Source organism: Cavia porcellus, unplaced genomic scaffold, assembly GCF_034190915.1.
Source record: "Cavia porcellus strain 051 isolate PalLab524CR breed Dunkin Hartley unplaced genomic scaffold, mCavPor4.1 scaffold_1, whole genome shotgun sequence".
Lineage (NCBI taxonomy): Eukaryota > Metazoa > Chordata > Mammalia > Rodentia > Caviidae > Cavia > Cavia porcellus.
Window position 1 is genome coordinate 112,765,933 of NW_026947484.1, and position 67,049 is coordinate 112,832,981.

At 38.4% G+C, this 67,049-nt stretch overlaps 1 protein-coding gene and 1 non-coding gene across 2 annotated transcripts in view; one reads left to right on the forward strand and one right to left on the reverse strand.

Annotated features, from left to right (window-relative positions):
• Positions 1–54,669: 54,669 nt before the first annotated feature.
• LOC111754389 (U6 spliceosomal RNA) lies at positions 54,670–54,777 on the forward strand. Its single transcript, XR_002789081.1, has one exon. It is a non-coding gene; the product is annotated as a U6 spliceosomal RNA (small nuclear RNA).
• Positions 54,778–64,788: 10,011 nt separating this feature from the next.
• LOC134476312 (uncharacterized) overlaps positions 64,789–67,049 on the reverse strand; it is a 27,192-nt gene continuing 24,931 nt past the window's right edge. Inside the window, exon 4 of the mRNA XM_063249746.1 lies at positions 64,789–66,943. Within this exon, the coding sequence (XP_063105816.1) occupies positions 66,914–66,943 (30 nt within the window). The 3' untranslated portion in view covers positions 64,789–66,913. The remainder of the gene's footprint in view (positions 66,944–67,049) is intronic.

Consider the following 67,049-nt stretch of genomic DNA (forward strand, 5'->3'; position numbering starts at 1 on the left):
ATGGATGAGAGGAGGGCTGAGGGTTGCAGAAGAAGGAGTTCATCCAGTACCACAGGGCACTCTGATCTCTGGGTCACACTTTTGGATTATCCCACCTTAAAGCAAAGAGAATCAGACCACCGTTTTTTTTTGTTTTTTGTTTTTTGGTTGTTTTTTTTTTTTTTTTTTTTTTTTTTTTTTTTTTTTTTTTTCTTTTTCTGGTGCTAGGTATCAAACCCAGGGCCTCAGACATGCTAGGAAAGGCCTCTGCCACTAAGTTACACCCCAGCACAGTGTCCAGACTTTTGAACCCTCCTATTAGCCAGTCATTTTTCTGCAGAATGTCTGAGGTTAGGGTTAAGGGAATAGTCTTGATGGTCCAAGACAGTGACTCAGTTGAGAACCATCAACCATCAGGAATTAGGAGGAGGAGCTGTGTCCATTTGAGAGGAAACTGAGTGGTAGACCACAGCATTCACCACAATAGTCTTTTGCTTCTTGCCCCAGCTCCTGGTTTATTCACTCCCTTGCAAAGAGGTTAATGCCAGTTGCTTGGAATCAGAGAGTAATCGTGTCTCCTGAGATGTGATACACTCAGTTCTTTTGCTGTCTCATACATTATGTGCTGGAGATACAGAAGGATGGGAAATAGTACCCAGACTCATGCTAAGCTTGGTTCAGCAGCACAGAAGCACATCTTAATTCCAAAGCATCACACTTTGGCCATTTTATTTGCATCTTTGGGATTTTCAGTTTTTAAAAAATGTTTTCTTCTTTGTGAGGGGGAAAAAAAGAGCCAGAAAATAGTCTAAAAGCACATTACCAGGAAATTGTTTCTACTGTGTTTATGACTGTTCTTAATGTTTTATGAATATGCTAAAAAAAATGCTGGGGCATATTTCCTTGGGCACTCTAGTTAATTACTTATTCTGAGTGCTTCTACTCCATTCCTTGCAAAATGTGTTGTGCATTAATTCTGATTATGTACAAAAACCCACCTGCAAGGAAAAACTCTGAATCAGTAATGCTGATAAAATGAGCAGCCCTCCTGGGGCTCCACTGAGAAAGAGGATACTGGACAGAATTAGAATCTCGTAGCTAAGGCTATTCATAATGTCATTAACATAAAGGCAATTAAATGAGTTTTTAACCTACAACCCTTTATTGTTATTAATGAACATTAGAAAAACACAGGAGATAAAATTGGTAATTATCTCTGCACCAAGCTATGCAATAATGTGTTTAAATATAAAAACAAAACAAATGATTATTGTTAGTATTTTCAGTAGCAGAAACCCCAGGAGCAGCTCCGTCATATTTAATCACATGGGCCCACACCAAGAGGGTTAATTAAAAGAGGGCTTTACCTTCTATGTGCCTGGTTGTTCAGCTTAATATGGAATCAACAAACGTAAATGTAAATTTACAAAATGTCCTAAGCAGTTGTTTCTGCCTGCAGGTTAACCACCTTTACAGAAATGCAATCCCCTTTAGGACAATGGTCCATGGCTCCAGAAACAAGTTTTTCCTCTCTAAAAAAAAATTTACTACATGACTTTTTCAAAGCCCATTCCAAGAACAGCTGTATAAATCCATGCTCACCACCTAAGCTTGGTGTTCAGTAAAAATAATTTAGCATTTGGAAAAGACATGTAGATTTAAAAAGTAATGGCAGATGCAATCTCAGCACTATGTTGTATTCAAAGAGCTGCCAGTTTAATTTTTTCCTTTCTTTATGCAAACTGTAACAGCCTTTAAATAAGCCATCCTAGGCAGAGCTTGTTTATGAGGACACAGCAGTTAATGGATGGTGAAATGCCCTGCATCTAATAATAGTTTCCCACTAATTAATTCAGTTTGTATATCTTACAATTGAAAATGTGAATATCACATCTCTTATAATTTATTCCAAACTGGCTTTGTTTCCAAAGCCCGGTTTTAAATGATGCATACCTCTAATTTGTCTTTGCAGTGGAGTTCAGGGCAAACAATACCGCACAAATGTGATCCTTGGAAACAGATTTTTGAACAACCGCCATGTGGCAAAGCTAAGGCTTTTTGTGTACACAATTGATTTTTCTCATACAACCAATTCTAAGGAAATTACTTGACTTTTTAAAAAAGGCACTTCATAAAACAAAAGTAGTGGAACCACCCACCTTTGTATAATATTTTAGAAAACATTTTTGAGAACTTTAGGAAATAATGAGGTCAAAATTATGACAATCATTTATTTTCATTAATCAAATCTACCTTACATATTTTGTTACACACAGAGAGCTTCCTCACCTACCGTAAGCTCCTTAAGGGGACAGGAAATATAGATAAGTGTCAGGATGACAATTTAGTTATGGGAAACATGGCAGAGTGCTTTTCTTTTCTCAAGTACTGCTTATGCCTCCCAAAGCTGTTAGGACTCAGAATTTAAGGTCAGAAGTGAATCCCACATGATCAACTACCTGACAGGTAGTTAGAGACAGAGACTGGATCAGCTTATCCAGGAATGACAGTGAAAAGGTGCAGAGCTAGCCCTCAATGCTCTCCAGAGTGTATAGAGGGGAATCCGTAGGGTGTGAAGTGGGGGATCAAGGCAGAACAGCAGCTGTTTCTGTGATGTGCAGTCTCCCTTCTATACAGTTTTCGTGGGTGGACCAGAAAGGAACAAAACACGCAGACCAGCCCCAGGAAGACATATGGCTCACCAGAGCCTTCTATAAGACTCCTGCCCAGGCCTTTACCTTTTAAGTATCATATAACAATCCTCATGAAAGGCCAAGTACCCTCTCTGTCTAGTCTTCCTTCTTACACTGCCCTTGACTGGAATCCAGAAACAACACATCCTGATGTCCTATGATCCAGAAAAATCAAGCCAAGACTTAGAGAGTGGGCCGAGGCCTCAGCAGGTTGGTTCTGTGTTTATGGAATATCTGTGTGCTGGAACCATACCTGTAGACTAGAGCAAGAAAAGGCTTTTCGCTGTAAACCAAGAAAGAATTTCTTCCAGCACATGGAGCTTTGGGCTGGGGGGTTGTGAAGGGAAGTATTCATCAAAACATTTGCATTTTCAAGTTCCATTATTCCTGATCCTTCTGAACATGCTGCCCGGCTGGTGCCTCTGCCATGTGGCAGACGCAAGCTCAAGGTCAATCTCCGGCTGTTAGCCAAACAATTGGGAACCACAGCACACTAAACTTCCCCCTTTCTTGTCACTCTCCCTGGCTATTAACCACCCCTCAGGCGCCCTCAGGGGCCGCAAATTTTCTCCTGGCGTCTCCCCTGACTTGTGAAAATTCTAGAGGCCTGTGAGGTGAATGATGAGCAAGCACAGGGCCATATGCAGGGCCTTTGATGATCTGACACCAGACAGCCGAGAGGGGAAGGACGGTGGCCGCATGGCTGTTGTATTGTCGACCCTTTGATTGGGCTCATTCTGGCTGCCCTGCGTGGCTGCTGCCAGTGGGCCAGCCAGAGAGAAGGTGGCCAAACAGCAGAACAATGGCGCAGTCTTTCACAGCTGGAAAATCATTTTTTAAAGACCTCCAGGAGGCACCAGTTGGTCCTGTCAGCTGATATTTGATCTGGAGAGTGCGGAGCAGCTGATGCCAAGGCAGGGCTTCTTCAGACCCCTTTGACTGCAGGCTGGCTGGGGACTGCCCATTCACTGTCCTGCACCTGGGAAAAAAGCTGATCAGGACCCCTCCATGCTGATTCCTCTGCATGCAAAGAGAATCAGGAGCCCTTCCAGGCCCTACAGTATTTCACAAAGTTCCCTTAATAACTGTAAGACAAATTTCTACAAGAAAGGCTATGTCCGTTTTATATTTGAAAACTCAGGGAAACAGGAAAATTCTTTGCAAATGGTCCTGTTTGGATAGTTTTGAGAAGCTATTTGTTTATGCCCAGGAGAATGGTATGTGATCATTAAAATTTTTTTAAAAATGCTAGTTGAATATAGTTTGTATGTGTTCTTTGCAATCTAGTCTAAATTAACTGGCTATAATTGAGTAGGTTATATTTAGAGTAACCATAAAATATTTCACCTAAATTACAACCATTTTTGGAATGCAAGGGAGATAACAATAATTAACTCTGAAAACAGATACAAACTGGAGTTGTCCTAGGTTACCTGGGATTGCTGAGTTTTTCAGTTCTTTTCTCATCATCTTTACAATGTTCTTTTTAGAATAAAGAGTGTCAAATCTCTTTCCTAAAAATGCCTATATTGGTCTGATTTTCTCACTTTTAAGAGGAAGGGACATTATAAGTCTCAGACCAAAAGAACAAAATAGAGACATTTATAAGACTCACATCACCAGATTTTGGGAAGAAGACTGAAGCAAGAGTTAAGAAATGTAGTTAAATCCCAGCTCAGCAGTCACTGTGGCTGCTGCCTCTTTTGCTGTTACTCTTACTACTAGTAGTACTATTACTACTAATACTCCTATTACCTTTGTTATTACTATTGCTCATTTTGGCTCTTTGAGTCTTAATTTACACACCTATTACTGGAACACCATGCAAATATCTGGGAGAGTTCATTTTCAGTTATTGTGATGAAATCCCTCTCCAGCTAGTCTTATACTTTGGCAAATGTGTGTGTGTGTGTGTGTGTGTGTGTGTGTGTGTGTGCCCATGCACATGCACACGCATTCACATATGCTTGCATGTACATGCAAGTGCATGCATATGACAGATAATTTCTGAGTACTTATTATGCACCGGGCCTAGTGTTAATTGCTGTCAGTACAAATTAGTGCAAAAGATCCTAAAACGAATCATGCAGTAGAAGAGATAAACAAATACTATACAAGAGATAGGGGTAGTTTATTTTAGGGACAAGTATGCATGGAGAGGATAGGGAGTCAGGGAAGGTATAATTGTTCTGGGTCTTTCAGGATAAGCACACATTATTAGCTAGTGAGTTAAGAGAGAGAGAGAGTGATCTAGTCAGAGAAGAATTCATACCAAGACATGAAGGAGTGGGGCGGGCAGAGAGATAATGGACCATAGTATACTGTAAGATACAGAGTAGAATGTGAAACAACATCTAAGAGCAGGAACAAATTTCCAAAGTCTTGAATGTCACATGTGTTTGTAAGGTATATGAGAGGCTAATTCAAACCAGATGGTGATCTTGGATTGGAAAATTAGGAAAATCATATGAAGAAACCATGATACATATTACTCAAGCTATGCTGTGTGCCTTGGGATTAATCTTGGCACTGTTGACATTTTGGAACAAAAAACACTTTGTTGGTGGGGGTCTATCCTGTACATCATAAGATGTTTGGCATCTAGTGGCACTTGTCAAGATGTGACACCCCCAAAATGTCTCTAGACTTTGCTAAATGTCCCCTAGAGGGCAAAATTGTCTTTGAAAATTCCCCTGGTTGAGAACCACTGGCAATTCTTTCAGAGGCAAAGTGAAAGTATCTAGGCAGTTGAAGGAAAGAAAATAGAGCAGATTGCTCTTCCCAATCACTTTGAAGGACTCCAAAATTGTTTTCTGTCAAAATTGCTTTCTGTCAAACTTGTTTTCTGACATAGCCTGTATGTCCCAAATAGACTTGATCTTTTGACTAAATAATTAGGTGACCTTGTCCAGGCTGTGGACCTGGGGCCATAGGAGACCACAGCATCTACTTCAGTAATAGTTTAAATGTGGTACTCTGCGATTGAAGGCCCAGTGTGCAAAGCGGCGATGGAACTTTTGGGAGTGTGGCCTCGTGGGAGCCCCTGGGTCACTGAGGGTGTGCTGTGCCCCTAGCAGGTAGTGCTCCTAGGTGAAAAGCCCGAGTTAGGTCCCACCCTCTTCCTTCTGCTACTGGCTGGAGATGTAATCATTTGCTGGCTCCTTTACCTGTCCCCACCATAAGATGGTGCACCAAACCTGTGCTGCATCAGTGGACTTTCAGCATCCAAAACTGTGAGCTAACTAAACCTTTTCTCCTATAAGTTATTTGCCTCAGTTAGTTGTAGTGACAGAAAGTTGAGTAATACACCATCTTTTAGCCAACTATATTAGGCAAAATGTAGTATATCATGGCATTTGACAATGAATTTTCGGGGGGAGGTATTTTTACACCAGAAGAATACTAAGATCAAATCTATTTTCAGGAAAATAACACCAATGATAGTGAGATATATGCGGGGGGATGAGAAGAGATGAAGGGTCAGGTCCAGACAGACTAATAAGGATGCTGTATCTGTACTCAAAGCAAGAGGTGATAGAAACGTGACTGAGGCAGTGACAGTAAGAGTGGGAAGCCTGAAGCCACCTCAGGAGTCAGTTCCAGCATATGATCATCAGGATATACTGGGAAATTAGAAATCAGGGACTGAACATGGCTTCGTATCTTAGGAGTCTGTCTACACTCTAGCATTCTGACCATCAGAAATAAAACAAGAACTGGATTCAACTTGAGCCTTTTAATCTTGCTCATCTATGATAAAATAACTTTTTTCTAAATGATTTTAAGAGTAGCCATTTTAGTTATAATTGATTAATAAATTAACAGCCATTACAATCTTCATTAATTCTTATTGAGTTTACACTATTACAAATTAATGCCTTTAAAAGAAAAGTGCTAGAATATTTGTCTCTTGCCCTGCATAAATTCTGATCAAATTAAACAGAGAACACACACACACACACACATACACACACACACACACACCTACTTAAAGGTCAAATTATAAAACAAACAAGGCTATCAAAGATGGTCCAAACAAGTTCAGAAAAGGGCAAGAGCAAAACACATCTGGAGTTGAGTTAGATGGAAGAGGGTCTTACGGCAGAGTGGATCTCAGTATGAGATCTGGGGACACTCCGGGTTCTTCCAGACTACTCCAGGGTTATTTATGCTGTCAAAACTATTTCAAACACTATTAAGACATTATTTACCTTTTCTTCTCTTGCTCTTCACTTATTAATGGGAAACTTTTCAAATCTCTGTGATGTATGATGATATCATTACTCTGATGGGAATTTGGGATGTGTCCTTGTGCATTAAGCTAGTTCTCCCTTTTGTATTTTCACCTTCAGTCACCTGTGGTGGGCTGAAATATTAAGTGGAAAATTCCAGAAATAAAAAATTCCTAAGTTTTAAATTGCATGCCATTCTGGGAAGTACAATGAGATCTCATGACATCTCACTATGAGTCACCCAGAATGCGAAGCAGCTTTTCCCAAGTATATCCATGCTATATTCATTACCCACCTGCTGGTCACTTAGAAGCCATCTGGGTTGTCAGATGGGTGGTCATAGTATCAGAGCACTTGTGTTCGGTAACCCTGACATTATTTAATAATGTTCCGGAAGCATAAAAGTAGTGATGTTGACAATTCAGACATGCCACAGAGAGGCTGTAAAGTGCTTCCTTTCAGTGATAAGATGAAAGTTCTTGACTTCATAAGGAAAGAAATAGGCCTATAGCTATGGTTGTTGAGATGTATGGTAAGAACAAATCTTCTACCTGTGCAATTGTAAAGAAGGAAAGGGAAATTCATGCTAGGTGTACTATTGCACCTCAAACTGAAAAACTTACAGCCATAATGTAGGGTAAGTGCTTAGGTTAAGTTGGAAAAGGTAGTAAATTATAGAGTCTGGTACTATTTAAGCTTTCAAACACCTACTGAGGGCTTGGAAGGTGTCCCTCAAGGATAAGGGGAGGAGGTGAGCTACTCTTAATTTCAAATATGGTTAATATCTCTTCTCTCTCCCTGCCTCCTCCCTCCCTCCTTCCTTCTGTCCACATAAACCCATAAAGAGCTCTTTGGAGTCCTCAATAATTTTTAAGAGTGTAAAGGGAGACTGAGAACAAAAAACTCAAGAACTTCTGCCTTGGACAGACGTCTAAAAGGAATGTTTGCCTCTGACTAGATCTTTTCACTCCTTTGGCTCAAAGTCTGTTGTTAGTGATTTAGCTTCTCTACTAAACTAAAGTCACTTCTGTCTCCTGCTTTTATATTTTGTTGTTAATAAATTATTTTGCTCAATATTTTCTCAGTCATGTCTTCTTAATATAAGGTGATATTCTAGGCTTCAAGACATCAGAAACAACTCGTACCTTTTACAATTCTCCATATGTACTTACACTAACTTTTTGAAAGTATCTAAACTAAACAAGATCCTAGTGGCCTTTAAGCAAGATAAAACCTTAGAACAGTGTAATTCTCTGCAAAATTACCTGTCTTTCCATCTCTAACTAATGCTCATGTAATTATTTAGAATTTTAGTTCCAGCTTCTTGGACACACTAACATTATTAGTATTAGTGTTACAGTTAAAATTCTTACACTACTTTAGTAGATTTGTAAGAATCTGAGTGCTGATTATAAATTATCAAATTCCTTGCCTATCTACAAATATGGTTATTTCATCCTCAATCTTGAATAATGATTTACCTGGGCAGAGCAAATAATACAATTTTTACTGCAACTTCGGGTAATAGAGAAAGTGATTTTTGTTTCTGTTCATAAGCAGATAAAGAGGTTTTGGCTTCTTGTTTCATGTGGAAGCCCAACACCAGTTTCCTGACATAGGTAAGGGGTGATAGGATCCTGGTCCCAAGTTTGTATTAAGATTTCAATCCTGGTGGTCTTATTTTATTTCCAGATCCTATAGATTATGTAGCCACAGTTCTTGATAACCAGTTGATTTTCTATTTCTCATTCAATATTTCCGTTTTTTCTTAAGATTCCAGATAGGTACCTCTATCATTTTGCATTTAATATTTTATTCACTTTTCTTGTGTGTCTGGAGAATCGTGATATTTCTACATGTGCTTTACCCACCATCTTGACCTACAGATCTAAGCCCGTATCTTCATAATGGAGCCATGGGACATATTTGCCAAAGCCAGAACTACTAAATCATTTCGACTTACCAAAGCAGGCCAAAAAACTGCAAAACGCTAATTAGATTTTGTTAAAGATCCTAAATTAGAGCTGAGCGTTACTGCCCTTGGATTGGTTATTGCAAATTAAACAGAACTCTTTCATTTAAGTTTATGGTCATGCAGGTTAATTAAAATTTTCTCTTTAGAAATATAGCCCCCAAGACTATATGTAATTTAGTAGGTTTTATATTCATGCAGAGCAACAATGGCAGTTTCAATATTTAATTCTTGCTTCATAAACTTTGAACGCTAAAAACACATCCTCCCCAAGTTGTGAGCACTTTTTCTGTTGGAAACAACTCACTAAAGGAAACTTGAAGTTGCTAGGTAACTTGGTGCCTGTGGAAAGCTTCTGATAAAATGTATTTAAATCAGATTTCCTGGAGCAGATGGGCAAACTGAAGTGGAAAATAAATTCAAATGATCTGGTATTGGCTTTTCATGTCAAAACTAAAATCTTGCAAGCTCACACGCATCACTTTCCTGGGGAAGGGTGAAGAGAGCCTTACTGCACCGCATTTGTTCTCTGCAACACAAAGCCTCTGACTACGGGCAGCGGAATTACTTTCTAGCAACTGTGGACGATTCATGAGGAATGAATACGGCACAGAGAAGGAAGAGAGTTTGAATGAATCTGCTTTCTTCGCCTGCTCCCTGGATTCACCCTTTCCCATAACTTAATGCACGTGGTCAGAGTGGTCCTGTCTTTAGTTCTTCCAGATCTTACTTTTTAAAAAAAATCATGGACTAGGGATGGAACTCAGTGTAGTGTAAGTGCTTAACATTTAAGAGATCCTGGGTTGAATCTCCAGCACTAAAAAGTAAGTAAATAAAATCAGAAGCTGGGGTTGAGCTTCTGGGAAATAAATCAGGTAAGCGGAAAGCCCATTCATTCTTAAGAGAGAAGTGCCTCTGGAACCTCAGCATCTGTGCCTCTTACTTCTCTGTGAGAATTTTCACCATGAATATAAGAAGAGGTCATTCTAAGAAGAGCAGTTGGCGATAGGAAGCAGGTGTAAACAAGAATGGCGTGTTCGGGAACTGCAATAAAAGGCCAGGGCTCACCCTGAGCAGGTATTGTCTGGCAGGCATGGTATTAGGTTCTTCATCTGCTTTATTTCACTTAATTACTGCAGCAAATCTACCCAGAAGGTATTCTTTTTTTCATCATACAGGTGAGAAAACTGAGACTCAATGGCCTCAGTAACTTAAAAGAGGTCACATGGTTAATGAATGGCTGAACCATGATTTAGACATAGGTCTGCCTGATTTTAAAGCCTTGACCACTTCTCCCAAAGAGACCTGGACCCTTGGGAGAGAGTGCAATAATAGCCATTCATACATACTGCTAGTGGAATTCTAAATTGGTTCAAATTTTAGCACTGTCTATCAAAATGTTAAGTGTATTCACCATGAGGTACAACAAAATTATTTTTGTAATGGAATAAATTGGAAATAGGGATTAGTTGGATAATCCCTAGTAAGACCACATAACCAAGAATTACTAGACTACTATGCACTCATTAAAAAGAGTGAGATAAATCTAAATGGACACACAGAAAGGTATTTTCAATATTATTCAGTCAAAAATAAATTGCAAAACAATTTGTACAAAAGCACAGATTTGTGACTTGGGATGAAGGAGTACAATCCCCTTTGACAAATGCAGAGCTCCTAGAAATATATACAGTTTTGGTTATCAGTGATGAAGCTCCAGGGAACAGGTTGGTGTGGTTGTTGGCAGATGGGGTGGGAAATTTTACTTTTCACTTTGTACCATCCTCAACTGTCTGATTTTTCCTTACAAGCAAGTATTAGTAATAAGCAAGTATTACTTTCATAATGAAAGAAAAATTTGAAGAAGCCCCTTTGAACTTAGAAAATAATAGAAGGGCTTTACAACACAAAAATGAAGTGGGTCAGGATCTGTTGGAGAATAAAGGGAAGGTTGATGATGATTAAGGAGCTAATGATTGCCAAAGGTCATTTATGTCTTCATGCTAATTGCCAAGGCAGATTCACAAAGAACTTTAGCACTGGAAAGAGTGCACCTTGAAGGCAGAAGGCCAGAAAGGAAACTCCTCATGATATTTTGGGTAACTTGTCAAACCAACGCCCAAATGCTTTAGTTTCTCAACCTTATTCAGTGCCTGGAAACTTGAACACAATTATTCTGTTCACACAAAGAATGAGCCAAAGGAAGCCTGCTAGGTAGCTTTTCTGGAGAAGTATTTTATTTTATTTTATTTTTCATGGTACCAGGGAAGGAACTCACAACCTCATGCTTGCCAGGCAGGTGCTTACACCACTGAGCTAAATCTCCAGCTCTGGAGAAGTATTTTCTGAAAAAAGAAAAGAAAAGAAAAAAGGCTTTGCTGCAAGCCAATGTGGTTGCACAAACCTGCATTCAGTTACTCAGGAGGATGAAGCAGGAGGATCATAAGTTCAAGGCCAGTTTGCGCAACTTAGTGAGGCCCTGTCACAAAATAAAAATTTAAGAAAGGACTGGGTTGTAGCTCAGCACTCCAAGTCCAATCCTTAATACTACAAACTAAAAGGATCATTCTATTGTCTATTGTCAGGATGCGAAGGGGTCGTCTTGACAGCTGTAGTCCTTTCTGCATGGAAATATTCTCTCTCTAACATGGACACAGATTGCATTTGCCTGGCTAATCCAGTCATACACTAGAGAAATGAGAAAACTCCCAACTACCCAGATGCATTATACTTTTCAAAAGGAGATGAGCCTTACCAACAGTTTTGTGTTGTTTTTTGTTGTGTTGTTGACTAACTTAAGTGTTTTCTATAAATCAATAACTTAATCTTTATTATAAATCTATGAAGTAGATACTGCCAGAAGCCTCAGTTGGTATAGAAGGAAGCCAAAGTGTAAAGCGGTAAGGAACATTGAATCCTGCTCGCTGAATCATGTACCACTGCATCACAACAGAGAGGGCAGTCTTCCTTTCTTTAAATTTTATTTTTATTAGTATATATTTGTCATACATGTCGATCACATTCATCATAGGAAATTCGAACCCATATATAACATAGTTTCATTCTTTTCTCCCCTATTCCCCTACCTACCCTGGAATTCCTCCTTGCCTTCCCATTTACAAAAGCTTTGTTTCTATTTTTTCCCTTTCATTCTCTTCTTTTCCTTGTTCCTTTCTTCCCTTCCTGTTATCGCATCCTTTGTTCCCTTCAGGTTCCATTTGACTCAGCCAGTCCCCTTCTTGGTATTTGCCCAAGAGAGTTAAAAGCATCCTACTACAGTGATATATGTACACACGTGTTTGTAGCAGCACAATTTGTAATAGCTAAATCTTGAAAACAGCTAAGATGCCCATTAACAGATGAATGAATAAAGAAAATGTGGTTTTGATCTACAACAGAATACTACTCTGCCATAGAAAAGCATAAATGAGACATTTGTAGGTAAATGGATGCACCTTGAGACTATACTGTTAAGTGAAATAAATCAGACACATATGTTTAAATATTGTAATGTTTCTGTTGTATGAGAAACCAAAAGTGTAAACAAGCAGTCTGTCTTGAAGAAGGCAGCTGGACAGAAAATCTATGCCAAGAGAATCCCTAAACTCTGAATGATCCCTTTCCTGTCCTTGACTCCAGGTCTTCACCTGAGCCTTGCAATTCAGGCTTCCTAAGCTGGAGGAACTCAGATGCTCAGCTTTGCCAGCCATGCCACAAGGCACCTGCTCCTGTTTTCCAACTCCAGCCTGACTGGCCTCTTCCTTTCCTAACAACTTTGCTGCTTGTCATAGTAGTTGTTGGCAGCCCTCTACATATGCATATTTGGAAATATCCTATTATCTAATTGTCATATATATATAATTTAACACCTTATGATAATCATATCTGCTTCCTCCAGTGAGCTGGGGGGTAGCTCAATGGTAAAGTACCTGCCTATTATGTTGAAGCCCTGAGTTTCATCCCCAGCACTGAAAAATAAAAGAATTATCTAAATGGCTTATAATGATGCCAGCTTGATAATGTCTATTTTTATAGGCTTTCTCCAAAAGGAAGTCAGGGGATGAGGCATATGAAAATAAGCAAATATAAGAATCAATAGAGCATCAACAGCCAAATTAACAAGATGACTAGTCTTCCGTGTATCAATGACCCTCCCTCCATAGATATTCAAATACTTGTGTAACTAGCTCACAGTGGCCTGGCAATGGTGACAGGGGTAAAGACTAGGCATGGACTAAGCACTATCAATCCCCCTCACCAAGGACTATGCTACTGTTATCATTTTGATAGACTTCTGGTCAGCAGCAGAGACTGGCCTGGATAAGGCACTGCCCTCAAGGACACTAGCCAGAACTCAGTAGCAAGTTGGTCAAATCAAACCCAGTTCCACTCCTAGTACTGACACCTATTTTGGCCTTCCCTGAGCCCAGTGCTGTTGCCAGTGCTGATATCTGAATCCTTATGGAATAAGGGCTGATACAAGATCCCACACAACTTTGCCTTCAATTAAACAACACATTTGATTGCAAAAGGGTGTGACAGTGTGTGTATCTCTACGGAGTTGATGGATCTTAAAATGTATTTTGTCACCCAGAGGCAGTCCACATAATACAATAGTGAAATGGCCCACCTGAGATGATTGCTTGGGCTCAATCATGGGGTTGAACTGCCTTCTCTACTAGTTGTAGAACCTTCAGTGCTGATTCTCTAACAGCAATGGAGAAACAGACTGGTCCCTTTCACATTACTATCAATGACCTTGTGAAATGTTTTTTAAAGCAATCGGCCTGATTAGTATGAGGAACTGAGATTGTTATACAAAATAGAAGTGATAGAGACAAGCACAATATGTCTTGGACCCAGAGAATCAATAGGGCATCTCTTGGTGATAATTTCAATGCCTAGTGATAACTATAAATGGCAGCTGCATCAGCCTCAGCCCAGAGTGGTCAAAGCAACCCAGAATCCTTGGGGATAAAGGTCTGAGTCCCTTTTAGATGATGTTTGAAAAGCAACCTAGAGGGGCTGGGGATTTAGCTCAGTGGCATAAGCGCCTGCCTTGCAAGTGTGTGGTTGTGAGTTCAATCCCCGGTACTGATAAAAATTTTAAAAAAAGAAAAAGAAAGAAAGAAAAGCAACCTAGACCCTCTGAACTGTTGGCAAAGGAAGAGAAATCTGGAGTAACGGTAATGGTGGAAGATGAAGATGACAAATATCAATATGGCATTGGGACTAGTTGCAGCCATGGGGGCTGGACATCATTCCTTAAGCTTTCTACATTAAGACTTGTAGGTTTTATAGAGAAAAATAAAGCAAGTAAGGAGACACATGATGGCAACACTGGGTAACTATTTAAAAGGAACTTTCATAGAAGCTTTCTCTGATTTTGTGATATTGTAGCTTCTAGAAGCCTAAAGTAAAGTAGCCAGCCATGTGGATATGTGAAACAAGAGAAAAAAGGAAGCCGAGAGACTGAAAAGGAGCATGCTTGGTGTGCTTGAGGAAGCCCAAAATGTAACTGTCAGTACCACAAAGAAAGGAAGGAAGGAAGAGGAGTGGGAGGACAAGGGGAAAAAGAAAGGGAAGGAGGGAAAGAGAGAGGAGGGGAGGGAGGAGAGCAGAGGGAGGCCAGTGAAGTACAGCATTTGGGTACATAAAACAAAGGTGCTACACTGCTGGGCGTTAGGTCTTGGACTAAAAGTGATGTGGCTGCACTTGAGAGCTGACTTAAAGTTACTTCTGAGCAAAAGCCCAGCTCTTCTACATCTTAAACAACTTCCATAAAGCATAATCTAGCCCATTGGGTCTACTGATGAAAATGCTCACAAAAATCCCATCACTTTCTGATTTAAGCATCTATTTAGTCTTTACTAAGGATTCATTGAAATGTTGTCTGCCCATTGAAAAGCCAAAGTGACATGCAGGTTCCAAACGGGTTCATTATCCTCACACAGGTATCATTACCAACACCAGGAAGCGTGCTTTTCACTACACATGTATCTTCTCTTTTAATTTTTTCAGCCGTGGCAGATGGGGCTGTTTTGTACAAGTTTATAGGAGAAGCAACAGAGATGGAGGAAAGGAAAATTGATTAAATTGCCAGTGGTCTTTGGAGGGTAGGGGACAGAGCCCTGGACTGAACCAAGAGTCAGTTCCAGAGCCTGTGTTACTGTAAGCTATTCAGCAAATTTTGAGAGCAAATTTTGAGAAACACATTCTTTGGTGGTCTAATATAACTTTTATGGTCACTCAGATTCTTCTGACTGAAAAATAACTAACAAGAAGAGCTGATTTTTTTAAAAGTTCCATTAGAAAAAAATAAGACAACGATCCTATTTGTTTATTAAGATTCTCTAAGTTAAAATGTTCCTGTACTCCTGGGAGATTGTTTGGTCCAATGACAAGAGTGAGTGGGTGTGCTATTCTGAGTTCCTTTGGTGATGCTGCTGCAGTCTTCCTGCTGTGTCTTTCCCTCCCCTCCTCCCCAGAAAATCATAGTTCAGCCTTACTCTTACTCTAAAAACATCATTAATTAGCTGCATTCACAGAAGAAGGGGGCAAAACAGATGTGTGGTCCACCCACGAAATAGAGTTGTTTGCCCCACACAAACTCAGTCCTTTTCTTGTGCTGGGTGTGAGCCTGTCATGCTGGGATGGAGAAGCTCATTAATGCTTGTAGCAACCAAGAAACGGGGGTGAGCAAAGGGGAGGAGGAGACCGAAGGCCTAGAGTGCTCCCACCAAACTGGATCCTGAGAAGTCTGACATGGGAGCATCTATTAGTCCCTTGGTAGGCGCTTTCTTGGGCTTTTTACAATGAAACTGCAGGGATAAAGGCCATTCTGGTGGACTGGAGCATCGCCCAGTATTTGCCAATGGATAGGAGGGTCATGGGACTGGTGGCCATCTAGAATAATGGCTCAAAAGTAGCACATTCTCATTTGTCCAGTCTGCTAATACCTGTTTTTGCTGTCTTGCTGAATCTGTGAGTCTCCTTGAACCAAAATGAAGCATCTCAGAAAAATCTCTCTAACTTCGTGCACTGCTCCTCCCTTTCACTCTTCCTTCCTACTTCATTCTTTTTGGCTGCCCTCACTGCTTGCTTCAGTGAACTTCTGCTGCTGAAGTTGGTGTCCCCTACCTAAATGGTATTTCAGCACGGATTTCCCCAAGTGCCTAGCATCCTCGCCTAGATTAATGTGTCAGCGGCATATGGTGCAAATGGCCTGTCGTTTGGTCTCAGAATCAGCTTGAAATATCTGCCAGGCTGCTGGCTGCTTGGCATAATGCCTACGTCTCCAGTGTTTGAGGAAAGAGAACAACACTGTCTGAAAATTATTAGAATGAATTTTCTTGTGTAAGGGCCAGAATCTGGCTTCCTGCCTCTTTCCACTTCTTTCTGTCCCTCTTTCCCCTGGTGTCTGAGCTAAAAGAGCATGCGTTCTGAGACTGAGTGACCAGGACCAAGAAAAATTTTGAGGAGACCTTTTGTTGCATTAGTTCCTTCCCTGGTCCCACATCTTGTTCATTTTCCTTAAAGAAAATCATCTAGCTTGTGTTTCTTGAACACTGTTTCACTGCTCCTCTTCAAAGCCTCTTTGTAGCTCTTAGCTCCATTTCTCAGACAAGAAAGAGGAGACTCAGTGATTTGTAAGGTGTAGTCAAAGCCTGTTATAAAGAAGCAGTAGAATATAAACTCTGTCTGCAGCTACCCACCTCCCCCAGTACAGGGGTTTGAATTTGGGTCTCAGCACTGAGTTACATCCGTAGCCCTTATTTATTTATTTATTTACTATTTTGAGACAGGGTCTCACTAAGTCACTAAGCTGCACAGACTCAGCTCAAACTTGTGAGCCTCTGCCTCAGCCCCAGGTGTGCACCTCAGTGCTCTCTGAGACCCGGGTCTATCTAGACTGCACAGGCTGGTTTCTTTTCAGTCTGTTAAGTCCATGCATTGGCTGCTGTCTGCACAGTTACTGTACCACATCCATGGGTCTCTGGGGAGGGGGAAAGAGTTTTCACTGCAGTTCAAGTGTCAGAGCTCACAGCCCTCTGTGACTCTGTAGGCATTGTCAGCAGGTGCGTCTGGATTGTTCTTGCAGCAACTCCTTGTCCTACTCTTCTCTCAGTGTGCTTAATGGTGGGTCATTTTTGCTGTTTAGTTGCCTGAGGGGTTCCTTACTCCTAAATCCAAGTGATGAAGCTGATCCCGCTGTCCCTGGGTTTATTCTTTCTTGGTGAGTGATGACCTCAGGATTGAAGGCAGCAGACCTGCAGGAGAGAGAAGGGGATGTCAGAGGTTCCTCCAGCTCAATTTGGATTGATGAACCAGAATAATTCTGGCAGCAGGGCTCATAGAATTGGCCTTGATAGGCACTCTTTCCCCAGGACTGTTCTTTCTCAATGTTTGTATTTTAGATGGAGCATTTTTCCCAGTCTCTCACTTGACTCTCTTTTCTGCTATAGGTCTCTATCCAGCACCACGGCTTAGGCTGTTGCCTAGTCATCTCCAGGGCACTAAACAGTTGTCGCTTGATGGATTGCAACAACTGGCTGTTCATGCCAGCCTTTGTATTCTGCCTTTAAAAGTCTTTAATTTGAAATCCTTCCCAGTCCTGATTCTTTCAGCAAAATGCTAAACTTACTTTGGGATCCTGTTTGGCTTATCTCCTGCAAGAAACCCTCCTGCAAATCAGTCTACTCCAGGAATGGCTTCTTTATTCTAAATTCCTTTAAATGAAACAGTTTTCTGTAAAACTACATTTGAATAAGTAATATATGGCTCAATATTTTAATGTACACTGGAGACATGAATAAAGTGAGCTATGTTTAGGACATTTTTATTTTACTTTATATTTTTGAGACAGGATCTTTCTAAGATGACTGGGCTGGCTTTTGATCCTACTACTTCAGCCTCCCCAGTAGCCTGCATAACCACACCAATTATATCTTTTATTTCATTTGCTCATCCCAGCAACTTTATGAGATGGGTATTCGTTTTACTCATATTTTACAAGTGAGGAAGCAGAGGCTCAGAACGTTAAGGAACTTGCCCAACATCACACAGCCATGGTGAGGCAGAGTTAGAATTTAACCCCAAGCTATCTGACTGCAGAGCCCAAGCCCTTAACTATGATGCTCCCTGCCTTTAAGTAACTTTTTCATTGCCTCATTATACTTTTGGTTTTCCAGCTAGATTAAAGGGTACTTAGGAACAGAAATAGTATAGGGTATGGGTAAGAACCATCCACTTGGGAATCAAATAATGGCTCTGACACTTACTAGTTATGTGACTACAACTCTCTGAACTTCCATTTCCATATCTATAAAGTTAGAAAAAACCCAAACTCTGAAAGAGACGAGAGTATGATGAGAATTGGGGGAAATGAAGATGTAAAGCAGCTGACACACGCGAGATATTCAGAAGTGGTAGTTACCTAAGCAAGAGCCATGTCTCTTTAGAAATACATTTGCCTGCTCCCCGCCCTGTGCAGAGTAGGGCAGGGCACAGGAAACACTAGTGTGATGTTTGACACAGAACAGATCTGACCTTTCCCATGGCAGGAAAATATCACACAGGACCTGGCAAGGTAACAGGCTTCTGTGTCCATAGGACCAGCTCAGGGTCTCTGGCCGCCTCCAATCTCTCCCCTTCACCATGTTATTTTTAACTTTTTCTGAACACTTTATACCTTCAATCAGGATATAATGACCCTGCCTATTGCATTTGATATCCTTTGACTTCATCCCCTAGAATGTAAGCTCCTGGGGGAAAGGGAGCAGCAACTCCTTGTCCTTTTGTTTTTTCATGGATGTAACCTAAGCACTTAGAACAGAATCTGGCACATGGCAAACTGTCAATGAATATTATCGGAGAAATTGAAAAAAAAATTTTTTTGAGATAGGGTTTCACTAAGTTTCCCAGGCTGGCCTAGCCCAAAGAAATAAATTTTTCAGGTAAAGAAGCTGAGGTTAAATTACTTAGCCTAGATAACTTTGCTAGTAAACAGCAAAATCAAGACTGGAACTCAGTTTCCTTTGTCTTCCAAACCAGATGTCTATCAGATGATAATTTTAAGGAGTATATGTCTAGAATTGAAGAATGAGTTGGCTTTTGAAGAACCCAAGCAAAACTGGAAATGAGTGCATATAGACAAAAAATTGAACCATAAAAATGACAGCAGGAAAAAAAAATACATGTGGGTGGTTGTGTTGATTTTTTTTCAAAATTTTATTTAAGTACCTGAGACTACGCTGTCAGTTTATCTAGTGAAATAAGATTCATGATCAATGTGTGGGGACAGAAATTTCAGACCTCATTATACACAAACTGAAGATTATTCCTTTGCTGTCACTGCAGCATTTGACACACCAGTGAAAACAAAAGGAAATCTGTCTCCGGTGCCCCTTTTAGCTTTGACAGATGTGGAGATGCGTGAGTGTGGGGTGTTAATTTTTGGTTGGGTGTTAAATGTGAGCATGTTCAGAGATGCAGCTCGAGAAATTACCACATAGCTCAGTTTAGGGCTGAGGGCCCAGTGAGCCCTCTGAATTTCAGCCCAGTCACACCCAGGCTTTCTTCTCTTCTCAGACACTAAGGAGGTTCTCAGCCTTTCCCAAGTTAGCCTTCCACAAGAAACTCGGATGAATTTCTTTCTCCCATCACTTATTCCCTTTTGCTTAACTGTCCCACAAGTACAGGTGTCCTTATATCTTCTCCATACCAATGCAAAAAAAATGTAAACATTACAGTAATTTCTTGAATCGCTTAATTATTGATATATACCAAAGCATCCCCAAAAGCATTTTGATTGTTCACAAATTGAGGAGTCCTCTGGGCTGTTCTGGCAATCTGGGCTAGGCTCAGGTGACTTCATTTGAACCTGGAATACTGGCTGCCTACTCCTGTGCAGATACAGGCGGCTGGTGGGGTAGCTAGGAAGGCAGGTTGAGAATGGTCTCATTCATGTGCCTGGAAATTATAGGTCATTAATAACATGAGCCACTGATCGTTGATTATCCAAAAAGTGAGTTCTGTCTTGTTTTATGGTAGCCAGGCAGGATTTAGAGGCAGAAAGGGAGAAGAAAACAGGATAGATTCTGTTTCTACATGGAAGAGGCTGCAAAGATTCACATGGCAGAGTGTGGATTCAGAGCTGAGTTCACAACCGGCCTATATCTCTCTTCAGCCTTAAGCATCTGCACAGTTGTCTCCTTTCCTTCATCTCCAAACTTCTTCCTTACCAACTTGCCATTCTAACTCGAGACCTCACTTTACCAAAACTATCTCCACTTTAATGAAAATCTATTCTTTAAAAGTAAATCAGCCTCAGGGGCTGGGGATCTAGCTCAGCGGCATAAGCACCTGCCTTGCAAGCAGGCGGTCGTGAGTTCGATCCCCGGTACCAATAAAAAGTTAAAAAAAAAAAAAAAAAAAGTAAATCAGCCTCAAACTCAAATATTACTTTCTACCCAGTTTGATGTGAGTAGTTATTTCCTCCAGCTTAAAGCTCTCTTCCCTTAATGTCTCTGATTTACTCCGTCCCTCTGCCCTGAAAGCATGGCTCTCAGACGCCTTGGCTGAGTGCTGTTCCTCTTCTGCCTCTCCAAGACTGATGTTCCTTAAGTTTCAATTATCTCACCTCCTTTTTGTTTTTTTTTTTCCCCTCAGCCTAAATTTTTCTGGAATTTAATTCAGTCAGGTGAGGATACTGCTTCAGTACATTCCAACTCATCTTTAACCTCCAGATATGAATTCCTCCCCTATGCAGCCATAGGAACCTCAGCTACATGTCTAGACCTAAGCTTAATATTTTCTTTCCAAAATGTCATCTGTCTTTACTTTTTTCACTAGCAGTTTTGCAATTCTTTCAATCTTCAAACTAGAAATAGAGGACTGCTTTTCATTTTATCTGCCTCAGGCTCCCTATAACCCAAAACAGTAAGTCCTACCAACGCTACATCCCAGGTACACGTCAGGAGGCTTACGCCTTCCTCCTGTTCTCGGTGCTACCACCTGAGTGAAGACCCTTGTCCTCTTGTTCACCAGGGCCAGAGCCTTGTCATTGGCTCCCCTGACCCATTTGTGCAACCAAAGATCTTTTTGAAGCACAACTGTTACTTCTCTGCCTCATGTACTTTCCCTGGCTCATTTTGGCCAAGATAAAATCTAAATGCTTTGTATTAGTGATCATCAGTTGTGCAAAAAATAAATATACCCCCATCTTGTTTAAGGAAAGGAAGATTTAGCATATGGAAGCAGGGAGTTCTCATGATGTACAAAGTACAGCCAGGCAGCAGGGGAGGTATTGGGAACAAAATTTCATATTGGCTTGCTTCTCTCCCTTTGCCTTCAGTATCTCATCTCCAACTTTTTTTCCGTGATTTTGCTCTATTCTCCTGCAGACTCACTTACTCTGTCTCTCTCTCCATGTTCATCAAAGGGGTATCCTTTGGTACCCATAAGGATACCTTATGAGTATCCTTATTCCGAACTATCTAATCTTCATCTCTTGGAATAAACTATAAGGAAGGAAAATTTGACTGGCTTGGTTCATGGATTAAATGTGACCAGAGATGAGGTTGTATGAACAAAACCTGGAAGTGTGTGTTTTGCAACTTCTTTGGCAGCTGTAGGAAAGGTTGTTCTCACAGAAGACAGCATGTGCTAGATAGGCAACTCAAACAAGTTCACTGTATCCCTTAATAACATATGGTGTTGTGTAGCCTCCACTTCTCTCCCATTGTGCGTCATCATCCACGCTGAGTAAGCAGAACTATCCTCATTCCCTAAACACATCATGCTCCCTTTCATATGCTATTCCCACATTTGCAATATTCTTATCCTCCTAAAACTTTCCTGAGTTCTGTTCTTGATTCTTTAATACCCTGTTCAAATGTCACCTCCTTTGCAAAGGCTGCCTGTGCCTTTGTTAATTGTTCTGTCCTTTGGAAATGCTTAGCACTTAATATATAACTCTACTGAGTGCATATTATATCATACCAAAACACTTTCTCCCTCTGCGAGGCATTTTTTTATTCATTGACAGACACCTTCCACTCTGGTATCTGGTATAGTTTTAGGTGTGTAGAGATCCAAAACATTTGCTGAATGAAGACATGAAAGATCAGATTGTCCGAACTTGTGGTTTTTAAAACGTACTTCTGGATAAGTGACATCAGACTCTCCTAAGGAACTATTAGAAATGCAAGTCCTAGGCCCCGTCACAGACATACTAAAACAAAGACTCTGTAATAGATGTGGTGATAGATACCTCTCAAGGTATCCGAATTCAAATCTCGGCAACCTGGGGTATGTGAGGACTTGCTATATAACATAGCAAGAGGGAATTCAGTTTGAGATGAAATCAAGACAGCTAATTAGCTGGTTTTAAATAACAGATTTATTTTGGATGATCCAAAACTGACACAGTTATCACAAAAGTCATAAATGGAGAGATACAGTACAGTCACATCTAGGGAGACATCACCATGATAAAGACTTGATCATCTGTTGTAGGATTTGAATATGGAAGGGGGTAACTAATCAGGGAATGTAAGAAGCTATTAGAAGCTAGCAAAGAGGGAAAATATAGGTTCCCCTAGAACCTCCAGAAAGAAACTCAGTGCTATTGAAACCCTGATTTTTATCCAGTTAGACCCATTTTGAACTACTGACTTCCACAGGTGTAAGACAAATAAATTTGTGGTTTTTTTTAAGACTTGGGTTGTGATAATTTGATGCAGAATCAATAGGAAACTAATAGAGTAGGACCTTGTGATCTGTTTCAACGAATCTTCCAAGTGATTCTGAAATGTATTTGCACTGCGTAGTTTTTACATGGTAGTAAAGTCTGCTACAATCCTCATCCTTTCTTCCCGTTCTTGCATAACTACCCTTGTATGTTCACCATTGTGTCCTAGCCCAGTACTGGCACTTATAATTGTAGAAGTTGCAGCTGGTACTTATTGACACTGTCCGTGAGTGAGAGTTGTTCTAAGCACTTTACATGACTAACTCAGCCCTTCTTATAAGCCTGTAAAACAGGTAATATTACTATCCATGTTTTATTGATGAGGAAATTAATGCAGAAAAGAAAATAAAACTTATTCAAGATTTCTCAGCTAGTAAGTGCAAGACCAGGACTTAAACTCAGTTTCCCTAAGTGTGTGTTGTAACTATGGTCTATAAGGAGGGGGAAATACATATTTTATGTTGAAAGAATGAGTAATGAACAATAAGTCTCATGTGAGGACTTTAAATGGGATTCAGTGTTCAGGAAACAACAATAGAGCTCTAAAAAGATGTCATCCCACCACTGATCCAGTGGAGTGGGAGAAGGTGTGTTCTTCACTAGTGTAGATGTCAGCCAGATGACTTGTAAAGGCAATTAGGTTTACAGAGAAGACACAGGCAGGTTGAAGAGGGCAGAGAGTAGACTGGAGAAGGTGCATCCTCAGTTGGGAGCCTGGCTCCCAGCAATGAGTCAGGAAAGTTAAAAGGTAACAGGAGAAGCAAGTCTGGAGCTATGTTCATGACTTTATCATAATCTTTATCACATACCTGAAATCTTGAAGTCCAGGACCTCAATTATCAATATGTATTTATTGAATGAAAAAGTTTAATGTGAAATTGTTCTGGGCTCTTCACGCATTTGTTTCAAGATGTCTGAGAAAGATATCTGTTAGATTCACCAGAACTCTCAGCTGTGATGCAGATCATGTGAGAGAAAAGGGTAAGCCAAAAATCAGTGGTCTGGTGGAGCTAGAGGCCTGGGGAATGCAGTTAGAGCAGGTACCGATGAGAGATCAAGACCTAGTATCCAAGGAGATGCCATTTCCAATCAAGCAATAGAAAAAAGGGACACTTAGGGACATTGCTGAATCAGGCAACTTCAGCGTCTGTGCACATCAAGCATGGGCCAATGGTGTTTTTCTGTGCTTGAGCTCATTGCAGCAATGCATCCCAATATGTGGGCAGTGCATAGTAAGAAGAAACAGGGAAACAGATGCCCTGAGTCCAGGCTGGCAAACAGGGTCAGAGCCATCTCTCCACAGAAGGCAGGCTAAATATGTTGAATTGAGGCTACAACAGGACCCAAGTTCCAGGAAAAACCAGCTCAAGCAAAGGAGGGCCCCGGGGGATCTGGACAGATGCCAGCAACAAAAGCTTTGATTGAGTTCTTTTGGTGATTCCTAGCTAAAGGCACAGAGGATAGCAAAAGGCAAGGAGCAAGGCTAGACAGCAGGAAGATGTCAGGAAAGGAACAGCTCAGAGGCACAATGTTCGTTTCTCACTGGGGATGCAACTCCTACCACGCAATCTACTTTCTATCAAATGCAAAAAAGATTATTTTAAGCATAAAAAATAAAATAGAGAAAAAGCAACATTCAAATTTAACAGTTTCACTTCTTTCTTCCTGAGCTCTTTGTCTTCTCATTTTACTTCTCTCCATGTGTAGCTGCTGTTTTGTATACCTACTATGCCTTAGGTGCCATCCTTCATGCTCTGCTTGGAAAGCTTGAGGAGAATTCTGATAACTAATCCAGACTCATCACAAAACCATGCCAAGATCAATTGGTGAGGTTTGCTTGAGCAAGGCAGCATCATTGCTGTCCCTTTTTATCAACTCCATTGTATCTTTCTCCTAATTGCATTCAAGGTATTCTTATTCTTCAGAATAGTTTGCATTCTGGGAATGCAGAGTACAGTCTAAGGCTCATTTATCCCTAATTACTTTTTAGTTGGTAACTTTTTTTTTAGCTCTTTCTATATTAAACACAATGCTAGACAGTTAAATTTTAAAGAGGTTATCTGGCCACAGCTAGTAAGTATGAGAGTAAAGACTGACATCAGATCTCAAAGTGGGTCTAGATCTAAGAGTAATCCAGGTTAGTCCAGGGACAGGACCAGAGCACTTTTTCCTAAAAAAAAAAAAAAACAAGGTATGTGTAGGAACTGCCAACGACAGGACACTAAAAGCTCATATTGGGATGGACTCAAGTATGGAGCATCATCAGTCAGCAGGTATAGAGAAGAGCACCAAAGAACAGTCCTTGTGGGTATGTGTATCAGGTTAGGTTCCACCAGGTGATCTTCAGCAAATTACTCATTCCTCCTCTTGCTCCATTCCCCCCATGTGGGGAATAAAATAAACATTCCCAACCTCACAATGCTGTGTGGGGATCAGATGCAGAAGGGGTGTTTGTTTGTTTGTTTGTTTGTTTTTGTACTGGGAATCAAACTCAGGACCTTCTACTTGCTAGGAAGGCACTGTACCACTGAACTAAATCCCCAGCCTGATGCAGAGGGTATATAAAGAGCTAAGTGCAGGGCATAGCACATAACAAGTCCTTAATACACACCCAACCTAATTCATCCTAAAGGGAATGTAAGATGCTCTGCTCCTCACCTGCCTGTGGGCACAAATACTGGAATGTATAACTCAAATAGACCACATCTAGAAGAAGTACAGGCCAGCACAATAGAGTAGTCAAATGACAAATTTGCAGACACTTATTCTTTTCACTTTTCACAAAAATTTAGGCAGTTGACTTCCGGGAGAACATGGCGAATAGATAACAGCAGCTATGGAGGCTCTCTGAAACACCCCGCTTAGAATCCAGGAATGGTGCAGTGCGAGAAGTCCTAAGCAAGGGGAGATATACCCTGCCGACCCAGGAACAAACTAAGTGGAAAGAAACCAACTGGAAATGCAATCTCAGTGCTATAACAGGAACAGATAAAATCTCAGCGTGGAAGCTCAGACCCGCGCCACTGGAAGCTGCGATTTGAATTTCCTGCTGCCACCGCTGCATCCAAATCCACACGGCAGGAAGACAGATGCGCAAAAGCTCTGAGAGTGGGAATCAGTGAACGCAGTTGAGAGCGGGACTGGCGGGGAGCCCGGCATCGACCTGCGGTGAGTGAGTGGAACGGGACCCTTCCATAGAGTAGAAGGCTCCAGCAAAGGACATTCTGGGACCACGCAGACTTAGCCAGAATAGGACACTGGAGTGACTTTACTCACATATTCCCCTCTCAAGCAGAAGTGGTGCGGAGCGCTTACCCTGGGTGACACCGCAGACTAAGACCCAGTAGGCTAGCCCAAACCAGGTCCCAGCACCTGGCAGTGCACCTTAGAAGTGAAGCCTTTGGTAGGTTGACCTGGAGGGACGGGCTCAGCAAAGGCTGCCCAGGTCTGTGTCTCCCTAGTATACTGCAGTGGGCGGGAACACCTAGCCAGCAGATTCAAACAAACTGTAACTGATAAAGAAAGAAACTGGGCCTCCTATATGCGCTTATATGGAAGGAACAAAAAGTAAGGGAAGAGGGAGCAACAAGAAAGGGTCCTCAGTCCCCAAACCTGAGAACACTGATCCAGGAAAGGTAAATGCAAAGGAGGACAGAAAACATGCAATATCAGACATGGCACCAATAGACATAAAGCAATATCTCTGGAGCCTCATAGACAAGTTCAAAAGTGAAGTATTTAATGAAATAAAGCAAGATATAAGTAGAATAGTTAGAGAAATGCTAAGCACCGCCCAAGAAAAAACAGATGGTGGAATGGGAGAACAGAAAAAAAGGGGAGAATTGTTTGATGGAGAAAATAGAGAAAACATAGAATACGTGAAGCAGGTCAAAGAGATTACCAGGAAACTAAAAACTCTATTGAAAGCTGGCATAACAGTTTGAAAGAAACTAAGGATAGATTATCTGAACTGGAGGGCAGATTTGTAATATGGGAGCATGAAATGAAAAACTTCTTTAAAAAATAACAAAAAAACAAACAGCAATAATACAAAGGCTAGAAGATGATAAGAGGATCTATAACTTAAGAATTAAGAACGTAAAAGAAGAAGTAGGGACACAAACAAATGGACTACAAAAACTATTGACAGAAATAATCCAAGAGAATTTCCCAAATTTAACAAAAGGTAAAGATTCTCAGATGTATGAGGCATACAGGACCCCAGCCACCTACAACCCAAACAGAGCTATACCCAGGCATATAATAATCAAAATTCCAGAAATCCAATATAAGAACAGAATATTAAAAGCAGTCAGAGACAAGAAACAGATCACTTACAAGGGAACACCCATCAGAATTACAGCAGACTTCTCGGCACAAGCCATCAAATCATGAAGAGCATGGGGGGAAATAATTCAAGCTTTGAAAGACAATAACCTCCAGCCAAGATTGATATATCCTACACAACTGTCCCTAGAAATTGATGGAAAAACAAGGTGCTTCCAGGATAAAGAGGAACTAGGGGAATTTGCAACCAATTCAACTCTACAGAGAATACTGCGGGATATTCTAAAAAAGAAAAATACCAAGATTCCAGAAACAGTGGCAGAGAGGCCACAATGAATGGAGCAGAAAGTGAAATGAAGAAGGTAAACAGACAACTAATGACAGAAAAAGGGCTCAACAGAAATGAGGCAGAGAAGGTTGGATAGGAACAGCTATTTTGGAGAAAACAAGACATCATAATAGCTAGTGCTGATTCAGTATCATCTTGTTCTGAAGTCCCATCAAGCTTTTATTCTTCTGTCTCTGTCGGTCTTAACAGGTTGTATCTTATTGGATTTTATTATATGTGAAAATATAAACAAAAATTTTTATAGACAAGGAGATTATACAGAAACCATTGTTCATTTTCTGATAGTTGGTTCTAAATACCCTGTAACACTGTCATTCTCTTGAATGGTTTTACATTGTCTTGATATGTTTGGTGTTACAGTATACAAAGTTATACTCAAAGATTTCAAGGAAAGAAACACTATGGTAACTACTTTTATGTCGGGATATCTTGTAGTAAAACACTATTTTGCTTAAATGGTTATGTTTTGACCTGCGCTGTTTTGTTGTTATGCCCTCTTTTATCTCAATCTCCTTTTTTTAAATTTTTTATTTTTTTTTACTTTTATCTTTTTAATCAAGGGAAAAATAAATAAAAAATAACAGGGTATATTATAGTAACTCACTTTGATTTCCTATTAACTTGATTTGAAACCCTATATTGCCCTCACCATCTTGTTTTGACTGATTTTCCCCTATTCTGCTTTGCTTGATAGTACAAGTTTGAAAGTACAGGCAACAATTGTGAAGACAATAAGATTCATTATGATGCCCATTCTGGTTGACTATTATCTTCTTTTAAAGTCCTGTAATGTCTCCAATGTTTTGGTTTTATTCTTTACAGTTTTGTTCAATTTTATTATAATTGATGATATAGGCAATTCTTTTTAAGATGGCAACAGGCATTATGGTAACCATTGTTGATCACCTTGTATTTTGTTTTTACATTATGTATTATGTCCATCCTTTTGATTTGACTGACTCTGTTCTGTTATGTCACATTTGGTTTTACTCTCTTCAAAAAAAGTAATAACTGTGGGAATAATAAAACCCAAAATGTGTAATTGTCATTGTACAAAAGAAAGGAAAAGAAAGTGCTCTAAAGGATATAACTGCATGTATATTTAAGTGTATAAGGTAGATAACCATTTTACTAAGTTTTGTTGGATCATTGAACAGAACTGTTTGCAGTCTCACTGTTTAAAAGTCCACTCTATATGCTTTAATTTTGTAACTTGAACAACTATTTCTAAGATAAAAAATGTAATCTATTAACTAGTGATTTCCTACTGTTTATTTTTTCTGAAATTCTGTATAACTTGTACCTTTTTTCTGTTTTTATTTCTTTTTCTCCTTAAATAAAATCTTAAAAAAAATTTAGGCAGTTAAAGTGTGACAGGAATCTAAAGGAAATGAGAATGGCAACAAGTGTTCCCTCTTATTAACGTCATGTGACCTCAAAACCATCAAAGACATTTTGGTTGTTAAGGAAACTAAACCTGAAGTGAACTTCATTAACAATAGCTCAACAACCTATGAAAAGCTATTCCCCCCCCTTCCTGTGAAGTTACCCAAGTTGCCTCTGAATGGACACCTTCAAATAAACAACACTAGAAGATAATTAATAATGTTCCTTCCTCATTTCCTATGCCATGGTACACCTCGATGATTCTCCATGTAGAGATTTGCTGCAGAAGAATACCCTCCCAACACTGTGGTTTTATTTGTTTATTCATTTTTCTCCTTCCTCAGAGGCAGCCAGCAGAAACTTTCTAAAAAGCACAGTTTGTTTGAAAGCCATCACATACATTTCTCACCAACATTTTGACCTCCATTAAATGTCCCTTTAATGGGAATTGTTATGTGCAAATACCTCTATCTGTGAAACCAAGAAGAAATATTTCTATCCAAAGAAAATTGGAATGAATTGGCAAGAAGTCCAGTCTTAGAAGAACTAGGAAAAAATAATATGAAGCCTACACAGCCAGGTAGTAACTTAGTGATTCTAGAGATTTTTTTCTCTTTTAACTGGTGTGTCAGTTGTCAAAGTTTTTGTGTTTTTGATATTTTTTTTCCTTAATAAGTCTTTTCATTTGTAATTCTCATCTTCCCATTAATTAGTGACAGTGCTATCAGAAGCCACTTTACAATCATATAATCTGAGTCAGATCTTTACTTTTGTATCAAATCTTGTACATTATCTTGACTCCAAGCTACCTAAGAAAGGCAGAATCTGCATTAAGTCTGTCTCTTGGGTACTTATGAAAGCACACTTAGCCTATCCTAGTTCCTGTTAGCTGTCTACCTTTGACATGGGATCTCTTCTAGCAGGCTTTGTGTAAGGCAAAGATTCTTTCTGGATGCATTCTTCATGTTTAGAAAAAAAAGATGTATTACCAGTGAGTATCAATTATAATGAGGTATTTTTAGTGGGACTTGATAATGTCGGAACCAGGGAACTGTGGCCTCTGAGCCGAGATCCTGGCAGCTGCATTTTATTAACCCAAGTCAGGGTGTTAAGCAGATTTTCAGACTTGATTGACAGAACCCTTTCAGCACAAGCCCTGGAAAACTATTAGGAGGAAAGAATCCCATCGAGGCATTCTGCCTGTAATAGTTTTAATACAGAAATGCATTTGATCAGCAGCATGCTGAGCTCATATCATTTCCAGAGTGAGTAGCAATGTGGTTCCAGTGTCATTTACCACAACCAATTATGGTACATCCTGACAATATTTAAAGCAGAATTACATCAAGGAAAATGCTGTCTGAAGACTATGATCTGAGAGGCAAAATTCCAGAAATTTCAGCTGTCGTGCCCCATCACTTTGAGAAGAAAAATGAGGATGGAGAAGGAGTAAAAAAGAAGAGGGGGAAAGGGAGGTGGAGGAAGGTAAAAGCAGGTGAAACAGGAGAGGAGGAAGAAAAGGGGAAGAGAAAGAGATATGACTTTTGGCGCAAGAGATTGAATAAAAACATAAAAAGCAATATGCAATGCAATTTCTTATCTTTTATTTTCTTCACAACTTTTTCCACTGCTGCAAATCTCCTAAACATAAGGGTTAGACATTCTGTTTGAGACCCCAGAGTCAGCTCCAAAAATCTGAGATGAACGCATTTCCCAGCCCTTTGCACTATTCTTATACCCTGAAAAGAGCATTAGTTCTTTTTTAAAAATTAGTTTTAATAAGTGAAAATCCATGTAATAAAAAACATCAGCTATGAAGTCATTGTTGTGTTCCTCCACCAGTGGCAACACTGGTTGATTTCCGGGCCAACAAAGAGATGTCTTCTAGTTATGTCTCATCTTAGCAGAATCAGACAGCCATTGCTATCTTTGAAATTACCAAAAATAATTACCACGAATTTTACTGGGATGTTATACTGCAAGTACCTGTCTAGGAAATCAAATTTCAATTTTTTGTTTTTAATAGTTTTATTAAGTTATTGGAATATAAAAGTAACATGTGTTTATTTCAAAAAAAAAAAAAACCAAGGAAATATAAAAGGCAATGAAAACTGAGGATATAATCCAGAGGTAAGAACTGCATTCATATTCAGAAATAAAAACATTTTCAGATAGTAACACCATAGCATGATCTGCTTTTTGTCATTCAGCAGTATACTATGAACTTTTTTCCATGTTAATAAATGTGGATCTATGTCACATATATAAAGATGCAGAATATTACACCATTATTTTATATTATCCTCTTCTGATGAACATGTAGGCTCTTCTCCTATCATTTCTTTGTCTTTTATATATTGCCATATACGTTTTATATATATATATATATATATATATTGCCATAATAGGAAAATAGGAAAGAGGATTATCATGAGTTCAAGGTCATCCAGAGTGGCACAGTGAGTTCAAGGCCAGTCCGGACTGCAGAGCAAGACTCTCTCTCAATCTATCCCTACCCACATACAAAAACTAAAACATTGCCATAATATCCCTGTATATCAACGGTCCTCAGACTTTAATGTGAAAAAGAATCATTTGGGCTATTTTAAAAATACGGGTGCATAAGCCTTACATGTAGAGATTCTGCTTCTATAAGGAAGGCATCAGCCCCAAGAGCCTTCATTTTACCAAGCACTACAGCTAAATAATGACACCAGTAGTATGCAAACTACACTTTGAGAAATATTCAACTTTGCTAAGTTGTGTAACAATTTTTAAAATAAAGTTCCACACACAGGTTTTCATTTTGACAAAGGATGTGCAGTGAATTTCAACAATCTACCTCATTTGTAGTTATCTTGTTAATTGCTTTAAAAAGACTGAGTCATGCACATAGGTATATGCTTTACAGTTTGAAATGTGTTTGAGGCACAATAAACAAAGTAAGTCTGTTCAAGGGTCTCAGAATCAGCCCTCAGGTGTGCATGGTGGTTATAAATCCTCTAGGGGGAAATGAGGTGAAGGCTCAAGATGAGAATGACAGTGAGCCCATGTCTTGGTTGGAGAGCTGGTTCCTGGCAGGAGAAGGCTGCCATTTGCATAGGAGATTGCTGCCAAGAGGAGGTCACCAAATGAGATGACTCCATTCCCAGGTTCCACTTGAATAAAATTGGCATTTGTCTAGCGTTTCCTCCTTTTTAATTTCTCCCCAGCATATGCATGTATGTACACACACACACACACACACACACACACACACACACACAAAGTATAAGTTTACAAACTTGAAAAATGATCATAAACTGGACACACATATAACCTGCATCTGGATCAAGAAAGAGACCAACATCATGATCCCCAAAATCACCCAGTGCTTGTCTGCAGTCACTATTCTCCCCAAGGGTAACTGCATCCTCATTACTAAGTTTTATTGGTTTGACTTGTTTGTGAGATTTATATAAATGAAGTTACGCTACATGAGCTCTTTCTCTTTCTGAAACTAGATTTTGTAGATCATTACTTTAACTTATCACATCATGGGGAGATATGTAGAAGTGGAAAGATTTCAAAAGAAAGAAAGAAGAAAGAAAGAAAGAAAGAAAGAAAGAAAGAAAGAAAGAAAGAAAGGAAGGAAGAGGAAAAAGAATAAAGAAATTTAAAGTCAGTGTCCATTTGTGCCATTAACATTGGTTCACTTCATTTAAGTTGATCCCAGCTGAGTCTCTGGGGCCCTTATCACTGCTTATAGTAAAGTAAGAAGGATCTTAAAGGCTGCTTCCTCGTATGTGTGACTTGAGAGGCAGCATAATGAAAAGAAGATTAGTTTTGGAACCATTAAGAACTGAATTCCAACAGAATCACCTCCGCTTACCAGGCAAACTATCTTCATAAAGTCATGTAATCTCTATGGGGCTCAGCTACTTATACATCTGTGACAGGGGAATATCTCATTGGGTGGTTATAAAAATAAGATAAATAGAATCTACTTGGTGTACAATAAGTGCACTGTGTTTATTCTTTTTTTCCCTTCAGAGACTAAGCCTTGATTATCCCTCGAATTCTGTCTGAAAAACACAATCTACATAAGTATATTTTCAATCACAACTATTTGAACCATTAACAGCAAGTTTTAAATTATTTGGAAACCAGGTTGGTTATGGAAGAGAATTTAAATCTGCTGACACAAAGAGTCTTTTTCAGGACTGAGAGTCATCATCATCCATTGTATGGAAAGTTGTTGGTTTCATATCCCTCAATTTTCTACCACTTTGGCCTGCCTGTTTATTTATTAATGATTTGCACATGAAAACATTGTTATTGCAGCTTTTCGCAATAACCTTAAATTCACAAAAGCATCATTTTCCAACAAGAACACAGAGCATCCAAGGCCTGTGCTTCCTGAGACATTATCATTTTATCAATGACCGTTATGCCCATCTGCTGCAATGGCCTTTTCAGTTAGACATATACACGGTTGTGTAACAATCATGTCATTGCTGCATTTTCACCAGGATACATATTAAAATCTCTGACAGATTGCTAATGAACTGATGTTGGAATTACAGAATAGTCTGTTATCATTTGTCCATTCACAGTTTCCTCACCAGCCCATCTGTGCTCAGAACGCAGCCATCGCAGAGAGAACAGGCTGGGACAGTTTCTCCATTTACACCTTTTGCCTTGAGAGGCCTCTAGGAAAGCCTGTCCCTAATTAAAGATTTTAACAAACATATTGCCAGCTTTCCAACACTGTTATTAAACTGCTCTCTTTTGTTAAAAAAGGTGCTATTTGCCAGCAGTTTGTAAATTTAGATATTTAATATGTGTTTCTGTAGCCTTGCAAAATATTTGTGCTTTTAGAACAATTCAATTAGTGTGTTATGCATGTATCTATTTGTATGCACAATAAATACACATGGCACACATGCTAACAAAATCCTGTATTCATTCTCACAAAAACAAAGAAACATGGTATATTATGAACACACAGACTTTTCCACAAAACAAGGTATAGGGTCAGGACAATAAGGACAAAATGGTCCACCCGATATTGTAGCTCAGATGATTTGAGACAGGGCAAAACACCTTCCACGTGAGATATCTGTACAATTAAGGTACATTGACTTCCCCACTAAAATACAGTTAGTTGTGAGGACAGATGTCCCCTTATCCAAAGATTTAACTGTGCTTGTCAGTTCAGGGAGGATAGTGTTGAGGGTTGGGGGGCTGGGGCCATGCAGTCAGCAAGGGAGGTTTACACCCCTCTTTCTTTCCACCATCACATTTGGACGTTTTCATTTCCCCATTTCATCCAGCTGAGAATCACTGCACTAGAGATCTGAGGGAGTGAGAGGCCGGAGCCGACACCTTGAGCATAGAGAGGCATGTCCCCTCTAGCAAAAAGCCATGTAAGGTTTCCCAGACTAAAGTGACCCCCGCTAGCAAATACTGAAGACCTAAAGCCACTACCATTGAGTCAGGAATGATATCTCCAAAGGGTTCTTCACCTTGGGAATCAGAAACTGGTCTAGATGACTGTGACCCTGAGGAATTGTGAAATGCACCTTCCAGTGTGGAAGCTTTGTGGCCACTCATTGCTCGGATATTTTAATATAGACTCTGATACTTTGTTTTAATCCTTGAATTAAAGTCTGGCCAGAAAGTCTGAGGGAGATTCCACAAATCATATGGCAAAATGCTTGTCCTGAAAAATTTGCACATTAGATAGCTGATAAAACCTCCATCAAAACCATGTACTCTACCTAACATCTTGAAGTGCCATTGCCAGTGCCAGTAGCCACACTATTGGCACAGTTGCAGTGGAGTTTGGAGGCCAGAGACATTGCTTCAGAAGAGAAGGAGTTAGGAAGGTCTGCCAGAGGAGGCGGAGCCAATACTAAATTGTTAAAATATATGATGATATTGTTATCTTAGAGTAATTGTTCAGGTTACAAGATTTAAGCATGAAAAAACTGATCAAACAAACAATGAAGGCACAAACTGTTCTTTTGGATGAACTAACAGATTAGTAGTATAGCTATCTAATCTTGTATGTACACACACACACACACACACACACACACACACACACATATATATATATATATATGTATCTACATTTATAATCTTTTCCCTTCTTTCTTCTCTCCTTTCCTCATCCCAGTTTTCTTCCGTTTGAGCATTTTCTTTCATTTCTGTGGATTTTTAAAAAATTCTTTTTCATTTCTGTCCTTTTTTCTGTTTTGCATTTTAAAGTAAAAAAGAACAGTGAGCTGAAAAACATACATACGTGCATGATGAGAGGTAAGAAGTGGATAATGAGATCTGAGAAAACACAGGAAGAAATAAAAACTGTTTGGGGGACCTTAAATAGGCTGCCTCAGCCAGAGCAAAGTTTGTGATAGACATTGGGAAAACAAGGCTTCAAGGGTTAAAACTAAAGATCTGTACTGGTGTTGTTGTTGTTCAAGTAGTTACTTTAATTTGCTCCTTTTTGAATAGACATTATGTTTTAGAGAAGTTTTATGCTCACGGCAAAATTAAGTAGAGAGTAGGGTTCTCGTATGTCCCTGTCCTCACACACAGGGACATCAGTATCTCTCACCAGTGTGGCACATATGTTATAACTGGTGAAACTACACTGACACATCTTTGATCCATAGTTTACACTAATGCTTATGCTTGCTGTTGTACATTCCGTGGGTTTTGACAAAAGTATAAGGACACGTATCCACAGTTACAGTATCACACAGAAGGGTTTCACTGCCCTAAAAACTCTCTGTGCTTTCCCTAGTCATACTTTTCTCCCGCCAACCCCTGGCAGGAAGCCACTACTCACTTCATTATATCTGAAGTTCTATCTTTCCCAAAACATCGTTTAGTTGAAATTACAAAGCAGGTGGCCCTTTCAGATTGGCATCTTTCAGTTATACACATTTAAGTTGCCTCTATGCCATTTCCTGGCTTGATACTTCATTTCTTTTTAATGCTAGGTAATACTCCATTGTCTGAATGTACCAGTTTGTTTAACCATTCTCTTACTCAAAGTCAACGTGCTCTTCCAAGTTTTAGCCACTATAAACGTGTGTGACTGTTTGCATGAACATAATTTTTCAACTCTTTTAAGTAAACACAAGGAGCACAGTTGCTAGATATTACTGAAAATGTATGTTTAATTCTGTAAAAGGCCAACAAGTAAACAACCAAACAACCCCCCAGGTGGCTTCCCATTTTGCATCTCCCTAACCTGCGATAAATGAGTGTCTGTTGCTCCACATCCTTGTCAGCATTTGGGGTTGTCAATGTTTCAAATCATGGTCACTGTAATAGGAGCTGTGTAGCTCCACATTGTTTGAATTTGCATTTCTTCAGTGAATGGTGATGTGAAGTATATTTTCATATACATACTTGGCACCTGTACATCTTCTTGAACAAGTGTGTCTGTTCAGGTATTTTGTCCATTTTTTAATTGAGTTAAACATTTTCTCATGGCTGAGTTTTTTTGTGGGGGTAAGGTGGGTTTTTTTTTTTAATTTTTGTTTTGTGGTACTGAGGATTGAACCCAAGGCCTCTGGAGTGGGCTGTATCTCCAGGCTTTTTAAAGTTATTTTTTGCTTTGAGACAGGCTCTCACAAGTTGCCCATGTTGGTCTTGAACTTGTGATATTCCCTCTTCATCCTCCTAGTGTGCTGGAATTTCAGGGATGTGTTACCACAATAAGCTTCACTGTTGAACAAGAATTCTTTGTATTTTGGACAACAGTCCTTTACCAGATAATTCAAATTGCACCCATTTACCTATAAAGTTCTCACATTCATTCTTTTTTATAGCAGAGTAGTACTCCATTGTATAAAAATACATTTTTTTTATCCATTCCTCAGTTGATGGGCATTTGGGTTGTTTCCAAGATTTATCTATAACAAATTGTGATGCTATAAGCATAGGTGCACATATATTGTCATAGTATGTTTTCAGTTCTTCAGGGAAATACTGAGAAGAGGAGTAGATGGGTCAACTGAGACCTCTAATGCTAGTTTTTTGAGGAATCTCCACACTAATTTCTACAGTGGTTGCACCAGTATACACTCTCATCAACAGTGAAGAAGGATTCCTTTTTCCCCACATCCCCTCAAACATTTGTTATTGGTTGATCTCCTCATGAAAGCCATTCTTTCTGGGGTGAGATGGAATCTCAGTGTTGCTTTAATTTGCATTTCTCAAATGACCAATGATGTTCAACATTTTTTCATACATTTATTTGCTATTTTTATCTCTTCACCTGAGAAGTGTGTACTTATCTCAGATGCCCGTTTTTGGCTTTTTTTTTTTTTTAATCGGTACCATGGATTGAACTCATGACCGCCTGCTTGCAAGGCAGGTGCTTATTCCGCTGAGCTAAATCCCCAGCCCCAAGATGCCCATTTTTGGATTGGGTCTTTGAATTTGGAAGGGTCTGATTTTTTTCAATTCCTTATATGTTCTAAATAAAAGTCCTTTGAGGGACAGTTGGCTATTTTTCACTCTGTTGATTATTTCTTTTGATATACAAAAGTTTAATAAGATTTCTCAGTTGTTGATTCTTTGAAGCATTTCCTGTACAGTTTGAGTTTAGATCATTGAAGTCTCTTCCCACCCGTAGGTCTTCAACATTTCTACCTACTTTGTTTTCCAGTAGATTTAGTGTTTGTTTTAATATTCAGATCTTTGATTCACTTTAACTTTAGTTTATTGTGCATGGTAACCTAGACAATGTGTCTGGTTTTAGTCTTTGACATGTAGAGAGTCTATTTTTCTAGCACCATTTATTAAAGAGGCTGTCTTCTCTCCAGCGAACATATTTAGCTTCTTAGTCAAAGATAAAGTAGCTGAGTGTCTTTGTAGTTGTGTTTGCATTTTCTATTCTGTTCCACTGGTCCTCAGGTCTGCTTTTCTGGCAGGATCATGCTGATTTTATTAGAGTAGTTTTGTAGTATAATTTCAAGTCAGGGATTGTGATGCCTCATGCCTTTTCTTTGTTGCCCAGAATTACTTTTGTAATTTTAGGACTCTTCTGCTTCCAAATGAACTTTATGAAAGTTTTATCTAGGTTCCATGAAGTATGCAAATGATATTTGGATCAGGTTTGCATTAAATCTATATAACAATGTTGGGAGTATGACCATTTTCTCTATATTGGTTCTTCCTATCCAGGAGGAAGGAATACCTTTCCATTTTTTGATATCCTCTTCAATTCCATTTTTCATAGTACTGTAATTTTCAATGTATAGATCTTTTACTTCTTTTATTAAATTGATTCCTAAGTATTTCATTATTTTAATGCTATTGTGAAGGGTGTGGTTTCCCTAATTTCTCTCTCAGTGAGTTTGTTGTTTGTGTACAAGAATGCTTTTGACTTTAGAGTGTTGGTTTTGTATCCAACAACACTACTGCATTTGGTTATAAATCTGGAACTCTTTTGGTGGAGCTTTTGGGATCTTCTATGTAGTGTCATGTCATCTGTGAATAATGAAAATTTAACTTCTTCCTTTCCTATCATTATTCCTTTCTTTTTCTTTTTTTCACTTGCTTGCCTGCAATTCACCTCTTTTCCTTTTTATTTAGAGGAAAAAATCAAAACAGAAAAAAAGGATAGAAACAATACAGAATTTCAAAAAAATAACATTAAGAAACCACTAGTTGATGCATTACATATTGTTATCTTAGAGGTAGTTGTTCAAGTTATAAAATCAAAGCACAAAAAGTGGATAGATGGGGCTGGGGATTTAGCTCAGCAGCATAAGCACCTGCCTTGCAAGTGTGTGGTCATGAGTTCGATCCCTGGTACCGATAAAAAAAGAAAAAGACCAAAAAAAAAAGTGGATAGACAATCAAACAATGACAGTACAAACTATTCTGTTTGATGAGCTAACAAAAACTTAGTAGTATGTTTTCTCTCTTGTCCACTACCACCACTCCTATTCAATATGGTGCTGAAAACACTAGCCAGAGCAATCAGACAAGAGAGAGAAATTATTCCTTCTATTATTAAGAAATTCCTATTATTATTAAGGAATAATTTTTCTCTCTTGTCTTATTGCTCTGGCTAGTGTTTCCAGCACTATGTTGAATAGGAGTGGTGATAATGGACGTCCTTGTCTTGTTCTTGATTTTAGAGTAAAAGCTTTCCAGTTTTGTCCATTTAGTGTGAAGTTGGCTGTTAGTCTGTCATAGATGGCTTTTATCAGATTGAGGTAAAGACCATCTATTCCAATTTTTCTATAGGGTTTTGTGTCATGAATAAGTGTTGGACTTTGTTAAAAGCTTTTTCTGCATCTATTGAGATGATTGTGTGATTTTTGTCTTTGGTTTTGTTGATATGGTGTATTACATTTATTGATTGTATTAAATTTATTGAGCCATCTGTGCATTCCTGGATGAATCCCACTTGGTCAAGGTGTATAATTTTCTTGATTTGCTGCATTATGTTTGCTAGTATCTTACTGAGGATTTTTTGCATCTATGTTCATTAAGGGAATTGGCCTGTAGTTCTCTCTTTCTTTCTTTTTTTGGGAGGCAGGTGGGTCTTTCACTAGTTTTGCTAAGAGAGTAATACTTGCCTCCATGAATGAGTTAGAGAATGTTGTTTCCCTTTCAATTTCATTAAAGAGTTGAAGGAGTATTGGCATTAAATCTTCTCTAAATTTCTTACAGAATTTAGTAGTGAATCCGTCAGGACCTGAACTTTTCTTTGTTGGTAAGTTTTTAATTGCATTTTCACTCTCATTCACTGATATTGGGTTATTCAGAATTTTTGTATCTTCTTGATTCAGCTTTGATAATTCATACATATATAGCAATCTGTCCATTTCATCTGTGTTGTTCATCCTATGAGAGTCTAAATTTTTGAAGTAGGTATTGAAGATCTTCTGAATTTCCACAGGATCTAAAGTGACTTCACCTTGTTAATTCTTCATTGCATGAATTTGAGTCTTTTCTTTCTTTTTTTATATGGTTTGCAAGGAGTTTATCAAATTTATTAATTATTTTGAAGAACCAATTTTTCAATTCATTAATTTTTTGTATTGCTTTCTTAGTCTGCATTACATTAATTTCTTCTCTGATCTTTATAATTTCCTCCTTGTACAGCTTTGGGCTTATCTTTCTCTAGAAGCTTGAGATATAACATTAGGTTGTTTATTGTATTTGTTCTGTTTTCCTGATGTGAAAATTCACCACTATAAATTTCCCTATTAGGAATATTTTCATTATGCCCTGTAAGTTCCAGTATGGTGTATCTGCATTCTCATTTAGTTGAAGAAATTGTTTAGTTTCTTCTTTAATTTAATATTTAATCCATTGGTTATTCAGGAGGCTGTTATTTAATTTTCATGTGTTTATGGAATTTTTGCACTTTCTTTAGTTATTAATTTCCAACTTTGTTGTACTATGATCAGATAATATGTATGGGATAATTTGAATTCCTTTGTATTTACTTAAGCATGTTCTGTGGGCTAATATATGGTCTTCTTTAGAGAACGACTCATGTGCAGCTGAGAAGAATGTGTATTCTAATGTGGTTAGATGAAACATTCTGAAAACATCTACTAGGTCCATATGTTCACAGGTGTTTCGGTTCTGATATTTCTTTGCTGATTTTTTTGTTTAATTGATCTATCTCTTTGTAACAATGGAGTATTAAGGTCTCCCATAACAAATATGTTGTTAAGTATTTGATTTTTCATGTCTATTAATAGTTGTCTTATATACTTCCATGCTCCCATATTTGGTGCTTGCATATTTATGATTGCTATCTCTTTCTCTTGAATTTTTCCCCTAACAACTATGTAGTGACTTTCTATACCTCCTTTGATCATTTTTGGTTTAAAGTTCATATTGTCTGCAAACAGAACAGCTACCCCAGATTTTTTTCTGGGTTTCTGCTACATGGAAGATTGTTTTTCATCCTTTGACTTTCAGTCCATAAATTTCTTTTTGAGTTAAATGTGTTTCTTGTAGAAATCACATTGTTGGATTTTTTTCTTGATCCATCCTGCCAGTCTATTTCTTTTGGTTGATGAATTGAGAGCATTTACATTGATGGTTATAACATATGTATTGGCATATCTTTGTCATGATATTTTCCTGCTGGTGGCTCCCTGCTTTACCCTCTCTGTTTAATTGGTTGCTCTACTTGGTGTTTCTTTCTGTTGTTGTTCTTAGAATTGTGATCATTTTTTTTTCTCTGCCTAGAATATCTTTCAGTACTCTTTAAAGGTTTGGTTTGGTGGACATGAATTCCTTCAGTTGTTCTTTGGCATGAAAGTATCTTATTTCTCCATTAACTTTGAAAGATAGTTTTTCAGGGTACCTCAATCTGATTGGAAGTTGTGTTAGGACTTGAAATACTTCATTCCAAGCTCCTCTTGACTTGATGGTTTATGTTGAGAAGTCTGTGATGATTCTGATGGGCTTTCCTTTATAGGTGATCTGTTTCTTTTAAAGTTTCTAATATTTTGTTCTTTTGCTAAATTTCTGGAATCTTGGTTATTATATAACTTGGTATAGTTTTACTTTGGTTATGGCTATTTAGAATTCTATATACTTCAGGTATTGTATGTCAAATTCCTTTTTTAAATTATTATTTTAAAGAGAATAAAACCAAGCAAAATAAAACAGAATAAAGCCAATCAAAAAAAAAAAAAGCAGTGTGCATGACACAGGACTTCAAAACAATAGGAAATCAACAATGGTTACCATAATGTCTCTTGTTGTCTTCAAAATAGCTGCAGATGCTTTCAAACATAGTAAAAATCAGACAGAACAGAATAGAACCAATAAAAACAAAACAATGAATGCAGTAAAGGACTTCAAAACAAGGTAAGAGTAAATCCAAAATGGCTACCATAATATATCTTGTTATCAGGGCCAGGGATTTAGCTCAGCTGCATAAGTGCCTGCCAGCAAGCATGAGGTCATGAGTTCGAACTCCAGTACCCCCCCAAAAAATCTATCTATTTATACATCTATCTATCTATCTATATATATATAGAGAGAGAGACATATATATATCTTGTTACCTTTGAAATAGCCGTCATGCCATAGGATATAATAAAACTAAACGAAACCAAACAAAACAGAACAAAATCCAACCCAACAAAACAATGAAAATGATATAGGACTTCAAAATGAAAGGACAGAGAATTAGCAATGGCTATTACCTTCAAAAGGAGATCCCAATAGATGCTACATTGCATATTGTCATCCTCTGAATAGATGATCAGACTACCAGCTTTAAACCTGCAAAGTCAGTGAAACATTAAACTCTATAAGCATTAAATTGTATTTTGCCTCAGTACCTATAATTGCAGCCTGTGTTTCTCTGGATCAGCTGGTCACTTACAGCAGAGTGGAGAGGTAGGTTAGCTCTTCCTGTTTTCCAGCCTGTGTGCCAGAAGGGGCTGGCTCTCCTCTCTACAACAGCCTACACATGATGCTGATATGGTAGGGCTTGCTTCTTGGTGACTTCTTATTTTCTTTCTATTTGTATATCTAATTTTTTAACCACATTTGGGAAATCTTCTGCCATTATTTCTGTGAAGAGTTTTTTTAATAGCATTTGCAACTTCATTGACCCCAGTCAACTTATGTTGTTCTTTTTTGTTTCATCTTGCAGCTGTTGGATTTATTTTTAATGGTCTTTTGCTATTTTTAAAATATATTCCTTTGTATGATCACTAGTTGCAATTCTATCTTCAAGATCTGATATTCTATCTTTTCTTTTTTTCAATGTGTTGCATATACTTTCAATGGAGATTTTAGTCTGTTAGATTTTTGTTTGGATCTGTTTCATGGATTACATGTCTTTCCTATTTTGGGAATTTTTTTCATCATTATTCTGAGCTCGTTTTTTTAAGCTTTGTCTTCTCTAATATCTTTGTTTTTTGCATCATTGCTTTTTGTACCTGAGAGATTATTTTCTCTGTATCTTTTTCCACTTTTTTTCACTTGTGCTCCTATCATTTCAGAAAGTTCCAGTGTTTGACTTTCAGTCTCATCTATCTCATTGTTTTCCAGCTTGTCCTGGGTGGTGGTCTGGGACTGCATTTTGTTTCTGCATCTTATTATTTTCTATTTTCTACTTTCTATTTTCATTTTATCTAGTTTTCTGTGTTGATACTTGCCAGATAGCTTTATCATTAGTAGTGAGGTTTACCTAGGAAATGTCTGTTCTTCAGGGATGTTCTCTAGATATAGATGGTTCATAGCTATCTCAAGAATCTCCTTTCCCAATTCACAAAGGATGCAGTTATCATCTGCTCAGTACCCAGTCCTTTGCTACTGGACTGTATGATGATTATGACCCTATATAATCACAGAGTTTTATCATATAAGGGAGAAAACCTGACTATACCATATATGACATCCTGCCTAAAGTAGTGCAGTTAGTAATAGTAAGTTTCAAGTAGAGCTTTAGTACTGACTATGATAATCATTAACCCACTATCTCTAACCATAGGAGCAAACTCTAAAGTTATATAACAAAATCAGTCATATACCATGTTCTTATATGCAGTGATTTCCCTCTTAGTAGGGTGATTTTAGTCTGCTTTGGGGATTGGCGGATGTTTAAGATGAGTAGGGACAGGATAAAGTGATGAATGAGGTCAAATGTAGTAGAATCAAGGCTGGAGGTCAAAAGATGATCACCAGGTTTTGGGAATCTGGAGGACACTGGAGGGAAAGAATGAAATAGAATGTGAAGCAGTAATCAGACAGGGAAGAGAAACTACTGATTTGAAGGTTTAAATTCAAGAAGTAGTTGAAAGAGAGAAAATATATCAGTAAAAAAAGACAAAGAAACCTAGGCAGTGAAAAAAAGAAAGAAAAAAATGAAAAAGAAAATAAGAAAAAAGAAAAAAAGAGGAGACTAAGGAAAAAAAAGCAGATAAAAAAAAACTTACAAAAATAACCATGAAATACAAAACAAAGCAAGACAACGTCCAACTAGACAGGAAATGGACGGACAAACAAAGGCAAATAAAAATAGTGAACTACCTCTGATGATTACAGTTCTGTGGCAGTGTCCATGTCAGACCCCAGAAATGAGCTGTGTACTCTAGCTAAGCTTGCCATGGAAATTTTGCTGGGTATGGAACTGATCTTGGCCTCTGGATGTAGGGGCTGGGACTGGTCTGTTGGGAGAGTTCTCCAGAACCCAACTGCTGGCTCCTTGCGGCTGCTTCCCATTGCTGGTCTCACTGATTACTCCACCCCCCAAAGGCATGTGGTACACCCACACCCTGGCCAGCTGTCCTGCATCTCAGGGTTTAGGTGGGTCCACTTGTGTACTCCCGGGTATCAGGACTACTGTTGATATTTTTCTGATTTGGTCTTGAGATCTCTCTCCAGAATAGCCATAAACCAAGACAGCTACTGCCTAGGAGAGGCTTTTTTTTTTTTTTTTTTTTTTTTTTTAGGAGCAGCCTTTTATCAGGAAAAAAGTTAAGTTGCAGGATGTGTGTGTGTGTGTGTGTGTGTGTGTGTACGTGCACATACATGCTTGCATGTGCACACATGAGGAAATGAAATCAAAATGCACAAAGCAAAAGATATTTATTATTATTTACATGTCCCAGAGAGATTAGGATTAAATAGATAAATGGGGGAGGGGGAGAGAGATACAAAGAGAAAATTGCTTGAAATCAAATTCATAATTTTTCCCATACTAGGTAGGCAATTAGTACTGAGCACAGTCCTGTAATCCTGTTTGTACATCACAGGATTTGATTTGCTAGTATTTTGTTGAGAATTTTTGCATCTATTTTCATGACATACATCAGTCTGTAGTTTTCTTTTCTTGTAATATCTCTGTTTAGTTTTGGTAATAGGGTGATGGTGGTCTATAGAATGAATTAGAAGTATTCTTACTTCTGTCTCTGAAAGAAATTATACAGAGATTTGCTATAATTTATTCGCCACATGTGTAGTAGAATTTACTAGTGGACCCATCCAGGCCTTGTGATTTCGCTTTATAAAAGTTTTTAATTATTATTTAAATTTCTTTAATAGACATGGGCCTACTCAGATTGTGTCCTTGTGTGTGTTCAAAGTTTGTGGGTTTAGTGTTATCCATAGTATCCTTTTATTATCTTCCTAATGTTCATGAGTTCATCAGTGAGTCCCTCTTTCATTTATTTTTTTCTTCTCTCTCATTTTTCTTTTTTTGCCACAAAGTCTCTGTCTGTCTGTCTGTCTGTCTGTCTGTCTCTCTCTCTCTCTAATTCAGGCTGGCCTCAAGGTCACTCTGGTCTCTCTATGTAATTCAGGCTGGGGTAACTCAGGTTGGTTTCAAACTCACTATATAATTCAGGCTGGCCTCGAACTCCTGTAATCCTCCTGCCTCAGTCTCTGGCGTGCTAGGATCACAGGTGTGCACCACCACTCCTGGATGTGCCTTCTTTCATTTTGCATATTCATAATTTTAGTCCTGTCTTTTTCTCAAAAAAAGAGATAATGAGATAAGATTGTAGATGTAGCTCAATGGTAAAGTATTTACCTATTATGTGCAAGGCAGTGGGTTCAACCAACAGTACCATAAACAAATTATAAAATAAAAAAACAAAGTATATCAACCATATTAATCTTTTCAAAGGATCCATTTTTTATTTCATTGATTTTCTCTTTTGAGAATCTGTATTTTATTGATTTCTGTTCTGACTTTTACTGTTGTTTTTCTGCTTCTTGTGTTGGATTTAGTTTTCTCTTCCATTTTTCCAAAGCAAATGTTTAAATTATTCATTTTAGATCTTTCTCATTTTTAATATCTGCATTTAATGCTATGAATATTCCTCTAAGGAGAATTTTTATTGCATATTACAAATTTTGGTGAGTTGTATTCTTTTTTGATGTAATTTCTTTATTTGATTAAAATATTTTAAAGTATGGGATTTCTCACCTTCTATAATCATGTGCACCAATTACCCTTTTAAGTCCTTTATCTTACTGATTCTGTATCTCTGTAGAGAACTTAAACTAATAGAGGTAGGTTGGTTGCTGTCTTAAGTTACTTTATGCTTATCGCTGAGACAAAATACCTGAAGCCCAAAGTTGAGAAAGGAAAGGTTTATTTCTTACAGTTTTTGGAGGTTTCAGTCCACACTCAATTGGCTACAAGACAGGCAGGCATGGCTGGGCTGCAGTTCATGGCAGCCGGCAACAGCAAACTGGAACCAGCAAAGAGAAAGACACACCTTCTTCCTGCCATTACATTACATCCTGGCTCCACCCCTATGTGGGTGGAGCACTAACACCATCAATCCAAGCACTAGACAATGAACTATCACAAATGAACAATGCAAACTCATGAGTCCTGGGGGACACAAACACAAACCATGACAGTTGCCTACTTTGTAGCCTAGGTTTTAATAGAAAGATGATTAGAATAATGATATAAGGGATTTTGGAGCCTAGGCACTTTCTTAATTCTTCTCTCTTGGCAAGAATCACAAGTCGGGTTGGCTGCTTACAAGCTGATTGCAGATGACAGAGGCTTGACCACTCAGATGACTTGGATTTCATTAGTGGGTCTTTAGTCCTCCAATAGTTAGGCCAGATGTTTTTTCTTTTTGCTGTTAGGAGAAGACAAAAGTACAAACACAATGTATAAGTAATTCTTTAAGCTTCTGTTGGTAATTTATTTGTTATAATCTCATCAGCCAAAGCAAGTCACCATGACTGAGCTCAGAATCAAAGAAGGGAAATGCATTATACTTCTAATGAGGAAATTACAAAATTGCAAGGCAAAGGGCAAGAGCACAGGAAAGGACAAAAACTTAGGGACATAAATGCAATAGGTCCCAGCTCCCCTAGCAGTGTGACTATGAACAAGGTACTTAAAATTTGTCATTAAAAAGTATCTAGGTTTTATCATACTGTTTTTATCAAATGAAATGACCTAGGTGTGTTAGTTAAGATTCCTGTCACTGAGACACAATATCTGGCACCCACAATTTAAAGGATGGTTTCAGGACATTGCCAGTGGGTTCCAGGTCAGAAACATACAACCATGAGGTTATAGCAGAGCAAAATTGCTTAGTTCATAGCAGCCAAGAAATATAGGAGGGGAACAGTGCTGGAGAGCAGTAGATTCAGGGCCATATGTCATACCCAAAGTCACCCTCCAAGACCCACTCAGACACAGGAGGAAGTGTGCTTTTTTAAGCTACTAGGTGTTTCTCAATCCAATAAACTGACAACTTAGGATCAACAACCACAATATATAAATTGCTTAGCATAGTGCCCAGCCCACACGGTAACTATAAGGGTCTATGTTGGCTGCATTGCAGTGACAGAAAAATGAGTTGAAATGAATATAGGATTTGGTAATGTAGGATGGTGTGGGTCTGGAAATGAAAAGGTCTAGCCATATTTCAGAGGAACAAGGATGAATCTTTAGGAATTAGATGCTAATAGGCATAGGTAATTGGAATGGTGGTGGTGCCATTGATGGAAGCAGAAGACCAGGAAGGTCACTAGTTTAGGTACAGATGACAAGATGTCCTCTCTGTCTGCATTTCTAGCTAGTCTCTACTAGTTTTATGTAAGGCATGAGAGAGACAATAGTGTTTAATGACTTTTCCCAGTATGGATCAAAATAAGTTACTTAATAATCAGCCAAACTGGAGTTTTTCATTTGAAAAATCTGCTTTTGTTTACCATTTCTCCTGTATTAGCGATGAACCTTCTGATGAAAATGTGGAGGGAAGAGTCCCTATTACCTTGATTTCCAGGAGAGACATCCATCCAGACCCTATGACACACGGTGAAGAGATGATTACTCTTACAATGACAATAGATTCTGAATGACAAGGTGCCAGAGGTCAGGAATTTTAACCCATCTCATGGGTTCAATTTTTACATAAACTTTCAGTCCAACAGGTGTTCTGTAGCATTAAAATAATGTCAAGATACAACTCCATGGCCCATTAGTTTAAGCAATTGCTAGCCAAACAAAATAGCAATTTTATTATGTACAATGATTTAGTGCAGTGAGACCAGGATAAATAATGAAGGCATTTGTTTATGCCTACTTACAACATTCCTTGTAGGCAAAAAGGGGAAGAAAACATCATTCTAAACCTGCAAAGACAGCAGTGCAGGCTCATCAAAAATATGCATTTGCTTTTGTAGTCAAAGAGTGTGAGTTTGCTCTGTTTCACCTCCTGGCCTGGGTTCCTCTGATGTCCATGTAATTTAAATGAGAAAGACGTTTTAAGGAGTCATCACATTTCAAAGAATTGACCTTTTTTGGATGTTGAAAGAATCCCCAGTGTTTGGGTTTACTCTTGGGTGAGATGGTGTCAGAGTTCTTGAGACACCATCTAGAGAAAAAGACCTTGGAAACTCTAAACAGAAGTTGTTTACCTTGTTTTTTGCTTGTTGTGCAAATGGGCCTCAGAACTGGTGAGAAAACAAGCACATTTCAAGCTCAGTCTAAGTCAAAATTCACCACTCTTATCAAAACCTAACAAGAGCTTTTTCTTCATTCTGGGAGTGGCCCGACTTCCATCATAAACTTTGTAGTTGTGACACTACCCATAGCATCTTCCAACCTGACCCCACACTGATTTGGCTCAGCTTCAAGTGCCACTGGGTCAGGGCCTTTATTCCCTGTTATTTTCCCCAAGAGACTGTTTCCTTTTTGAGTCCCTCCATTTACATTTTGCCCCCTAGGAAGTAATTCCTGGTCTTGCTGAGATCAGAACCAAGCTGGCAACTATGCTGGTCACAGTACTATACTTCAAAGTCAAACACTTTCCAGCCTGTCCTGAACCTCACCTCTCTTTATCCGTCCTAGAGTCACTGCTTCCCTAACTTGCCTGCAGACCTATTCTAAGTCAGGTCTATTGGGAAAGACCCATCAGAGTCATTCTGCAGACAATCCAATTAATGAAGACTTTTTCCACATCAGTTTCATCCTTTGATATCAGGCTTCAACTTTCAGGTATAGATTTTTCTGTACTTTCTCAGCTGTTCAACTGAAAATATTCCTTTTCCCTTTCACCTGCCAAATTAGGTTTAAAGAAAGGGTGCCTAGTTCCTGGATCCTAAGAAGGTGTTAAATATCTCTGCTGCTAGAGATCCTGCTAGAAACATTAACACCTACCTCCTGGCTCCAGAGTGGGTGTTAATGTTTCTGCTGCCAGGATATCTTTCATCCAGACCCTTTCCTCTAGCCAGTGCCAGGGCTTGGAAAAGCAAGGCAAACCAGACTGGCATCCTGACAGTGATGATCCTCAATTGGTGAGCACCAAACTGACAATCCCATTTTTTAAATCACTTCTAAAGCACTTGGAAGCAGAAGACAGTTTCAAAGACTACAAACATTAAAAAGTTCATGGAAAGCATTGCTTTGATATTAATAAATTTACATAGTATTTCTAATATACCAAAGCACATTCAGGTAAAAGTAAAAAGTAACAAATCTTTTACCAAAATTTATTTAACATATACCATATTTTACTGTAATTAAGAGGCAGGTGTTGTTATTCTCCTATAATGCAAGACTTAGATTCAAAGAAAGTATATAGTGGGAGTATGTCTTGCTGTTTGTTCTCTATCTGTTAAGTCCTTGCCCTTAACTCAGCTCCCCATTGGACTACTGGATCCGAATATTAACATGTGAGAGTGCCAGTGCCACATTCTATTTTACAGGCAAGAAATCTAGGTCATTTTGACCAAAAACAAAAAGTAAAAGACTTTGATTTGAGCCCAATACCAACTGAGTTCCATACTGTACTTACTACTGGACCACAGTGCCCAAAATCCTGAACAGTGTGTACTTTCCCCCAGCTTTCTTCACTGTTATTTTCCAGGCAACACAGATTTACAAAAGTCAATATGTCAAGCACTGAGTGAGCTCTGAATATTTTTTAAAAATAAAGAATCAGCCATAGAGCTTCCTTTCCATCAAGTTGTTTGCACCCAAGAGAAGAATAAGGTAGTTATAAAGAGTAATCCTTACCATCTCAAAAGTACCGATAGTGGCAAGTAAAATGTGAAGGGGGTTAAGATTCATCATTATCAAGGAAAATGTACACTTGTCTAAATTTGTACAGGGGACCTAATCAGTAAACTGATACCTAGGCTCTAGCATCTCACTTAAAACCCTGATTTTTTTATCTACAAAAATCCAAAGTATCTGAACACAAAAGAGAAATTTGCAAGTGGAATTTTGGTCAAACCAGCTATACCATAAGTGAGCAAATAGCTGATGAAGGAAAATTGCTATCAAAAAAGTCTAATTTAGCTCAGCGTCACAAGTGCTGCCTGGCAAGCATGAAGTTGTGAGCCCTGGTACCAAAAAAAAAAAAAAAAAAAAAGAACAAAAGAAAAGAAAGAAAAAGTCTAATTTAGAAAGTGGGGGAATAAGATGACAGAATTATCATCATTTTGCATTTCTCAATACAGGAATGGATTTAAATTCCTGGTGACTCATAAAAATACATCACCACCTCTGAGGCAATCTTGTCAAAAATCTAAACCTAAATTTAAACAAGATTTGAGATCTGACTACTGACCCACAAGAAAAACAGGAGACAGAGGACTGTATTAAATGATACTGTAAAGATGCAATTAGTAATTTCCAACATGTAGCAAGTCCATAGGACAAAAGAATGAGTTTCTATATCAAATAATTGATACACAATACAATCCAAATAGATGAAACTTCTTTGGACGCTGATTCAAATAAACCAAATGGAAGGTGTGTAGTCATTTTGAAGACTGGGACGTAATTCACATCTAAACATGCTGCTAACTCCTAGCCATTTAGTTATCTATTATATGGCTATTAAAATCTCCCATCAGGGCTGGGGATTTAGCTCAGCGGCATAAGTGCCTGCCTTGCAAGCAGGCGGTCGTGAGTTCGATCCCTGGTACCGATAAAAACGAAAAAGACAAAAAAAAAAAAAAAAAAAAAAATCTCCCATCAACCAACCAAAACTTTTAACCAACCTTTCTGCCGTTCCTTAGAAAATGAAATATATCAAGGAGAAGAAACTTGAGATAGGGCTGGGGATTTAGCTCAGTGGCATAAGCACCTGCCTTGCAAGCAGGCGGTCGTGAGTTTGATCCCCGGTACCGATAAAAAAAAAAAAATCTTGAGAGAGCCTATATGCTCATGATATTTTATAACATTGTATAAGAGTTTTTAAATTATAGTTGCATATTCACAAGCTTTTTTCAATACAGTGGATTGAACCTAGCACCTCAGGTATGCCAGTTCTATCATTGAACTATACCTCTAGCCCTTTTTAAATCTTATTTTGAGATATGGTCTTACTAAATTGCTCAAGCTAGCTTCAAATTTGCAATCATTCTGCTTCAGCCTTTGGATTAGCCATAATCAACGTTCTCTAAAAATACAAAAAAGCCTCAAACTAGTCATATACTGTGTGCTTCAGGAAAACTTACTAATTCTGAGGAAGTCATTTTTAATTATTTTTGTGGTAAGAAAAATTCCTACATGAATTCAAGAGTGTAAATTTGGATTTGCCTACAGTTTGAGTTCAGAATTTTATATATTGAATTCATTAAGAGGAGCCCACCTGTAGATCTTCAGGAACATGTCTATCTCTGTCCCTCCCACCTGTTATCCCACTGGCCAGAGCCCAAAGGACACTTACTATCATTCTCAAGTCTTGCAAATATATCCTCCTCAAAGTGTTTGATGTGAAAATCTCCCCATCTCATTTATTTCCTGATGTGTCTGATAAAGGCTCTGTTAAGGCTCAGTCTTTTAGGGAGTCCCTTCATTTTAAGGTGAAAACCCCCAGTGAATAGCAGGTGCTTGCAGGACAACAGAAGTGTAGCGCTTCACTGCAATGCACTTGGCATCCCTGAGCACTCAAGGGGGTAACCTTAATGAGCACAAAATATTCATCTCTAATAAGAACATGCTGTCATAATCACCTCCATGTGATAAATATCCTAGAGGTTTCTCTTTGTTAGGTTAATGCTTTTCCACAAGATAATTTAACCAATTCTCTAAAAATAATCACACATTTTCAGGCCCCAATATAGTGATATGTTTTTTTTAATGTTTTGAATCTTGCTTTAAACAAATCCCATCCAAATAAATGCTCCCTTTTTTTAGCTGGCACCAACGCTTGTGTTGTTCCTTATAATCAAGCTCCCAGTTGGCTAACTCCTCATCTAGCAGTATGTCTTCTGATTTCATTTGAGCAAAATTTATCATCCACAAGCAAAGACAGAAAATGTGTGAATGTCTAAAGCTTATGTAAATTAAGAGGCCATGCACACTGGTCCTAAAAATAGTAGATAATTACAGGCATTTCTTCCCCATACAATAATTATGGGCCTCCTGTCATCTTTTCTATTCTGTATAAGGTCACAGTAGTATTATACAAAATTTACAGTATATTACAAGTTAAAAACACAATAATTAACAACTGTGCATCTTCGGCACCAGTGATGAATGTTCACAGTAAAAGTTTAAAAAAAAGAGCATTATTTGTTTTATGTGGACAGTACACACTTAAATTTAATCATCAACTCCTGCTACCCAATAGGCAATATTCTCTCACTATTATAATGCTATTTGCCAAGCTTATAGTACACCCTTGGGCTGAATTCATCCTTAACAAAGAGACAGGAAGCCAAATCTCTCATCGTCATCTCAACCAGGTGCACCATATTATTTTAAATTTAATAATTCTGTTGAACATATTGAATGATAATGAGCAAGCTTAGAGAAAGTACCAAAGATTATTTTGACCATTATGATCAATGTCTAATTCAGGAGAAAAAAAAAGACTCTCACTATATAATGTGAGAGGTTTGCTGGTATGGATTTTTTCCAATCCCCTCCCCCACCACATCCCTGATCCTGTGCTTATTTATATTATTCATTGAGGTGGGAAGCTCTGGATGTTATATTTCAATGAAAAGCAAAAAGTAGTTTAATAAAAAGAGGTTTATCCTCGGCTCTTAATTATCCCTACTAATGAGAACAAAGAGGCATAGATAATACAAAATGACAACCCAGAACCATCATTTCTATTTTGCTTAAGGAAAAAGTCAGAGAGCCATATGCCTTCATTTCAACCTTTCCCAGTTCTGTCATGCTTTCAGAAGTAGTTTTGGAAGAATGAAGGTTTGGCAAGAATGGAACAGGAAATGATTGTACAGGCCCAGAATCCCCTATTGTAAAACCCATTCATGATTCCCAGGATCACTTGCTTTGCTCAGCAGTTTCATATATCTAGCAGTGAAGGCTCCTTTTCCTGTTTGTCATTCTGGAGTCCAAGACGATCGCTGTAAACAGGAACGCTCACCCTGAGGACTGTACCAAATCAAAATACCAGCAAAGCGTGGGGTGGGGGTTGGAGCATTTGGCTTTGTGAGTAAAATCAAGTGATTGTTCAGTGGTTATCTTAGCCACTTTCCTCCTGAGCAGAACAGCATAGATAGAGTTGAAATGAATGCTTAGTCAGACTTTTATTGGTTCAGATCTCATTGCTACTCTTCACTTATTCTATGACCCTAGATACAGTATTTCTGTGCCTTAGTCTCTCAGTTATAAAATGGAGGCGCTCCAGTAGTGCAATTGATTAGCGTGTGGTGCTTATATATAACACGGGAAAGCAATAGTACTGCATTAAAGAGCATATAATTAAGACATATAACCATTGTATTTAAGTGTTCCTTAACCATTGAGAATTACTGTGGCAATTATACAGAGCTTAACCCATTTAGAACTATCACTTTGGGGTTTTCTTCATGATAGTGTCAAATTCCCATCACCATGAAAATATCCTCATCTATGAGCTATTCAGTCCTTAAGAGTAATGCAAAATATGCTTTCTGGATAAGAGCATCAGATGATGGGTAAGAGCAAGTTTTGGCATCAGCTAAGTCAACAACACAGAGGTTTCTCTCTTCAGCCAGGACCTCCATCCTGGGCTTCGGCTGACCTGCCCCTGTGATTGGTTGATATCTCCCCTTCGATGTGTCTCAAGCACTGAAAATACAAATAAACTCACTCTTCTCTTCCATAAACCTACTTTTCTTACACCCCACCTCAATGAATGGTACATCGTAACAGTATCACTTTTCCCTAAATTCTAATACTCAATTAGTTGAGAGAAAGGTCTTTCCAAACATGCATCACTCCCATTTTTCATTCTTTTTCATTTGGTGAAACACATGGTTTTAGGAAAGTTGAGCCTAAGCTTCAGGAGCCGAGCTTATTGTGATTTAACTATGTCAGTCAGACTATCTCCTCTTCTTTGCCTCAATAACTGTTTCAGAAATGGGCATGAGTCTTCAGAGTGAGTGAGACTTGAGACTTGGCTGGGAATGTTTAAATGAGTTTGTACAGGAAGAAACTAGTAGCCTTGAAACTGCTTACAGGCACTTTGCAGGCACAAGAGATGTCCCTTAAAATAAAGCACATATATGACTAAAGGTAAAAAGTAGCTGAAGAGAAACCAGTCCTCAAGAGACTTAATGCAGCTTCGCCTGAACCCAGCCCTGTCTCCACATATTGCAGTTACATGAAGTGGCAATCTCTCCCTACTCTTAAGTCAGTTTCTATTACTTAAATTAATTAAAAAGCCTTTCAAATGAGTCAGTCAATAGTTCTACCTGCTCAGATATCTCTGGAATACATTCCTTTGTATCTCTTTCATCACCGCTCAAATCCAAACTACCATTATTTCCTTCCTGGACTATTACAGTAGTCTCCTAATTAGTTTTCTTGATTCTTTAGTTGTTCCCCTTTCCACTCCATCTCCACACGTAGAGTGATCTTATAGAAAAATTAAATGTGATTATTCCCCAGTCTAAAGCCCTTTAATGGTTTCCTATTAATATTAAGATAAAGTCCATAACCTAGCCGAGCCTTCTAGCACCGACTTATTTTGCCCTTTCCTTCCTGCTCATTCTTGTGCCGTGTGATCTGCCTTGGTTTTCAAACTCTACACGATTGCTTCTGCAGTTTCTTGGAAATACATCTCGTGCTCACTTCGGTAGCACGTATACTAAAATTGGAATGATACAGAGAAGATTAACATGACCCCTGTGCAAGGATGACATGCAAAATTCGTGAAGTGTTCCATATTTAAATAAAGGAAATACATCTTGCACTTTTCTGCTGTAGGTCTTTTGTGCATGCCATTGCATCTTCCTCAGATGCCCTATCCTCCAGTCAGTGGCAATATACTGCTCCCAACATCCTTTGCCTGTCTCACCCTTTGGATCTCAGTGGCATTCCTCACAGAATCGTCCAACTTTTTGTCCTTCTGTCACAAGTTCCTAATCTCTCCTCCACAGCATCACACTTCTAATTATATAATCAACTATCTGCTTCCCCTACATCTATCTCCTTTACCAGCTAGCCAGGATAAGTCTAAAGCAGAGAAAGGATCTAATTAATGGGTTAGTAAAATAACTGAGATAAGTACAAATTCTTTCTATTACTTTTTTAGCTTTTTAACTTAGGCAAGCTACTTAACCTCCTTGTTTCTTCAACTTTAAAAAATGCAAATGTTGGGGCCAGAGATTTAGCTTAGCAGCATAAGTGCCTGCTTGGCAAGTGCAAGGTTGTGAGTTCAATCCCCGGTACCAAAAAAAAAAAAAAAAAAAAAAAAAAAAGCAAAAGTTAATACCTTATAAGGCTGCTTGAGGGTTATGTAAAATTTGGCCACATTCTACATTGTGAATAAATTTATAGTGTATTATTCAGCATTCTCCAGAGAAAAAGAACTGATAGAAAATTGAGAGAAAATCAAATAGACATACAGACAGACAGATGGGTAGACAGAATTGTCTGTGAGAACTGGCTCAGGAAGCCTCATGATCTGCTATCTAAAAGCTGAAGACCCAGGAAAGCCAGCACTGTAATTCAGTCATTTGATCTGAAGCCTAAAATCCAAGGCCAAAGGCCAAAGTGTATTTCTCATCCAATTAACTATGTTAACTACGGATGAAATCCCATAGACTTACTATGGCTGTACAAGTCTGCTCTATCTATATTCTAATTTCATTTATTCACCAGACTTTCAAATAGGTAGTCATCATTCACATTTTCTCATAAATGACAAAACCGAGGTTTCACTCATTTACTGAGTTCAGCACTTAGTCTTTTTCTTCATAGCAGTTTCTAATTTTGATTAGTTTTTAAAACACAAGTACATTTATTTTCTAACCAAGAAATAATCAGATCAAAATGTTAAACTGACATTCTGTAACAGTTGCCTGGACATTATTTGTGATAAAGATAACTGAACATAGTCATGGAAAAATAAGAAAAAAGCAGTGTATTCATTCTTCTAGCTAATTCTACTCCAAAATGATGACTGAATTTTTATTCTACTTTTGCACAGACCTGAGTAAGGTTGACAGTGTTCATGATGCAATCTGCCACTAATTTTCCATCTCTCGATTATCTTACTGTTTTGTTTGCCTTTTCTTGCACCTCTGATGTTGAACCAATATACTATCAATACTGCAGCAGACAGTCTGACTGTTTCCTGCCATCAATCCTAGATTCTTTTAACATCTCTCCCAGGGTACAAAAAAACTGTGTTGTTTCCAAAGTGTTCTCAGTTTTTAGGGTGAGGTTTTTGTTGTCACAAGTGATAACACAATTTGGTTTGGCTATTGTATCTATTTCTTTATATGTGTGTACTCACAGGTTATCTGTATGTAGCTCAGGTTGGCTTTGAACTAGCAGAAATTCTCCTGCCTCAGTCTCCTGAGCACTGCGATTATAGACATGTGCCACTATGCCTAGTTGACCTATTTTTCACAGAGTCAGTTCCGCCTCTCGTTCCTTTATCTAATCATCAAAGCCTTTTCTGTCTATCAGGTGCCACCTAGCTTCCAGCTGCTGAACAGTGGCCTTGGTGGACAAAGTTGCAGGGCAAGGTTAGGTATGCAGAATGTGCATACCTAATGTGGTTAGATTTTCTTACGTAACATCCTTATCATCTTATAAGTTTCTTGAGGCTAAGAATCTTGTTGGTTTTGTGCACCATTTTGCAAGAGTCCAGAATAGTGATTGCTCAATATTTGTTCGTTGGTGGCCACTCAATATTTGTTCATTGAATAAGTGAATTGAATGGAGGATCTGATCTGATAGATGAAGAAATAAAAATTTTGATTTTTAAATGAAATAATACAAGATAAAATCAAACATCCACAATGGCTCAGTTTTCTACATCACCCACTTGGTATTTAAATATACGCAAATTGATCAAGTGTATGCCAACAGCCCATTACAGAACTGGTGTTCCCTACTTAAAGACAAGCTTTCCCTCAAACCCTGAATGGCTGCTTGGTTTCAGCAGAGCATCCTCTGTGGTGCCACAAGGCCTTCTTTTGTATTTGAAGTGAGAGCTAAGTTCTCAGGATAACTTAGATAGGACAAATATGTTCTTTTGAATTAAGAACATTTTATCAGTCACAAAAAAAGAATATTATGTGTTCATTTGCTATTTGAGGAGTTTTTTTGACATGTATGCAGGAGCTATGTAGGCTGCTAACTGATGATCCTTTTTTGACACCCTTCCCCAAGAGTATTACATAAATAAACATACTCTTATTTGAACAAGACCAGTGGCAGCAAAATTGCTTGATTGTCTCTAAAGAGTAATAATGTGCACCAAGGGAGAGGCCCGTGATCTGACAGAATTTTTCCCCCAGTGTAAACCATAAAAATCCATTTCAATAGCCAGAATAAAGCAGTTTAAAGTGCATCCCTAGTTAATTATATTCAAAGAGTAATAATAAAATCAACTATTAAATTTTAGAACTTCCTCTTTAAAGTATTAAATATTTGGCAACTGCAATGCAGTTAAATTCCTCTCAGTACAATGTTTTCCTTTTCTCAGAACAGCATATAAGAATATTCTACTGATGCAAACTATTGCAGTATGTTGGGAGCATATTTTTCCCATAAAAAATACTTCAGATAAACTCTTTGTTTCTGCCAGATGTCTGTGGCCTGTTAAGTAACTTCATAGTGCAACAGGCACATTCCCTTATAAGTGAGTAACAAATCCTCTACAATAATTGAAGATATAAGACAAAAAAAAAGTAACACCAAAACCAAAAGTTTGGGCTGGGGATCTAGCTCAGTGGCATAAGCACCTGCCTGGCAAGTGCAAGGTCATGAGTTCAATCCCCAGCACCAACAAAACAAAACAAAACCACCCCAAAAGGTTGTTTGTGCCCTAATGCCACGTTTTGAGCCTTGACTCAGTTTCCTCAGCAGGTTTTAATACTGAGGCATTATCTGGTCTTTAAAATTTGACCCTTGATAATGTCAGTCCACACCAATAGGAAAGACATTTGCTGTTCATTGAAGCACAAGCCTTCGCTAGAAAGGATGAAGGAACTGGTTCTGCAGAGATCATCCAGGAAGCAATGACTCTGGCTCCTGGCACATAGCTTGAGTAGATAGCTAGGAATCTACTCCCTTTGGTTACTTTATTCTCAGATATAAGGAGGATCAAGCGGCCCAAAGGAAAAGAATCCAGATTGTCTAAAACTGAAGGTGCGAGGTTATGAGTTCGATTCATGGTACTAATAAATAAATAAATTAAATTAAAACAATAAAATAAGACTAAAGGCAGTGGGTAGCAATATGTGTCTATCTCTACACAGTTTGTTTTGCTTCAATTCCCCTTTGAAAAACTGTTTCCATGAATGAAGTGAAGAGAGAGGACTTCCTAAAAGAGGCACTAGAGAAGAGAAAACTTGGTGCTGTATTTTAAGATGCAAGCTCAATTCTGGGCATAAATTTCTGGGAAGCTTTGGAAAATAGCTGCCTATAGACTCATTGTAGACCAGATAATAAGTTGAAGTTACATCACCAGGAAACTCACCTGGAAACATCTCTGTCAAATAGCAAACAGAAACCTCCATGGTAAGGATGAATAGAAATGATGTCATGACCAGGATCTTCACAACTACTGGGCACCTTTTCAGTGTTTCTCATAAGCCAGATGCAAATAAATATTATTGCACCCTCATAAGAGAAACAGAAGTTACACAGAGGAGAGGCTGGGGCCCTGCTCTATCTCTTAGGTCTTGGACATGGGGTTTAAGGCACTCTAGAGGTAGACAAAATTCAAGGCACACAGGAGACATTGGTACCCTGATTTAGGAACTCATAGAAAGCTTCGCTGAGAAGGAGTTATTTAAACTGACCCAAAAGAGCACATGGATGTTAACCAAGTGGACATAGGACAGCGTAGGAAATACTGTAATGATAAACGATTTATACAAGTTTAAAATATCTCAGGTGCCATGGACCTAGAAGTAGGTTAGTTCGGCTGGAGGAAGTCTAGGGAGGCAAGGTATCTACGCATAGCTGCACAAATGAAGCCTTGTGGAAAGGCTTCAGGACTTAAATTATGAAAGGCCTTGTATCCCAAGCTAAGTTGTTTGGACTTGATCCTGTAAGTAACAGAGAGCCACGGAGCACTAAATAGATCAAACCTGAACTCCAGAAAGATCATTAGGATTCCAGTCAGTTTATGGTTGGATACAGGGACAGCCAACCTAGAGAAAGATTCTAACTTGGAAGCGATTCATTCATCCCTGCATTTCTGGGCACTGATGACCTAGCAGGCACCTTAAAGAGGCACCTTGAAAGAGCAGTTGAGTGATTATGATAGTGAAAAGATTAAGATGAGAGAGATTAAGGTGAGAGAGATTTGCATTCAGAGCCAAGTTCTTCCCCATCTGTCCTCCTCCTCATGTAAACAAATTTGCTCACAGGAAAAATCTAAGATTCAATAGGTTGTTCCTGTAAGAAGTGTGTCTTGAATCAGTAACGAGAAACCTTGAGTCACTGGTAGGAGGTCCTTAATGGGCGCTATATTGTCTGAACTTGACAAGTCTTAGAAGGTTAACTAGTAGTTCTACATTCTAGGGTATAGAAGACATGTCCTTATTGCTCTAGGATGTTGTTCAATGTGTCAACTGAGAAGCTTAAAAGTTTAAATAAATGACTCAGCAGGGGGCCAGGGTCCTCATTTTGTAAACATCCTGGGCCTGTGCAAGAGGGAGGCACTGAGGTGATATCAGTGTTACGCCCACCTCAGGACAGGTAGCTTGCATATAAGGGAGAAAAAGAGCTTGTTTTCCCCTTTTTTGCTCTCTGTTGCTTCTGTTATCTTCAGCCGCCTCTTCCGTGCTACCCTGCTTTGGAGCCAGCTTATTATGGACTGCAACTTCTACAAACTGTGAGCTAAATAAACCTTTCCTTCTTTAACTGTGGGTGCTAAATATTTTGTATCAGCAGTAAGAGAAAAGTGACTAACACAAAGTCCTTATGCTAACTAGGAACTCAGTGAAAAGGTACTTTTTACTAGGAGCTCCTCCACTGTGGAAGAAGTCACCTATTCCATCTCTCAGGATAACCCTGGATTCTAGGCAAAGAGTAGTGGATAACTTCTTTGATTTTAGTGCTTCTCAATGCATCTCCCAGTCCCAAGATCTCTCCTGTCTTGCCCAATATACACACTCGTGCATGTGCACACAGAGAAAGAGAGAGAGAGAGAGAGAGAGAGAGAGAGAGAGAGAGAGAGAGAGAGAGTATTCTTTCTGTGTCTTCATTCCAAGACTTTCATTTTCTGACACAGAATTAAGTATTTCTGTCCAGGGAGGGCAATGTATTTCATGAAAGGGGCTGGGGGTTTAGCTCAGCGGTATAAGCGCCTGCCTTGCAAGCAGGCAGTCGTGAGTTCGATCCCCGGTACCGATAAAAAGGAAAAAGACAAAAAAAAGAAAGAAAGAAAGAAAAGAAAAGAAAAAAGAAAAAATGTATTTCATGAAGGAATCTTTCAATTATCTCATTGAAGCCAGGTGTTTTCTGAGAGGGCAAACTCCTCTTCTTGGAATGAACTGATCTCAGGATTTGAAGATTCTGGTGTGAACCGACTCGGTTTTTCTCTTCGTCACTTCAAAAATCTCTTAATGCCATTTCTTCTACCTTCCTTCCCAACAGTCACTTGGTCCCCCCTATGTCTAACCTTTGTGTTCTCTTCTACTCTAGATATTGGCATCTTTGAATTGCTTTGAATTTTTTCTTCTCTCAGAGCTGGGTATGGTGGTGCACACCTGTAATCTCTGCACTTGCAGGGCCAAGGCAGGAGAATCACCTGACGTTCAAGGCCAGTCTAGGCTTCCTAGTGAGTTTAAGGTCAGCCTGAAATACATAGTCAGACTGTCTCAAAAAAAAAAAAAAATTATGGGCTTGAGATTTAGCTCAGTGGCATGAGCGTCTGCAAGGTCGTGCGTTCAATCCCTGGTACAAAAATAAATAAACAAAAAATTATTCTCATTTCTTTATTTCACTTTTTTAAAAAATTTCCCCTTTGTTAATTTCCTCTCATTTTCATATTGCACTTCTCTGTCTCCATAGGATGCTTCCATTTCACTGACAAACTTGCAGAGAGTTCCTCTTACTTCCCTGCCTCACCGGCACCCTGTCAAGTCCACGTCTTCAACAGCATTCCACTCCTGGATTCTCAAACCCTTCATGCCACTTTGCTTCTATCTGGCTGCAACACCTACTCCCAGATCTTCTCAGACTGCTTTTTGAAAAATTCTGGGTAACTTTCCTCTAGCCAAATCAACCATATTTGTAGTGCTTTCTGCTAAGGAAATAGTGCTAATACAGATTTTAAAACATTTAGCATTTTCCATCTTATCAGGTAATATTTTACTTAATGTTTTGCCTGTTTTATCATGTACAAAATGCCATAATAATACCTAACCCTGTCTAGCCCACTAGATTGAAATCAAGGTATATAAATGGGCTTTAAATATTGTCATGCTTACTCTAATAGTCATCTCTGCCGACCAAACTTTCTTACAATTCTTCTTGCTCCTACTCTATAACTATCTTCCTTCCCCTGCACTGTCACACTGTCCCACAATTTCAACTGTTTCTTACATATGAAACTTGAACTCTAGCCTAACACCTCTCTGGAGTCCTGAGTTCAGTTTTGATCTACACTTCCTCAAAGAGATGAAAATTGGACCCACTTTCCTACTTCATATAATTAAGAAGGCTTTTTTTTCTGTTTCTCTTGAAAATATAATTATTCTCTTGCTTACTGACAAGAATGGACATCTAATCCATATGAGTTGCAATTTATCTGTCATGGACACTCTATGAAAAATCTCCTGAACATTCAAGGCATTCACCAATAAGTTCCATCAAGTCTCTGTAATAGCCATCATTCTCCAGAAAACAGAACCAATGGGAACAAGAATATGCTGTCTCAGTACATGAAGGCTTACCTTAAGGCTTAATCCAGTAGAAGGTTGGCAAAAAAAAAAAAAAAAAAAAATCGTAGCGCCACTACGAAAGTCACAAGGACAAGGCTAGGTCAGTTACAACATACAGTTTGTGTGCCCCCAAGAAGGCCATATTCTGTGAAGATTGGGGCTTGGGGAAAGAGGATGGTAAGCAAGGAAAAGTACACAGACAATATGATACAGAGCTTCTGACCTCAGTCAGTTGCCTCATCAGTGTTGTAAAGACACGGGAGTTGGATCACCAACCCAAACACTGACAGAGTCAAGGCTAAAATTGTGATGCCACTGAAATCTACTGTAGACTTCTGAAGATGAGAATGCTCTTACTGGGCCAGGGTCATCAAGGGAGGCCTCAGGGAAAGGTAGCATTTGAAATAGGCCTTAAAAAAGAATTGGACAAGAACATAAAAGGAGAATAAAATGGAATGAAGAGTTGCAAGGCTGGCAAGCTTGGAGTAAAAAGGAGGGCATTGGGTGATAAAGCTAAGTAGGTACCATGGCACCAGGTATGATTTAGTTGACTGCTTGTATGATGGAGTCAGAGTTTAACATGAAATATATTTATAATCTTGATGAGAGAATAAGGGAAGTTTTTTAAAAATAAAGAACATTAATTTGGTGACAGTTACAGGAGAAAAAATAGAGGCAAGGATACAAGTTAGGATTGCTAGAGCAACTCCAGAGTGGTCCGGACAAAGGGGTACAAGGACCAGAAAGAGGAAGGGGAAACTTCCAGACAGAGAAGAACCAAATATCTGCTTCATGTTAAGGTATATCCACAGTTCATTTCTGGGACAGTTCATCTATCCTGATGGACTAGGAACAACTTGCCAAAAGGAATAATTACTCAGTGTAGAAAATCAGAACAGATTCCTATTCTTCAAGTTATTTAATTTTTTTTGCAATGTTGGGAATCCAACTCAGGGCCTTGCACATAATCTTTACACTGAGATGATAGCCAGCTTCTTCAGTTCATCCGTATATATAGCACACAGGTTTTCATGTGGCTGAGTTAAAAATGGTGCATTTTTGACAATGTTGTTAGTCAGGATGTAGTGCTAGATTATGTGTAAAATCCCAGATCAATAGCTAATAATGACCAGCCTGTAAATATAGTTATCTCTCTCAGTATTCACACTAGTAAAGTTAGTGTCAGTACTATAGGAATCAATATTATTTCCATTCTACAATGGAGCAAATTAAAAGAGGTTAAGCTAGTTCCTTATGATCACTTAGTCGCTAAGAGAAAGAACAGAATTTGATTTCAGGTCTTCTGACTTCAAAGCCTGTGCTCTTTCCCCTACATCACTGAATTTTCAGTCAACACAGTGAAGCAGAGATTTGTTCTCTTTTAAGAATTAGAATTAAAGGATCTGAATTTTAGGTGTTTGTTCTTTTTAAAGGATCAGAATTTTAGGATATAGGCTGATGAGTCCTGACATTTCCTTAATGTAACAGGTTAAGTCTTTATTTAAGAGATAGAATAATTTGTGATTTTCTTCCATTGGTGGGCTAGACAGATAATAAAAATGATAGCAAAGGTTATTAAAATTTATATGGAGACAAGCACAGACTAGAATAACTACAAAGTGAATTCTTTAAGCTCCAGCGAAAAGGTGGTGAAATAGCACAATATGAAAGAAAACTCCTTTAGCTTCAGATGCCTAAATATGCCATCAAAAGACTGCTCAATTCTCAAATGCCAGTATTTTCTGACTCCTTCAGAACCTATTCTCAATGTAAAATATCAAAGTCAGCGGGATAGTAGGTGTCCCAAAATGTCTTAATTCAGAGAATTAGTGTTAACTGAGTCTGATTAGCTCCGTTTATCTCTAATTAATTACCTTTATCTAATTAGACACTTTGTTTCCAATAGACATGGAGTCAAGTAGACTAGATTATTAGTGTAGTCATTGTGCCTTTACAAAATCCTGAAATTAATGAAACGTGCAAAAGAATCTGCAGTTTTAATTGCACAGGTGTTGCCTTATGGCAAAGCTTTATCATCTGATTACGCCAAGGGGTTATTAGTGACTTTTTATATAGTGGATGAGCCTATGAAGTATACCTTAGCAACACCTCATTAGTTTAGGGTTGTTACTGTATTATTTATTACATTCAGCCTTCCCCATTATCTAGATTGATTCATGGGCCTATATATTTTTTCCTCTCCTCTGTGCAGAAAAAATAAAATAAACTATCATTATGAAGAGTCCAGATGCAATGTGGAAATATGCAAAATATGTTCATCAGCTATAATTTGACTCTTTATGACAAAAAGCTCTAAAGTTAGATGAGATTAGAAACAAATTTATGATTATCTTCTATGGGAAAAGAACCAATTTAGAATTACTGAGGAGTATGAAAGGATTTGTGTATGTGACCCCTCCACACACAAAATGTTCAACTAACTAAACTGGAATGTTAAGGTATGTGGAATAAAAAGCAAAATTTTTTAATGCTAAAATGTATTTCTACTTATCTTTCTATAGTGGACTAATAAGACATATCCCCTATATATGTTCACCCAAAATATTCATAAAAATCTATTTTAGTTTTTGCTTTTCTAAGGATAGATTTGTTGCCAGATGGAAAAAACTAACAAATTATACAATTGTAGCTTCACTGCAAAAGCAAGATTTCAATGCCTGTTTATAAAAATGAAAAGCCCTTTATTATGATAATGTTAGGTATGTGCAAAAGACTAAAATATCTCAACCTTTATAATTCTTCCCTCCTATTTGGAGATATATTGTTATTCACAATCATAGAGTAATTAAAAGCAAAGCTAGCCACAATCATATTCCAACAAACATGTTTATTGACAACACAGTAACTCTTAAAAAATTTGTCAACATAAATACATCAAATGGATTTTAAAATCATTTCCTTCCCTGACCCTCATCTACCCACAAAATTCCTCTACGGTTATGAGCCATATATGTTGGCTATTCACTTAATGCTGAATCTAAACTAGTGAAATAATGGGTAACTGTTACATAGAGCATGACAACTAATTTGAGTAGTGATAATGAATATTTAATGATCCTTTCAAGCATGAACATATAACTTTTCATGTATGCCTTACCAAAATTATGACCATTAATCTAAAAATTGTTACAGCTGAAATAATAGCTAAGAATTATATATTATAGCTAAATCAGAATATTGCATAAATACTCTGAGGAAACAGATACAGGAGCAGATAGGAAGTCCCAGTCTCTGATTTCCAATCTTCAATCTAAATCCTTTCTTTGAAATGTACATAGGTTGCATGATTAGCAAAGATTTGAATCTGAATATTAAAGCCTATCACTTTTATCAATAAATAAATATAAAAGCCAAGGTCACTTTCACCTCACTACCTCATAATTTTTAAACAAAAATAACATGTACATCAAAATGTGCCCCCATGTAGGGATATTTTTATAATGCTATATCTTAAATTTCATTTTTTTATATATGTGGAGTTTTTCCCAGTATGTTCCTCTACCAGAAACTACAAGGTAACTTTAGAAAAAGAAAAATCTAAATATACTTGATGTACTTTTAAATGCACTCTCTGGATAAAAAGTAATTTTGGTTAAACTTCCATGTTGAATTATCCCTGGTATTTCCATAAGATCTGAATAACTTCATATGCCTGTGATGTTGCAAGTCTGCCTCCCCTCCTGATTGGGTTTTCATTTTTCATTAGAACATCTGAAAACTAGTGCCTCTGCAGTTGCAAATATGCAATCCTATATCGTCTTACTGTTATTACTTGTTTTTAAAAATGTGTTTATAAAATCCAACCTTAGTAATGGAATAACAAAAGAGTAGCAAAAGAAATCTAAAGATTCTCTTCACTGTAACCCTCTTTAGCAGAAACCCAGTGTCCAGCTGAATGGTGCACCAGGCTGGGTACCAAGCTCATCAATACGGTTCTGCCTCTTTATGACTCCAGAATAGAGGTCAAATGTAGAGCATGTTGGGGTACTTTCTCCAACATACATATCAAACACATTTCTAACGCAGCAGATATCTCTGCCTAAAACAAGAGCAAGATCAAGTGAGAAAAGGAATTATATGTCCTTTGTAACATGTAAAATGCTTAAGAAATATTTACTCAAGAGTACTAAACTCTTGATGAATTTCGTTTATTCACTTCACCAAGTGGCATTTAATCAATGTACTCTTTCTGTTTCCTGGGTTATTCCCAAACTTCTATTCAGGGTTCTTCTGATGGTGGATATTTATTAAGCAATGAACACCAATTAATTCTCACTGAGGTTTATTTTGCTGTTACACATGCAAATACTATAGAGTATGTTAATGAACACATTAACAAATATAGAAAAGTTAATGGTCTTCCTTGATGCTGTGTTTTGCATTCCTTGTCACCTGCTCATACCACCTTACCAAACTTCTGCAGAGGAGTTGCAGATAAAATTTCTTAGTAGCCAGTGGCTCTGCACAAATGTGGAACACAGATAGCAAGAAGTAATAAAACACAGTAGAGGCATATACTAGGGGAACAACCGGGGCATAGGAAGTGTTTTTTGTTTTTTAAGGGATGGAAAAGAACCTACTCTGGAGAGTAGGAGAGAAAAAAGCTGTAGTTGGAGGCTTTTTAACATGGAATGTTAATACTGTGCTACAGCTACCTTTATGTATTAAGTTAGAAGAAAAATATGAAGGGTAGGCACCCAGACCGAAGACATGGAACCTAATACGCTCACATTCTTGTTGTTTGTTGTTTGAAAAGTTGTCTGGAGAGCCACGCAGTCTCTTCTTCCTTGTGGCCTGACGTGTCTGCTGCCTTGCTGTCCTCAGCAGCGCCATGGGGTGGTGACTAATTGCCCCCGTAAATCACTGAGCACCACTGTGCTACTCCGTTTATTTTTCTGACAGTAATTTAGTACTTGCTCTTTCCCACACTTGTCATTCCGTGTTTTTCCTCACATTAGAAGCCTGTAGAAAAAGGACAGTAATTAACGGTGCAATACATACTCATGGAAACTCTTTCATCATATTGTGATAATTGTGCTCCTTGTCTGTCAAGGTAACCTCTCAGTTT